The 72089-nt window shown below is 39.2% G+C and overlaps 1 protein-coding gene and 1 long non-coding RNA gene across 5 annotated transcripts; both read left to right on the top strand.

The window, feature by feature from the left end:
• The first annotated feature begins 36692 nt into the window (after positions 1-36692).
• Positions 36693-68685, top strand: pax2b (paired box 2b). 4 transcript variants are annotated; one of them, XM_061027716.1, is made up of 10 exons: positions 36693-37261; positions 38860-39067; positions 39597-39794; positions 43527-43606; positions 44178-44297; positions 52250-52425; positions 55224-55338; positions 64036-64137; positions 65980-66066; positions 66936-68685. In XM_061027716.1, exons 1-10 carry the CDS (start codon positions 37219-37221, stop codon positions 67055-67057), a joined length of 1251 nt encoding a protein of 416 aa, XP_060883699.1. In that variant the 5' UTR covers positions 36693-37218; the 3' UTR covers positions 67058-68685. The 4 variants fall into 4 exon arrangements, with proteins under 4 accessions (XP_060883699.1, XP_060883702.1, XP_060883701.1 ...); XM_061027719.1 differs by having other exon boundaries at positions 36695-37261; positions 38860-39025; XM_061027718.1 differs by having other exon boundaries at positions 36695-37261; positions 38848-39025.
• On the top strand, positions 44304-51009 carry LOC132955075 (uncharacterized). Its single transcript, XR_009665879.1, has 2 exons — positions 44304-49773; positions 49812-51009. It is a non-coding gene; the product is annotated as an uncharacterized LOC132955075 (long non-coding RNA).
• Positions 68686-72089: the final 3404 nt, after the last annotated feature.

Genomic DNA, 72089 nt, shown 5'->3' with positions numbered 1-72089 from the left:
GTAGCTTACTGTGGGGGACTCCTCCCTCACTGGTGACAGAGAAGTTTGCTCCAGTCATTTATCAAGTCCTCTCTGGCCACCGAGGGGCTGGCGAGTCCCAGGGCCGCCTGCTGCTTGGGGGGCCAGCGTGCAATATGTGCATTTTAGGCCTCTGGTGGGCCGGCAAAAACTGCTGATGTGCTCACTGCTGCTAAGTTTGATGGATCTGTTGTTGTCATTTGCTTTGGTTCTGTTCCCCGCAACAAAACAAAGGGAATCATTAACTCTTTTGTGCTGCATGGGACTTTTATGGGTAAGGGATAATGCAAAACGAGATGGGGTACAGATGGGGTCAGCTGGAGCGTTCTGTTGCCGGAGCCTTCCAGAATGGGGCGTTGAACATGCATGGATGATCCTGCATAGAGAGCTGATTACAGAATGATTTAGTGACCACTGATATCCCCTTTCTTTCTCAAGCTCCCATCATCGGGCTCATTTCAGCCGCAAGAGTGCAACTGGCAGCGCTCACCACTTATATTTATAGCCGGTTGCTGTTTTGCACCTCATGCCATGTTCTGGCCAGACTCGAGACTGAGCCAATACAGTGCATCAGCATTAGAGGCTCGCAGTGTTTACTGGGGCAGGCTTGGTGCAGATTGGCTCTGCTATTTAGGACTGTGGCTGTGATTTTGGTACATGCAAAGTGGAGTCAACCTAAAAAGTCAACCCTGATTTTACTTAGCTAAAATCACTGACCTTCTGTTATTAATCATTCTCTTGCTTTAATCAACAGAAAATAAATCAGCAGGTTTTTTTTGTAGCACAGAAAATTCCACCGATGTTTTTAATTTAAACTACTCAAATGTCATAGTTGGCTGCTTATATTCATACATAATAATAATGTAAACATATTAGAATGTATATAATTGTAAACTGAAATCATATATACTTCATCATGGAAATTATGCCTGCAACGTGGGTCGGATTGAGATGCGACGATTTAGTTTCACGATTTAAGTGAGAATTATTTTCTACATCTAGAATCATTTTAAGTTCCTGGCAGGATTCTAAAACTTTGAATCTTAACATTTGTCAGGCAGTCTTATGACCTTTAAAGTACTAATACAAGTGGGCAAAATCCTTACAGAGAACTTACTTTTACCAGAAACGTTGTTGACATGTGTATGTCCAACCTTGTATTTAAAAGCACTCTGAAATCCTCATGTTTCCCTTGTTAGAATGCACAAATAATTCAATTTGCTTTCATTGATTGTGGATAAGAGAACTATCAGGTCTCAGTTCAATTGTTTGTAAAATATTACAAACTATGACAGATGAAGGGACGGTTTGGATCGAAAGCAGGCGGCCGAGCGGTTGCTAAACTTCAAGGTGAAGACTTACTTCCTCAAGGGAGGGCTGACGATCAAGACAAATCCTCGTATTTTTCTCTGTCAAGTCATCACAGTCTGGGACGAAATACAAATTGAGATTGTAGCAAACGGCCTGCGACAGTGTGCTGTTGACTGCAAGGGTTACAGGGGTGATTGAGTGTGTGTTTGACTGCTCAAGGCCGAGGGCTAACAGTACTGTTACACACACAAGGTCGTCTCAGAGCGAGAGCGAGAGAGTAGCCTCAGCACATAATCCCAGTGTTCCCGACTACTATGAACACAGCGTCGCCACAAAATTGATTAAAGTTGAGGAACATTACTTGGGGAATACGATCATGAAGACGGATGGAAGTGTATGGTTTTGGTCACCTCTTGCCTTCAAATGTTTGTGTACTCACTTTAGAGAGTCCGCTTTCCAAAACGAGAAGACTGTCATTGAAACTTTAAATGTTTTCTCATGGTGCCTATCGAAGGGTCAGCAGTCTTGATGATAATAATTTGATTTAGCTTAATGTCACTTAAAGAAATATGGCCACACTACATTGCAGAAATATTTTATCAATATTGACCAGAGGCTCAGGAAAACCTTGATGTGTTCCATGTACGCTCATCAATAACGCAAAAGAGGAAAGTTATTTCCCATATAAAACTAATCTTTCCTTTTTATTGTCTTTTAATGAAACAGACTTGGTTGTAAGGCAGTAATTCATTCCATTTGTTATGTTTGGACAACTCATTAACATTATCATCTATTATCATTAGACAGAAATTTTAAGCTTCTTCTCCCTTGAGATGCAGTGCGTTTCTTCTCTTCGCTTTGCATTAAAACAAATGTGGACCTGCTGATGCATTAGATTAATGTGCTCACTCACTGCCTGATACAAAGCTCCAGTCCAGTTTGAGAACCAATTTCTTTCTTCTGAGTCTCGCCCACAAATAAACCATGTATTTGTTCGGAAAAGTCACTAGTTTTACTCTATTTTTGTGCTCTATAAAGAAGTTAATGAATTACTTTCTTTCTCCAGTCAAGAAGAAAGTCAGCACAAATTCCCCAGAACCTTGTCATATATAGTTGTCCATTTTACCAGTAATAATTGAATGTAAACTTAACTTTACGGAGAATAACAGAGAAGCCCGTGATCCACACCGCATAATAGAATTTTGTGCCCACCGATTAATTTCTCTGCTAATTTACTGCCTAATATAGTCATCCACATGTCAAGCCTTAGCAGCACTGTTTTTGCCTGACTTGGTGTAACATTTACTAAATCACAATGCTAATGAGTTATTTAGACTTCCAGATCAAACTCAAAGTTCCTAATTCGTGCCGAGTCTGCTGAAAGAGATCAAACCATTTGCTAATTACAAAGTTTGCTTTTTTCCCCTGAATAAATAATGTTGATTAATTAGCAAGTCAAAGTAAGTGAAGATGATCTATGTAGTATATATCACTGTCATGAAAACTTACTGAAACGTTTCATTTACATTCCTCGACTTTTTAATCACATGCATCCAAACTTTGCAAATCTGATGGAAAATTAATAACGTGAGGTGAAAGGTGTCGAGGAAAAACCTGCCAACTAAACATAATCAAGATGTTGGAGTAATGACATCTTAGTAATAAATCCACTGGCTTATTATGAATTTAAGACATTCTTTAAAAAAAAATGTTAGGTTTATTTTGAGCCTTTTGGTGCTTTCATTTAGTGATAGGACAGTGTAGAGTCAGAAATCAGGGAGCGAGAGAGTGGGGAATGACATGCAGGAAAGGAGCCAGAGGTCGGATTCCCGCTTGGAAGACTAGAGCCTCTGTTCATGGGGACTAACAACTATGCTATCAGCGCCCCTAGAATCATTTTTAGTTCATGTCTCTGCTGGAGCCTATCATATATACACATTTTTAATAAATATTTAATAAATAATCTTAAGCTAAACCTTAATGTCTTCACCTGATGTTATGTAAAACTGACCAACCAGGTAGTATAAGCATACTTTTACAGTTAATAGGTTATTTTCATTACATAACACTATCAGAAACTGATGGTCTTTAATATAACAAAGTTTAATCAACACTTCTTTGTTCATTTTCTAAAAAAAAAAAAATAGATAGATTCAGTCCCACAGAGGTAGGATTTATTGCAGGGCTGCTGTGCAGGATTAAATAGATTGCAAAGGATTTTTAGTGTTCTAGTTTTAGTGTAAGTAATTCTTATTTATCTTATTTTGTCATCATGTTATCATATTTCCATTTAAGAAATACACCTTTTGTCAAAGTGTCTGAATTAATGTTGTTTTTCTAGTGTTACTGCACAATACTAAACATATTAAACAGTGAACATGCAAACAGTATAATAAACATACCTGACTTGTCAGGGCATAGGCAGGTCCTCCAGGAACCGTTTTTAGAGTGGCTCAAGCTTCCCTTAATCCATCTGAGCTCGGTGTTTGAACAGACAAATTTTAACCATCATGAGTCCAGGGTAAATAGGGTTGTCTTTCACGATCTAGAAAATATACTGTATACATTTTACATTACTCAACCTTCTAGCTGCTCATATTGCTCATGTGTGAAAATTCTATATAGCTTAAAGTATTTTTCAATACATCTTGTCAATCCAGAAACTTATGCTTCTCTTGTTGACTCTCCTCTCTAGGACATAAGACACAATTCATCAGTTTTTTTGGTAGACTACTAACAGACTAGGCTGACTCTAGAACTAGCCTTTTGAAGCTAATACTAGCTAACAATTATTAGGCTAGTGTTAACTAAGATATCATGTCTCACTTTGATGGTATCAGCAATAAATGTAATAAAAGTAGCCTACCATTTTCTTAATAAACAGTTCTTTTTCTAACTAGCTTAAGCTATGATATCACCACCTACAGTAATACATAAAATACTCCCACCTTGAAACAGTTTGCTCAATCAGTCTTCTTGTGTTGTGATTTTTTACAATGGCCAATCAGAACCAGCCCAAAAACTAGGCAGATGCTAAGAATTCAAAAGAAGCCTGTACAACTGCATGGACTTCTCAGTCCGTTGGTTTACAATTTAAGGTAATTAAAGAGCAAAACCCTTAATGAAATGATGCGTTTTTGTATTTCTCACCAATAGGCCTACAGTAGCCCAATGTCGCAGGAAAACCGTGGCCCTGGCAACCCTGTCTGTCTCAGTTCTGTGACATCAGCACCCAACAGGAAGTCTATCAAAAGGGATTGATATATTTTTACACAAGTCAGTAGTTATTTTTCTTTTTTTCAAAGCTTATTATGTTCATTCTTGTTCTGTGGTACTTAAGTCACATAGGTGATATTGGCATAAAGTGTGATTTTTTTTGTTGTTGCTGTGGCTAGTTCAGTTATTTAGTTCATATCTCAGTCTTTTGTGACAATCAGAATTAATCTGGTGAAGGTTTTGATAGCAGTAGGCCTGTACTTGTTTCTTTTTCCTTTCTTTTTTTTTTTTCTTACAAAAGTCACTTGCACTTTTTTTTATTTCTTTTTTTTTTTTAGATATGGCCGAACATATGTGTCAAAGATGATCAGTATAAGATCCCATTCTTCCAGATTGTCAGTGTAGCCGTACATAAATATATATATTTTCCAGTTTCCAGAGAAATAAAATAATCACAAAACAGTCTAGTCGGGTGTAGTCGTAATACCTTGATCTATAACACCTTCTCCAAGACACTTTCTGAGATTCACATTCACTGAGATTTCACTGCAATTGATATTTAGATAATTGATAATCCCTGTGTGAGTAATGTTGTCGATTTGGCACCTAAATCCTATTTTGGTGGCCATCTGGGCTCACTGAATTGCTCCCTTGAGAGCTGAGGTTATAGGTAGTAATTATTCAGAAGTCATTTACTTTTAGAGGTGTTTAGTCCGTATCTGCTTTGCCGTTAAAATGCTGACAAGATGCCCACAGATATTCTCCTTCCAAGATAGCATTTAGTTGTGCAAGACTATATATGTTTGTCAGTATCACATTGAAATTGTGATCATTTTTACATAGTGTATAATTAACAAAATGATCCAGAAGGTCAGAGCAGAATGTGACAAACAAAAAGCCCATGAGTATCAAAAAATGTAAGCTTTGTACAGGTTGGATGAAAAAAACTTTCCAGGCCTTTATCCAAGCAGATTACACATGTGATCTGTGTGACAAATGTCAGGCTTACACAGGCTTATCCGACATGCACTCTCTGTGCATTTCACTCACTTATTGCTGAGGCACTCCGTCAAATTGATTATCCAGTCAACTAATTCCCAGTCTATGTTTAGCTAAAGTATGATAGAATCATTGTGTCCCATGGGTGCAATTCTCATTTGTGTGTCTGTCTGTGTGAGTGAGTATTTATGTGAAAGAGGCTAACTAATCAACAGACTGGACCAGAAGCTGACTATCTAGCAATCTGGGACAGTTGTGGGGTTTGTTTCAGGGCTCATCACAGCCAAATGTAGACAATAAGTGTAAAGCACAATAATCGTAGAGGTTGTTATACTGATCACCATACACAGCAGGATGTTCTCACGACATGATCAGTGCTGGATATCTAGAGAGGATCATGATTTGATATAACACCATTTAACATGTCATTTAGACTCGACATTTTGTGTTTTGCTTAACGTGCAAAATGAGGAGTAGTTATTATTTCCTCTAGGAATATAAAGTTATTTATAACCCTACGCAGGGAGGTCATGTTTTTGGTCCCACCCTTTAATGCATTTACACTGCACTGACATCTGGTGGGATTATAGGCCAATGAATAAGATGCATTTCTTAATTCTCATTGGGTTATAAAGTCTTAGCCATGAGAATTATGTTTCTGCAGGTTTGAAAAAGTCCAAGAGTGTAAGTCCAAATTATTATTTTTTTTTCCATACATGGACAATAAAAACTGTTGAAGCCTTCTTCAGACTGCAAGAGATAAAAACATTTTTTTTGAGCTGGCCTAAAACCAAACCTATTAAATATAATGATTCTTAAACAATACTGAATAAAAAATTAGTATTTAAAGGCTCTCATCGTGTTATAGTTTTGAATTGCAAAATTTTGCTGAAGTTTCTGAAACTCGTGAATTCCTGGCACAACTTAAGTGACCGGTCAAAACCCCAAGAATTACCCAGATTTAAAAAAACACAGAGGGTGTGACAGCATTGTCTTCAATGGTAGCTGGAGCCATGCCCTAAAGGGTAAAATATCATCTCGTCTTGCCCTTTTTTTTTTAACATTATTTGACTCAGAATAACTCTTCTATGTAATACCTGTGCCTCCTAGTTAAAAACTGACTTCTAAGAACCTCATACTGTATCTTACTGTACTTGTTGTACTGTAGTCCTTACAGTCCAACGCTCAGCAGGTTACCTCCAAAGAAGAAGAGAGCTGAAAACCAGTTGGTCACACAAGGACACCTTCTTCACTTCCTATGGGAGCAAAACAATATCTTTATTACATTATCTGGTGTGTCTGGCCGAGCCGAGTCCGCGGAGAGGGAGAGCGGAGGGTGAGAGAGGTCATGTAGAACCAGACGGAGACTCTGGCATGACACTGTGACATGTTAGGATCCCCTCCACTGAGCTGAGCCGCGCACAACAACATGAAACAAGGAAATGAGCCACAAACACTGTCCTGACCCCCCCCCCCCCCCCTAGCTAGTCGCACATGCGCTCAGATTCACACCAATAGCACTCAAACACAAGGATGGCATTATAAACCACTATAAATACTGCTCGAATTGTATCCCTCTATTTGAGGTTGATTTCAAGGTCCGGATCATTTAAATATTTCGGAAAGATCTGAGCTGGAAATTGAAATTCCTTGTGCAGATGCAGGATTGTTCAACTAGACAGCAGCACTGTGTCCATGTGTTCATCTTGTTTAGTGCACCAAGCTGACAAGACGCCGCTGAAAGGGGAATTATATGTCCTCCGCTGGGTCCTCGCTCTAAATGAGAACCATTGCCCCTATTAGATAAAGGTTAATAGTCATTTGGTGAAGAAAACGGCTGATTTTATGTCCGATCCAACAAAAAAACAAACACAACCAAGCAATGGTTACATTTGTTTCCCACCTCATGAGACCCTTTTCTGTTCTTAGAGAGCCCTACATATTTTAATTCTGACCGTGTGAAAAGATGTTATGTTCATTCTGCGTGTGCCCTGCAGGCAGGAATCAATGACATTTGAAATAATTGTTGTTACAGGGGGAATCTCTGGAGGGAGAACGGGGCAAAACTGTAGAGAAGATTTGAGTAAATTACTGTGTCAGCTTCTATTTATTTGCGAGCGGATTGCCAGAGGCAGCACTTCAAGATAGCCATTAGGAGTCGGGGCAATAAAGACAGAGCGTGTAGCCATTGTGGAAAAGTTAGCGTGTAATGCAGCAAGTTATCATCAAAGTGCTCCCTGTGGAGAGAGCAGGGCGCTCACTGGGGAGAAGACATGTGAGGAGAACCAATTATAGCTCCTCAAATCTCTCTCTCACAGAGGGAGGGGTCATAAATAGGCTGCTAGAGTTGCGTACATGTGCTGTATATCATTCTATATGGAGATGTCGCTCTCATCAAAGGTAACAACTATCCTAAGAATGAGTCCTCGTGCTTAACTGTACTTCTGGAGAGTACAGTAAAAAGCTTAAAGCATGAATAAAAGAACCCGAACAAAGTCGTCTGAACAAAGAAGTGTCATCAGCAAAAACTTAGGAGTGATTTGCAATGATGAAGTGTTATAATGAGACATTCTCAGATTTATTCTAAGAATTCTAAAATCTATTTTGAATACAAAAGCTTAAACATTTGCTGTCAAAGAAGAAAACTGGTTCAATAATTTTCTCTTATTGTCTAATTAATGTAAAGTATAAGCTGTGATTGGTCTGATTTAACAGAGGTTGAAAGTGTGATCTTGGACTCTACTTTTTATCTAAAAGGCAGGGAAGCGGGTGCTAAGTTTGAATTTTTTCAAATTAAGAATTTCGACAATGTGACGACACAGACATTCACATAGATTGACATAGGTTTCCATATACTTGAACGTCTTCCTTCATTCAGTTTTTTCTCCTAAATTCATCGTTACCTGACTTCATTGAATTAACTTAAAGTGCTTTAATAACAACAATTTCACCTTTAAATCTCATTGGTTCTGCAGCATCAGGCCTTTTCTAACTGCAATTCTTGTGCAGGGTTTTTATTATTATTATTTTCTTGGGGGGGGGGGGTTATTTTGGGGCTAATAATGCCTTTATTTAGAGATAGGACAGTGGATAGACTCAGAATTTGGGGAGAGAGAGACAGAGTGGGGATGACATGTGGGAAAGGATTTGAACCCGGGTCGCCCCCCTTGGAGAGCTAAACCTCTGTACATGGGGCGTGATCACTACCACTAGGCCTCTGGCGCCCCATGCATAATATTTTTTTAAGACCATAGCACGCATTGAGGTCTGGAGACATATCTTTTGTATTGTTTCTTTTTTATGGTTTTTGATGACTCACTGGTAAAGGGCCAGTCTGATTCTGACAAAGCCACACAACACAAATACAAGTCTTAGGCACACAACATTGGGTGACTTCTTGTCAACAACAAAACACAGGAAAACTTCTGCACACTGTTTAAACAAATACTTTGGCAACATATTGGTATGTATCTGTACGATTTAGACAGTGCTATCTCTCTCTTTTTCTCGTGGTAACTTGAAAATGTAACTGAAGATCTCAAGTATTTGTAAGGCCCGAGACCTTTTTCGATACTATCATTCATTAAAATAACAGAGATAGCATTATTTTCCGTCATGAGGAATCAAAAGCATCAGAGTATCAAAATGTTTGACAACCTTACAGCGGTATTATTACATCTTAGCCTTGTCATGAACTGGAGGGCTGCTGAGTAATGCTTAAGCATGTTGGGCCCCTTACCTACTCTATGACGGTGTCCACTTCGGAAGCTTTTTCTTTAACATGGCCGTTTTAGTCACTTGTCTCTGTACGCGCTCAGAATAAACCATTATGTAACAGATATCTACTCTTTTTCAGGCATATAGCCTCAGAATATTGCTGTGTCTCCTGGGATATCCTCATTAAAATGCTAATAGCGTGAACAATGAGAAAGTACACAATTAGCTGTAAATTAAATCACATAAAGCTCCTTCTAAATAAAAGGGGAGCATGAACTGATTAATCCTTTTAACTCTGTATTTTAAATGAATCCTGACCTCTTTAAATCCATTTCTGAGGATATTAGAAGAAGTAATGGTAAAACAATGAATATGTAAGAAAGTCATAATCCACAGAAAAGACACCTTTTTAATCCCTCAGACACTCAAATATGGTTTGAAAACCAGAGGAGGTGGTGACTTTTAAATCTGGGACTTAAAAGACGAGAGGAGGGGAGAGGGGGGGGTGCTCAAACAATGAACAGGAAGTGGGGATGAAAAGGGGAGGCTGCATTAATGAGATGACGGCGATGGGTTACAGCGACGGAGACAAGGCCGGGAGAAAAAAAAGGAAAAGAAAGTGTTTGTAGGGTCTGCCAAACAAATGGTGCAGGTCCCTGCGGGGAAGAGATTATTATGGGCTCTGTGTCTGTCAAACATGTGCACACAATACAAAAAAGGAAAAGGAGGTGGAGGGGAGAGAAGAGAAGAGAAGAGAGGAGAAGAAGGGGGGGCGGGGTGGGGGGCACCCGCGGTGGTGGTGCTGCAGCCTCTGAGGGCCATACGTGGACCCCGGGGCTTCTCCGCAGCAACACCGGCCCTGCCAAAGAATGTCTGTAATCCGCAGAGGTGATCCCGCAGCTCCCCGGCAATGCAGCGGGCTTCCCTATTGTCAAGCCAGAAGGGGGAGAGGGAGGCAGGGCAGGGGGGGTGGGGAGGTGGTGTCCCTTTTTCAGCCAGGCCCTATATGAGAGCTCCCCCGCCATTGTCCGAAAATTACAATTGCACTTTTCTGATCTTTTGTGCGCTCCTGTTGACAGTGGTTATTGACTAAGCGGTCGGACATGGAAAGGATATGACCCCCCACCCTTACCCTCACACCCTCACCCTCCCTCCTCTTACCCCTGTTTTTTTTCTTTTTTTTTTTTTTCTTCTTCTGTCGTCTTTGGGGGGCCTCCACGAACAAGAGAGGAAGCAGGTCCAAGGTTTACATGTAGCATTAGCCTTAAAAAGGGGTTTGAGGAGGCTTAAACGAAAAAGGAAGACAGAGAGGGGCGGAGGCGTTTTGGCTTCCACAAAGACGCCGAGAGACACAATGAGAAACACAGAAAGTTAGAAGAAGAAGAAGAAGAAGAAGAAGAAGAAAGAACAGACTTTTCCCTCAAAGTGAAGATTTGTTCTCCCTTCAAACAGATGCTAAGGCAGATGGCAGTGAATTAGCAGAGAATGGGCAAAGAAAGAAATGAGACGGTATATTAGAGGTCGGGGAGGACGGACATGACGAAATAAAGATTAAAATGCCACCGCAGAGGGGGAGGAAATCTCACCCAGGGGTGGTGGGAGGTCTGAGGTGTCATGGAGGAAACATAATGTACAACGGCTTCGCTGATGAGCGATATGCTCTGGGCCTGGCGTAGCTAAAGAGCCATCACACGCCACAGTAGCAGCAGGGCACCGTGATTCTCAATGTGGGACTCTCAGGGTGAAAAACATCTTATTAATGTAATAATGGGGTTCAGTTGGATCAGGTTGACGCTGGAGAATAGAATGGATCCTGATGTAAATCTGTTAAGAGAGGAAATGATGAATTTACTGTTTACTCACAATAAATTAAACTCTAGTCTAAAACTCCGAGCAGTGTTCCTCTTCTCCCTCGGCCCCCAAACCTCAACTAATGTCCACCCTTTTTACCCCAACATGGACAAGAATACTGAATTATCCATAGATATAAAGTTAGATAATAGACCTCACTTATGTCAATCTTCACTTTTTAAAAACACCATGAGCCTGAATTTTCCTTTTTTTTTTTCTGACCTTTTTTTTGTTTTTGCAGGATGTTGTTTTTTCCCCTCTTTTTTTAAATTTGGTAATTTAGACATTTTATTCCTCATTTTGTTAAATTCTGCTTTGATTGTGTTCAATGATATTTTTTTTTACCCTTTCTAAAACTTGATGTTTTATATGTTTTTTTTACTTTTAGCGTTGTCTGGCAGTCGTATAGTTTCACATATTTGTACATCTTTGTCATTCTTTTTGTATATTTCCTTTGATTTTGTCTGGTTATTACATAATTCTCTGTCTTGTCCTCCACGGCGTGCTGCGTATTTGTTTCATTATTTATCATCATCACATTTTTGTTTCTTTCATTGCTTAGTCTTCTTGCTTTTATTTGTTTTTTATTCTAACATCTGATTATCTTACACTCTTTCATTTCCACCAAGATCATGTTTTATACTTTCTATCACTTTCTTTCTTTATTACTCGTTTGTTTCTTCTATTTCTGCTTTAAGTATGTCCGATCATTTTCTTCGTCATGTTTCTGTCTTCCAGTAGCATGTTTTTCTGTGTATTTTATTTTTTTTATCATCATTAGATTTTCCTCACAAAAAAAGTTCATGTTCCATCAGATGGTTCTTTATCCATACTGGAGAAAGAGCAAAGAACAATCTTAGTTTTCACACAAATAAACTGGATTGGTCTCGCCTTTACTTTATTCTCTCAATCTATAAATAGTAAGCAGTGCCCAGCTCTTTCAGCTTAGTATCCATTAGAGTGAGAGATTGACACAAATAAAAACAGAGAAAGCGCAGACTGGGTTAAGACTACACAACATAACAACCAGTAATTCAGCCTGCCTGTTAGATTTATCTGTTGCAGTCGGAGGGAAAGCATGCACTCTGTCTTCACACATGAAAACAGCATCTCAAGTGTTACAATTCCAGAGGGGGTAAAGTGGAATTGCTGTTTTTACATTTCTGTATCATTTTTTTCTTGCCCATAAGGAATATGGATAACAAATGAAATATTCAGCCCCATTGTCTGATTTATTTCTTTTATTATCTACAAATATCAGCCCGGCAATTTCAAGGATAGCCCGCTTCATCCTGGGCCTTTTTTCGCTGGGGGCTTGACAGCCTATCAGGTTTATACCCCGCATAAACAGGTCAGGATGGTACGAGCATTCCTATATGTTGTGTTTTGAGCTTTTGAGCTGCAGATTCCTAAATAGAAATTGAAAAAAAATAAATAAACAAATAAAGGATCCTTAAGGGGATGCTTCAGAGCCTCTTGCTTAAGAAATGATACATTTGCACTGTGTCCGTTTTAGAAACGGGGGAACAAAATGTTATTAATTTCAAACCAACTGGAGACCTCCATATCACAGTTTCTCAGACTGTAAGTAATATGAGTCTCCTGCAGAGGGTGATTGACTGACAGGCGCTCCAGCTCGACTCTTTGTTGCTGGCTGAGTGTTCTGGAGCATCCCTTCGCTCCAGTTTGTCTTGGAGCACTCAAACCATATAATAAGACCCACCTCTTGTCTTCTGAAGAAGCTCTGACTTCACAGAAACTATTAGTGTGCTTCTTTTTTTTTTTTTAACTGACAGTAGATGCAAAATGAATAAGCCTACAGGCAGGCTGTAGAGGTGAAGAAATAATGGTATATGAAGACTTGGGCAATGGCCATTTCAATTTGATGGTATGAAGAGAATACTTTGAGTCTCGTTAAGAAACAGTCAGAGGTTACATCATTGTGGTTAGCAGTCATACAGTCATTACAGCTGGTATTCTAATATCTGATTGTATAATAAAAAACAATTGTTGCTGAACAAGTTACCTATTTGTCTGTTCCTTGAACCTATAATTGACATTTTTATTGTATTTAATCTATTCGTCATGGTTTTGATATTATATTGGTTGACTAAAAATGTATTTTTTAAAAACAGATATCCAGTTGTTTAGGGTTATAGACACACCAGACTGTAAAATACTGTTAAACACAATGGATTTTTCCAATGCTCTGTATCTATATGTGTGGTTGACACTCTGTTTGTAGGCAGCAATGCTCATAGGTCAATCCTGTGGAGTTTCTTTTACTAGAGTTTTTCAAAAGTGTATTCATAAGTTAGACTCCATACATACTTCAAGTAACATCTTAACTGAGGATCATGTGATGCAAATCTATTTTACCGAAAATAACTCTAGGCAAAAAACCCAGGAATATACCTAGGACATATAACTTATAAAATATTAAATGTTTTCTTATTTTGTACAATGGAATAATGAACATTTGTTTATAATTGACTTTCATTAAATTTTGAATCACAATTTGTTGCAAAGGTAAAGTTTAAAATGTCTATACTTCTTTATGTGTTTAAAATAAAGGTCAGAAACATACTTTTGTTTGTTGTTGACTAACTAACACACTATGATTAGTCTGTCTCCTGCCTGATAATATCCAGCGTACATTCAATCTCTGCTCAGAGGAAAAGCTTTGGCCTTTGACATTGAGACAAACACTTTGTTGCCGCAGGTTGCTTTGGCTCTCTGTTCCTCCAGGTGCTCCGTCTCCCCTCTCTGCATTTCCAAACACTGCATGGCTAAAGATAGTTATTCCACCTTGAACCGATCTACTTCTCCTCCCCGGAGAGCAGCGGTCCCTCCTGTGAAACCTTACACAGTGCAGCATCCTCTCTCTTCCTAAAAGGGGAATCAAATAGCACGAGGGAACGGGGAGGGGTGGATGGAGAATATTCAGCAAGGATGCCTCACTTTAAATCAAGATAAAAGACTGAAATGGAAAATAATAGAGGGAGCAAACCCCTGGACGGCCCCAGGCCCCTAATGGAAACACATGGCTGAAGGCTGAGGTGTTGTCAGCAGCCAACACTGTGACATTCCTCTTTGATAATCTGGCCTGCCATAAAATTAGAATAGCAAATACCTCCTGACAAAGATGCATGTTCCTCCTCTATTGTGCCATCATAAAAAAAAGGGGGAAAAAAACCCTTCACTGGTGACTCTGAACGCCACAAACTTCAATTTAAATTTACAGCGGCGAGAAAAGAGAAGTGATATGCACTCAAAAATTTTAATAACCTATTAAGTTACGACTTCAATTTCATTTTATGAATATTTTCCTTGGGGAGCGTAGCCATCACCGGAGAAAGATAGAAATTTAAAAAAGATAAATAGTGCCATTAATCTACAACATTTCTCTTCCATTATCCCTGAAAATGAGGAGTTATTTTTGCTCAGATCCTCACATAATTAGCTCCTTACACTTGATTCACTAGCCAGAAAATGACCATGTTCAGAAAATTAAAAATTTGCCATTAAGTGGAATTTAACATAATATCATTTATCTTTATATATTCCTCGGCTGACAAGCGGCAGCCTTGGATGTTGATCAGGCTTTTGTGTTGAGGAGAGGGAGTGCGAGGACTTTGCATTATGAGAGGAGGACTGTTAATGTGTGAGCTGTGGAATCAAGTGAATATTGGTGCTTTTAGCTGCTTTAACTCAGAATATTTATTATACTTGTGCTGCTGTCATTTGAAAATGGGACTTGCCATTTGTGCTGATATGAGACCGGGACTGAAACGCCATGTTAGATGGTTAGATTCTATTATGGAAACAGATGTGAACATCAGGTTATGATTCTGTTTTAGTCTTCAAAGGACACATGATGTGGTAAAGATACTTAGTAGAGTACAATCTCTACGTCAACACTCTTTATTTGTGTGTAATATGAAGATTGTAAGAAATAAAAGTCTAAACAACTTTAAAATGTGAGCAAAACGTAACACTAAATATTAAACTGAAATGAAATAAAATACATTCCTGCTTTTACAAGTCATTTAGTCATGGTGTGAGTCTTAACTTGAGTAAAATACAGCTTTCAACAATTTAGAAATAATCTCTGTTCACTGCTGTGATAATGTTTTTTGTGTATTGACTGACAATGTAAGTACCGCCATATGATTGGTTAGATATGGCTGTGTGGGCGGGGCCTACAGCTCTGAAATTTTAAAGATATACGGAAATTAAGCCATCATTCAGGCTAACAGCACCAGTTGAAGCTTTAAGTTTTTAGGTGGAACTACAACTTAATCATTTAACCCACAGTACTTGGTTATGTCAATGGAAAGATGATGGTGTCTTATACAAAAACTCCAAAGTGTTTTAGACACATTGTCTTTGTTAACATTTAAATTAAACCACTATGTAACCTTATCTTCACCAAAGTCATTTAAAAAAGTTAAAAACAGACTGGAGTATGATCTTCTGCTCTGATGAACTCTGAGGAACTCCCTTCAACTCTACTGCGGTAAATGTTTTGCTGGCTCTGAACTAAAGACTGTATAAAAAATGGACGCAGTCTCAGTGATGTCGTCCATTGGTTACTGAAGAGAAATTTTGAAGCCCAACCAAGGCGGTCACCATATTCAAAGAGCTCAAGCTTAGGTTGGACCGAAGCCTCCTGGCAAACAGCTGTGTGCCTGTTTAATTATTTTAAATAATCAATCTGGTAATATTCTGCCTTTCACTGTAGACATGTTGTCATGCCTTTCTGAACTGTTATAATACAGTAACAACTGATTAAGGGCCATTTAATAGTCTTATTATTTGCAAAACCAGTAAAAAAAAACAACCTTCTTCTTTTGAAAATGTGTCAACCATCACAGCAAGTCATAAAGGATTAACTGCTTCAGAAGCTTTCATCAAGGCTCAAAAAGTTAACATCCAGTAAAAATAAATAATCACAATATAACCAAGAATTCCAATGAGAACACATTGAAAATGATGTAATCAATGAGTGAAACATACATGCAGACAGATTTGAAAACGGGACGTTCAGTTCCGTGCTGCTGGCTGCTGTGTGTGCTTTGTTGTCATTTACTTAGTTCAACACAAAAACATGTTGGTCATCATCTCGCAGCACAGCAGGCTATCCATTAACATCTAATTGATCATCAAAAGGAACGGGGGGAAGAAATGGAGTTGATAATGGTGAGAGAAACCATTTTGTCTCCCTCCCATTACAGAGTAACAACATTCTTGTTTAGTTATTATTCTCCTGTGACTATGAAAACAAGAAGTGAGGAGCCACATGCTGCACTTTGCTATTGGAAAACTTTTATTTCTTATAACAGCTGTGAGAATCTTGTAAACCACTAGACGCCTGTAGATAAAAAACAATGAAAAAAGAAAAGCGTTTGATGGAAAACAATATAACATTCCCCTCACTTTTACTGCACATGCAGCCTTGTATCACAGCTGTATTGTTCTGCAGTGTGCATGATGTCACGGTATTGAACCAAATTAGGGATACGTGTAGTACAATGCAGCCTTCACGTCAATGCTTAATGCAGGTTCTCGTCACCCATGCCTGCCCCCCTAAAGCAAAAGCACATTACAGCTAGCTTTAAAACTAATAAACTCATTTCATAATAATATGTGCAGCTGGGCTGGTAATAAATCATTATGAGCCTCCTTGTTCCCCTGATACTGTATCGAAGCACTGACCCCAATCAAGTCCTCGCAACAAATATTTGGAATTACAGGCTGGAGATGAATAATTTCACGTGATCCTGAAAGGAATCTTAGAACACATGAACTAAAACAGTCTCAGTGTAAAGAGGGGAAAGTGTGAAATATTTTACAGCAGTAGAGAGTTTGTTCAATGTTTATTTTTCAAAGGTTTAAAGTACTAAGGACATTTGGTCACAGACTTTTCTAATCCAGTTTCTACTTTCAATACTCTCACTATATCCACTTTAAGAAACCATGAATATAGTCTTTTATGACATGACATAAGTAAGACGTTTGTAAATGTTATCAATCAGTAGGGAAGCATCCAATCTGTTCAGAACACAGGAGATAACCTGTGTTCATTATTATAAGGAAGGGTTGACAAAGGCCTATTTGGTCTTTAAGCGATCTGTTAGTGTTTGGGTTTTATTAGCATCCAAAACATCTCAGTGTAAATACTAAATGGAAGCACTCTCTAAAGAAAAATCTTAGTTTCAGTTTGGCAGTTTTGTTCCAATATTTGACAAGCAATGATCAAAAACTGCACAGTGCATGTATTTGAAGAAAGCCTTTCTAAGATGTACTTTTAGTTGTGAAGTGGATGCAGTTCTGTAATCTTAAGGCAACAAAGCTACTCTGTAATGTTTGGAAAAGATGCTGTGGTTTGTATTCAAGTAAGTTAAATTACGTTTGCGAATCACAGTTGCCTCTTGTCTCATTTGAGACGGAAACCCCTCCCTTATATAAACAAATATTAATATTGAAGGGGCCTTGCTTGACACTAATATTGAATACTCAATCGTCATCAAATTCCTCATATAAATGCTTAACAGTTTTATTTTTCATATTAAAGGACAGGATGCTTCAAGAAAGCCTTAATCATTTAGTTAAAATAGTTCATGTGAATAAAGATTCAGCAGACTGAGAAAAACCACAGGCCTTACTTGGGTCATATAAGTATTTAATTAAATTTTTCACCTTGTGAGTTTACCTTTTTTTCCATCTTCAATGAAAACTTGAGTTGACTTCAGAGGTGTAAAACTACTTTACTGAAAAACAGACCTCAGACTCCATGTAGTTTAGCAGCCAGATATTAAAGATGACATATTCAGCATGAGACTAGAGGGTCTCGTTAACAAAGGAAGTCTATCACTTAAACATCAAGGGTTGGAAAGTGTCTCCTAAGGAGGCACCAAACTCCAACACACACATTTTTCTTCAGCCCCTCCCTCTAAACAAAACTGACTAACCTCACATCCATTTAGCTCCCCTGGGTTCAAACCAATCTCTCCCATCTCCAGCCAGTGTTTTTTCCCGTGCTTCAACCTGCAACAGCCATCAGAACCATTAATCCATCCGCCGGAGATGACTGTGACTGATCTGACCGCCAAACAATCAATTTGTATCTCTCTCGCTTCCTCTCCTGGTGTGGATGTAGAAAAAATCATGAAAAAGTGTCCAGCAGAGTGAAATAATAGAGTAATAAGACAATCAGTGTTTGACCTTGGAGGACACTTAATTCATCTAGCCATCTGTCTTAATTATTTCCTCTGAAATGGATACAAAAGACAAACTGAACATTTCATTTGTTCTCATGTGACAATTTCATTTTTTATCTGCCGGTAGTGCCCCCAGTTTGGACATGATGTAGTATTTCTTTGCTATTAACTCTGGAGATTGGTCATCAAACACAACATCAGTGCAGTCTGGGTAAAACAGACGCACGACAAAGCCAGGACGGCGACAGGAAAGAGATTAAAAAATGGGTTCTGATTAAACTTGTCAATACAACGATCAGATGGAACTAAGCGTGGTCGGACAAATGTTTCTGTTATGATTAAAGTCATACAGATTTGAAATTACCTGGCAACTTGTTTTCATCAATTTCTCCTCACGGGTGTAGATTTGGCAGAACATCCAGGGAGTCCGTTTTGCTTAAGCATCAATAACCCTCTAAAAAAAAAACTCTAATCATACAAATGTTTGGGTTACAAGTTCAAAAAATTCTTTGTAGTTTTTAAATAGTTGGACATTGTCTGAGTCAAAGTTTTGTCAATTCTATCAATGAAGCTCAAAACCATTTGAGACTAAAGAGAGGCTAGGGAAGGAAAAGGGCTGAAGTGAGCCCAAATCAGAATCCCCTCCTAAATGGACTAAAATGGAATTTAGTGTCACAGGTGAACATGGTAGGAAGAGCCAAGTTTCCATAAAGACTACAAGGGGACAATGTGTGCGTCACTTCCTGAATCATTAGCAGAACATCCTACAGGTAGCAGCTATACTGACCAAACTGCGCTAACTATTGTCTAGCACTGTCTATTAGTGACTACATTAGATTTAAATACTGCAAAAGAAGAGTGTAAATGTTTTAATGTGTTTTTAATCACTTGGTAGTATGTGCCCCGTTTCACACGAGGTAGAAATCCATCGTCATCTTCACAACCACTGCTATGTGCTATCTCTCCAGCAGAGATGGCCACCACCTAGGATGTGGGAAGGCCAGTATACTGAACGTTTTAGTTCTCGTAAGAATGCCATATTGGTTTTTATCATGCACTTACAAACTGTATCAAAGAAGTGTATGGAGCCATTGGTTTGTAGAATTCTGTTTTGACGCCTGGAATTCGTCATCTTCTTGTTTTGGAGCCAGACGGGACCATATGGAGCTGCAGAAGAGAGTCAGGTTGGCAAAGTTATAATTCAAGTTTTTTTTTTTTTTTTACATTATTAACTAAAAAACAAAACAAATAAAGATGTGATGAAGTACTGTGGTGAAGTATTTTAATTTAATTTTTAAAAAGTAACACAATACCCCCTAAAGGCAGCCCTGATATAAAAATGTATATTCATAAAAATATGTACAAACACTTACAAACGCACCACCTAGCACTTCATACACATTTACATGCATGTACACACATATTTACCTACAGTGTTTATAAAATATTTAACTCCTGCCAGCAGTACCCTCTCTACGATGTTACGTTCCTAATATATGACACAAACGTTTTGGTTTTCCATCTTTTTCCATCAATCTTTTTCAGTACACTGATCATTTTCTGGTTATGTCAAGACTCCAGGAGACTGATGTGTTACAGTACCAAGTCAATAAGATCTGTGACTCTTCCTGTCCTTCACCACTGATTTACTTGAGGCTTAAACTGTCTGCTGTCAGCTACACAGTGCTGCTGAGCGGCAGCTGAAAGCACTTGTAGCTCTCAGTTGGTCTCCATCATCGGGACTTTCTGAGAGTGTGACAGGTGATTCAATATGTTGGTTCCGTTTGGCTGTTGGTCAGCTGGGGGCAGAGGCAGACGCTGTGTGCTTGACAACTCTGAATGATGCTGTGGATGGAAAAGGAACACCGGTATTCTTAGACTAGTTTGCCTGTTAATGTTTCATTTACATGCTTCTAATTATCTCTCGACATGCATGATTGTTTGTACCTCTAAAAAGTATTGATTTTAGGGGGCGCAGGTAGCCTGGTGGTTAGTGCGCGCCCCGCGTACAGAGGCTGTGGTCCTCAAAGCGGGCAGCCCGGGCTTGAATCCGACCTGGGGCTCCCTTCCTTCATGTCATTCCACACTCTCTCGCTCCCTGATTTCCGACTCTATCCACTGTCCTGTCTTTACAATAAAGGCACAAAAAAAAAAAAAATCGTAAAAGAATGATTTGACCTCAATGCATAGAAAATCTTTTCGTATTTTAATGTAACTTCAAACAATATTCCTTGTTACTCAAATTGTTTTCTGAAATATACTGTATTGTTTATACTGGAAGTGATATTTTATGTTTACGTTTGTTTTTTAACCTTTCCATTCCTCTTCAGTTTGGACTCCTGCAGGCCACACAAACATTTAGTGGAAGTCAATGGTTACCAAGATAATAAATAATAATTGCGAGAACACTCTTTTTGAGAAGTCACATTAAGCTGCAACAATTAAAGAAAAGAATAAATCAAAGTAAAGGGGAAGAAGATTGAGAAAACACAAACAGTGATATTTAGTGGAATGCTAAGTGGAACTGAAGTCAGTAGAAAGACAATTAGGTATAAAACATTAAAGAGAATAATAAAAAAGACTTAAGTGAAGTTATGTGAACAAAGAGATTAAAAAATAAAGTTTAAGAAAGTGAGAGTCTTTCAGAAACCAAATAAAAAGAAGATTAACTAACACAAAACAGAAGTCGATAAAGAGCCAGTGAAGAATAGCTCTGTAAAGAGGAGACCGACTAGCTGGAAGTAGAAGTGAAAGCCAAACCAATCATGACACAACAAAAAGAAGACCAACAGAAATGTAAAAACAAGAAAGTTTCTGCAAAATCTAAAATGATTACCATTCAAAATTCTTTGAAAAGATGAATCAGACAAACTCTGATCAAGGTTTATGTGCAAATAGGAAAAACTGTAATAAATTTCAAACCCTTGAATTCACGTTTGTAAAATTGTGAAAACACCACAAAGCTTTTTGGTTTTTTTTTGCAATAATCTAATTTCAAAGCTAAAATGGAAAAACAAATGAGTCCGTTTGGATTCAGATCCTCCCTGTGTGTGTGATATAAGCCTGTCTGATGGCGGGCTCCCAGCAGCCGTGCAGATAAAGCTGCTCACAGTGAGCCATGCGAGAATGCAAAGCAGGCCATCTGATAGCAGCGAGCAGAAGGTAGGAAGGAGGCGTGTGTCTGGGAGAGGCAGCCGAGGAGCATTTGTCAGGAGACGGTGACAAAAGGGGGTTGAAGGGGCCTTGCTCGACGCTATTCAGAGACAATTTGTAAGCCCGGCTGTTGAAGCCAGGCCAAAGACTGGCGAACAGCTGGAGCCCTGCCGTGATTGATAAATGTGGGCCTCCAAGAACTTCATTCTGATATGAATGAAGACAAAAGCGTGACAACATTCTGTGAGTGTTTAATATTACTGTCATTAAGTGGCGACAGAGGACAACCCCCCCCCCCCCCACCCCTGTCGTCAGCTGGGAATACACAACGCCAAAAGGGAGGTCAGAACCCCCTGGTAATTAACATTTTTATGACAAAATACACTTTTTGGTTGCAGATTTTGTAATTAATTCAGGTTTCTAGATGAGGGAATGAAAGAAAATTTCATCAGGATTTAAATGTCTTTAATGACATCAGGGCACAACTAAGAAAAAGTCAGTCATAAAGCTTTCATATAACATTACGTTTGTCATTAATATCGGCTGAGGTTGTGTATAAGATGTCATTTATTTAAGTCTCAATGAAGGCGTACAAATCTGTCTCTTTCTGTCTCGCTTTTTTTGGCAGATGGTTGCCTACCAATGACTCTGGTTCAGCTTGAGGTTTCTGCCTGTTTGAAGGGAGTTCTGGATTCCGCTCGCTCAATAGGTATAAAGAGTATGTTACCAAGAATACAGACTGGACCTGCTCTTGTTGGAAAGTGTAATAACATGTCCTTTGTTTGTATCAGCGCTGTATAAGTTGACTAAATATGTTCGTAGACAAGTCGGTCATTGTTTACATCCATCAAAAAAATATGGATCTTTTGTCTATATTTTAAAAAAATACTTTTTTATGGTTTCAGCCCAGAACAAAAAATAGAAAGGCCTCTCCTTGTCCACACATCAATGTGTTTGAGCACTAATGTGATTACACTGCAGGCGGTTTGTCATGCTAATCATGCAATAACCAAATTTCAGCACGTATTGACAGCAAAGGTTTCACTGCTGCTCTGTCACAGCCTTTTGCAGATGTTGTGACCCATGCTGACATGGGTCATTGAAGGCAACACTGACCAGCAATGAGCCCTTCACTTACTGGGTTCACTGAGTTTTAAACCTGAAGGAAACATCTTTATCGGCAGCGGATTTTGATTCAATGAGACTCTGCATTCAAAGTGTGATTACCAAAGGAATAAAACAATAAACAGGAAAACAGATGAATTTCAACGAGGTAATCCTTTTTTCTTATTGATTATGCTTTTTTTTTTTTTTTTTCAAGTAAGCTGTTTTATCAACACAACACAGGATTTCCCATCTGTTTTATAGAATTGAGAGTAAACTCTGCACATTCATCCCTGACCTATTTAATGGCTGGATTGCGCCGAAGACCCATGCGCAGGAAAATTGAAAAGTTTGCCATCATTAAGTGATATATATGGCTGTGACTGGAGTCCATAAAAATTGGGAATTGTTCTATTCTAATTTAAAATTCCATTTCAGACCCTCCTCGCAGTGACAAAGGAGAACATCCATCCAGTAATACAGTGGAGAATTTGCTGCCAGGATTCACGATGAATGAGTGAATATTGATGAAGTTGAAAACTCCGGCGGGTGTTTTTTTTTTTTCCCGACAAGACTTCAGTGGAGGATGGGGGAGGAGGGGCGGGGCTCATCGTGGGTTTTTCATGGCAGGGACACCTTTTCTCCATATTCAGAATCCCAGTGTTCTGTGCCGGGTCTCAGAAGGAGATCAATCTCACTTTGAAGCATGGGGGGGGGGGGATTCATTTGTTTGTGAAGGATGTGAGGTGCTGCCTAAATGACGACGACAATTCTTCAAAACCCACTCGCAGTTGACACTCGGTGCCTCTGAATTCATTGTTTTTTTTTGGGAGTGGGGGGGGGGGGCTCAAGTTCACAGACACATGATTGAATCCGGACCACTTTGGAGAGGCTTGCTCAGGATTAGGATCTGAGTGCTTGGAAGTCAGATTTGTTACTCAACCATTTCCAATTTTGTTTGGTTCAAAAACCTGAACCACTGAACGAAGAGAACATTTAATCTGGTTATGTGAAGAAAAAATAAATGCTTTGCAGTTTTGGATCTGCAGATGACACCAATATTATGAGCTTATATTGAATCTTTTTGAGTTGAGAATAAAATAAATACGATAATTACAATGTAAACTGCTTATTGACTTCAGTAGGATGAGGGTTTACTTAAACTTTAGTTTAATGGTGTTTATCGAGAATGATTTGCAATAAGCACCAAACTGAGGATTCTTTCCCTCAAAAACAAATGATTACTGATGCTTTTACCCCATTTAGTCCAAAAATGTCATCCATAGATATATTTTATAAAGCATACCACTGCTTTACTTTTTGTGACTTCTTTAACTTCTGTTTGCTTGTCATTACATTTTTTTTTTTTCAGTATTTGATTTGTCTTTTCTCGGTGTTACTGTCACCTAGGAAGATGAGATTTTTTTTAGTCTACTGTGTTAAAATCTGAAATCTGCACACAGGAACTAAAACTTTTACAATGACTGTATGTCTATGCTCCATACGGAGCGAAAGTAAGTAAGTATGCTGTCACTGTTAAAGCAATAGTTCATAAAATTACTCTAGTTAGTTTTCTTGGTCACATTTTTTTTTTTTAATAAATAAAAATCTTGATGAAATTCTTTTTTCATTTAGTTTATGCTGCATTAGTTGTGTTTTGAAACATGTTTTTAAATCAAAACAAGAAAAACCTGAAAGAGAAAAAGCTTCCATGTGTGACTAAGCTCGACCCATTGCTTATCTAAAATAATGACTAATCATATTTTATCAACGATTATTTAACAACAGGAAACTAATTCGGTCTTAGTCATTTGCAATTGTATACATTTCGCTGGGATACAACAGGGCATTTCTTTTCCTCTTTAAAGTTCTATTTGTTCTCATTGTATTTGGATGCAGAGTCTTCACTTGACAGTGGAACAAATCTAAAAACTTGACCTTGATGTGACATTCATGAAAGGGAATAATCCATTACATAAATATTAGATTTGCATCAAGGTGTATTTTTTTTCAAGTGGGATCAGTATAATTCCTGCAGCTCAGTTATTTGAGCACTGCTACATCACCATGAGTGTGCTGGTGCAGCCGGACATAAAGAAGTCCTCTCTCAGTCCGCACCTCTTAAGTAGCAGCACGTCAGGCCATTCTTCTCACAGTTTTAGCGGTGCAATGGTCCATGCGTTTCCCTCACAGTGTGTTTAGAAGAGGAGCCTCCATGTCTGCTCAGTTGTGCCTGCTTTACCAACACTATTGATTGCAGGTGATGTTCTGGACAGAGTCCATCTGACCTCTGGAGGGGCTTAAATACATCATTGTCCAGAGAGAGACCTCCTGAGACTCTGTGGTGTGCAGCTCACAGACACACTGATAGAGTGGCGACAAAAAAAGTCAGCAGGACACATGGATAAGCACTTCTTACTGCTTTTCAGAGCACTGCAAAAACTAAAAAATACAGCTGCAGGACGGATAACTAAGTTGGTTGAACCCCTTGTGAAGCAGCTAACAAATCTTAAATCTTCCTTTTTTTTTTCAACCTTTAGATTAACAAAAAAAAGATTCCACCGAGCTGGTTTATGTATGTTTCGCTCCCTCTGTGTGTACATTTCAGACAATCCTGCCTGCCTCTCGTCATAATGATGTGATCTGCTCTTCTTGTTGCCTCGCTGTGAATTCTAATTGGCGTTATTAATCAGCAATCATGTTAACACTCTCTCTAATCTGTGTGGCAAGCTCCTGCTCCATACACACCTCAGAGCCATTGATGGAAATCCAATGAGACATAGGTTTACCTGCCATGAAAGTACCTGAGCAGCAGCCATCATCAACACATTGAGGGGAGTGAGGGGGGAAGTACACTTTAAATTAATTAACATCAGACCTCTTGTAGCACTGCGTTTCTGTAAACAAACAGTCTAATGTGAGCTAATTAATTAGATATGTCAAGCTTCCTTTCTGCTCCCTATAGTTGATCTTTATTCTTGCAGTTCCAATTTTTAACATCAAATCTGAGTGTTTATCTCTGGTCAGAATGTGTCAAGCCTTAGATACAAAAGAGATACAAGACGTGTGCTTGGTCTCATTATTTACATTCTTAACTCACATAATAGAGTCATCAAGTGCACTGCTACAGTATATAGAAGCTCCTCCTCAGATGTCAATTTTACCCAATCTTCGATACCTACTGTAGTTCTTATGTAGGAATAATAAAAGAGTTAATAATTAAGAAAGTTGGAAATTAACAATACATGCTAATTAAAAGTAAAGTTGCATGGGAAAATATACAAGACAAAGCCTGATCTTTAAATATGTTTGAAAATATTCACCTATAATAAAGGTTTCCACACAATTATTATGAAAAAGTCCTATTAATGAAAAGCAGTAGCCTAATATCTCTTGTTGTTTTTTGTATATTGATAGTTATATGTGTATGTTTTTGGGGTTAAATATAATTTAAGTATTATGAAACTATTACCAACATCAACAACAATTTAATCGCATCAGAAAATATTCATATTTCATATATTTGTAGGAATTTGTTTCTTGATGTGGGATTTTTTTCCAACATTAAAGGGTATGAAAAGAGATATTGTCAAAGTATAGGCCTAAACCACACACATTGTTGACCTCTTGGATTAAAGTTGTTAGTTCACATTGAAAACAAACCAGTACGTAGGTGCTGTTTTGAACAATTGTGTGTATTTGGTGAATCATAATGTAAAATGAAAGTATTAAAACATGTACAAACATTTGATGCATGAAAAAGTCAAATACTGGTTCGTCTTACATCCAGTAATAGAAAACCTCTCAATTCATTTGAGTTTTAATGGCGTGATATGAGTATTGTTGATGGTGTGACCCTTGTGTCTGAGGTCAAACACAACCACGGCTTTAGTCCTTTTAATTTCATGCAAAATCGTATTCATGAGTTTATTTCTCAGTGACTCTTCTTCCAAAAACTGAGCCCTGTGCACTTTCTGTTTCTCCTGATTTCCATTTCATATCTGCAACACTCACGCACGCAGCTCTGCATGATAGCAGCTCATGGGTGATGATTTTTGAATCGATTTGCCACTCTCACAAACGAAGAAGGGGCACAAAAGGCTGAGCGATCAGTCCAAGGCTGGCTGCTTTTGGCCCCAGAGAGAGGAGAGATGCTGTGTGAGAGGAGGGCAAGCATGGCTGATCTGAATCATGAAGAATAATGTTTAGCCTGGCAGATGATTAGGGATGTTAATTTTTTTTTTTTTTTTGGGGAGGTGGGTGGGGGTGGGGGAGGGGGTTAAAGGGGGCTGGCACTTGGTGATGTCACACTGGCGATCCTGACAATCTGGCAGGGCCGATTCCTGGCGAAACACTGCTCAATTTGCTGGGGCTGCTGCTCCATTTGCCTGTTAATGAGCACTGTTGTTGGAGGTACCCATGTGTGCCATGTCAGGAGGCGAGCAGGCAGCACCTTCACCTGACGCTCTGACCACGCTAGAAAAAAAAAAAATGGCAGCTTCCATGACAGATGTTTGCACAGTCCTGGGGAGGGAGGGAGCCATGGGAAAGCTGTACAATCAGAGGGCCTGGAAAACGCCAGCAACAACTGCTACAACATGTGTCTGCATCAGAGTTTATCCAGTGTGCTTCCAAAACAAGGATTCGGCTCTTTCCTTTAAAACAAAATTCAAATGAAAAGAGTGGGTCCCACAAATTGACATTTTTAGCAAAACAGCATGAAAAGCCATAACTACTTTTGTGGGTAAGAACAGGATGAAGCAGAACTTGTGTGCGTTAACATGATGTTTCCTTCCGTGTGATCAGTGGGCGGAGCTCTGTGTCAAAGAATGAATGGTCGTGGTATTCCAAGAACATTAATAGCTATGTCTCATTTTAAGGGTAGCATCATTTGTAGCACCCAGCCTTTGTAGACTGTAGACAGGCTAAATGTAAATGAGACGATCTGGTCTATGGATAATTCACCCGTTTGCGTCACCAGGCGCCCCCGTCCCACCCTGCTGCTTGGTTGCCCAGGAATACCGACAGATGCATGGAAAATGTACGAACATAGCAAAGATGCATAACTCTATTACTGTAAAGATAATTAAAACTTTCAAAGCGACTTTTGTTATTTATCATTAATATTGTGTGGAATCGGATTACTTACATAATTAGTGTTTTACTTGGCCTCCTCAGAGCCCCGTGTCTCATTTGAAATGGCATGCAATGAATCTTGGGACGTTGCATTGGGTGGCTCTTTCGTTGGCTGGAGAAAGGAGGAAGCACTTGTCCAAACATTTAAAGGAGCCATCGATATGGAACAGCCTTCGATGCGTCGCTGTGATGTAATCGGTCTTCAAATGCGCCCTCCAAAAGGACGGTTTTGAACTACCTTTTTTTTTAATCGTTATTATTTTTTAGAATGAGACAGAGACCAAGACGATATGCAACAAATACTGGAATCAAACAAGAGCTGTGATTGGGAGGTATGCATCTTAGATATTATGGAACTCTTAGAACCTGTTAGCTATCAACCATTTTTTCAAGGCTTCTAATTGAACCAGCAGTTAATCAGATAAGGGATAACGATATCCAAGCCAAGGCTTCAGTTATAGTGCACATGGCACATGCCAAACATCTTGCCCCTCACCTACAGCCACCTCTTAGATGAATGGTCTTGACCCCCACCGTTGGACCCATTGCTGTCGACGGCCATTGGTTTCGATTCATTTCCTTATGGCGGTAAAAATCAATAAACAGACTCTTGAAACTTGCTTGAGCTGTGTAATTTATCAATGTGAATGCTGTCAGGTCAGGTCAAACACAATGCAGTGAGGGATTCAAAACCATGCTGGATGATTTTCATACCATTTGGAAATCAATGGAAATCAATGGCTACATTAAAATTGGAAAACACATCTAACACAATGGTTTGGAAAAAGATCGGAGAACTATCGTGGTGGAAAATAATTAGGAAAATGACCCAGGCTCTTTATTAAGAACAATGTTGGTGTCATTTTCAATGGAATTTCTGTTTTTTCCACTTTATAGGTCTACTTTGTTACATCCATTACTGTGGAACGTGTCTGAGGCATGTCTTATTTGACAACTTGGTTAAACAAAATGTTATCAACATGCTGAAGGCAAAACAATTCTTGAGATTGTGGGAGAGATTGGTTTTCACCTGGGGTCCAGGTCCAAGGCAAAAAGGCTGGAAATCACTTGGATAGAAGAAGCCTCTGAGTTGAGATGAAAGTTAAAGGTTGCTGTGGTTATTTATTGACGCCTCAGAGAGAAATGTGCCAATGTCTCGTCTGTGCATTGTAACACTATTCCACAGTGCATCATTAAACAGATCCATAAAACAGACAGGCAACCAGACCAAACTTTAATGACAAATGCTCTGATGTGAGATAAGTATAAATACGGTGTAATTCAGCCAGGTTTCATGCCTGGTTAAGCATGTACATCTTTTAGGCGGCCCTGCTAACTGATATTACTTCAGTGCAATATTTCAGAGCACGAAATTAGCTCTGATGTGTGAGCAGACCCGGATTGGTCCGACTCTCCAAACTGTCTTGTGATTATATCGAGATAGATAGAGGATGTGGTGCACAAAAAACTCCCCACAATCTACTCCTGGCAAATTTAAATACGCCTCGGAAAAAAAAAAAAAAGAGAAAGACAGAAACAAATGGGGTGAATTATTCTGTATTTGTTTGTGCTGCTGGAAAATAGGTAATAGATGCCCTGAGAGTGTTTTTGGAGGCAGTTTGTTTTCTGTCTGATTACTAAATCCAGGCTTGATTTACAGATGTAAATATGCTGCTAGAAAGCCCCCCTCCTCCTCCTCTGCATCCCCTCCCTTCCTCTCCTCCTCCATCTGGCACACAATAGTTTAAAATTCTTAATCCATGAGCAACCATTGAACATTAGTGAATTGCAAATTACAGATGTTTTACTGTCTCTGCATCTCCTTTTTTTTCCCTGTTTTGATCCGTGCATCCCACTGTCACTCAGTGTCGCGCACACATCCCTCGCTCCCCTGCATTCATTAGACGCCCTGTGCCATCATGGCACCATATGACACTGTCATCATTTGGTAATTAAACCTTTGCTCGTTTAAATATGAAAAGCTGGCAAGGGTGGGATCATAAACAATGTTTCGCAAACCAGATTTTCCAGGGCTAAATGAGAAGTTGAGCAACATCATGCCAGAGACTGATTTCTTTCTTCTTCCTCCTTTTCTTCCGTCTTCACTTACAGGAAAATGAAAAACAAACTCGTGCCAAACATATCAGACAGCCTCGCATTTAAATTCATGCAAACAGACACTTTATTTGAAGCGCTTTGGAAAACAAACTCCTGCTATGTCTCGAATGCTATAGACAACAAAAGGGAGGAATATTCAAATTGTACATTCCCAATAAATGTTACATGTTCTACAAAATAAAGAATCTAAATGTGCAGATTTGAAATCCTAAACGTGAAGGTTATTTTTATTAAAGGGAGTGTTGCATTTAAAAAAAACTGTAATCAGTTTGCCCCCTAATTTTCCTGACATGGTGCTAGCCTTCAGAAAACGATGATGATCCCTTATAATCATAAAATGTTCTGACGACATAAGTGGCATTGTCTCTTTATTTCTTCATAAAAAGCAGGGGGAAGTATCTTTTTTGGGATTTTAGCCATTTTCTTGTGTTAAATGCTAATGATGTGCTAAACGGTCTGACTGCTCTTGTTGTCAGAGTATGTTTTTTATTGGAAAATTTACATTCTTTGAAATATTATATCGGGTTTTTAAAATGTATTAAAATGATTAAAGGGACAGATTGAGGTGATAAAAAAATAACCTGATCTGACCCACACTCTGCCAGATGAACAGAACACAAAGTGTGTATTTTTATGGTGTTTTTAGGAGACACATATTATTCTTCTCCTCATTCACTATAAGTAATCAATGATAATAAACCCACACATGACAGCATCTAACAACAGTATGTGCGCAATAACATCATCTTTAGCTTCTACACTCAGGAAATACACATCACTGTGGCACTTTTTTTATCCTCTGTACACACTTTTGTGCTTCATCATGTTGGACCAGCAGACAATAAAACCTCCTCTGTGCCTGAGGACAACAGCAACATCCTCCAGATCCTCATCTACATCCACACAGGCCTCCATCACTGCAGATTTAACCAAACAGCAGCAGAGAGGGAGGAATGCCCGAACCATTACAAGCCAAACTACTGTCTTTTTATTACCACTAAACAATCTTCCCTCGGAGCCGTCCTTTAGCGTTCCTCTGTGAGAAAAGTGTGTGGGAGGAGGCCGTTCACTCACATTATGGCTCTCCATAGATCAAGGTCACAATTTTCATGATCATTACACCACTGAAGGTGACAGGAAGCATTTACAGAAGTGATCAGGAGCTTATGTGGGAGCTGCTCATCCGTAGATTTCTGGGGGAGAGGGAATATATGTCTACACACACACACACACACACACACACACACACACACACATAGACACACACAAACTAATCAGCAAATCACACTGAGCGGCTGATATCACATCCTCGTTATGAAGACGACAACTACAGACAAAGGAGGAAAAATGAGGGATAAAAACGAGGAATCAACATTTGTGGGTACAAAGGAGGTGGCTGCTACATTATGCATTCACACGCTGCCATAGGCTAAGACATGTCAGAGGCCTGGTGGACACAAGCTCTGCTTCCCACATTGCTGACATGTGATTTGAAGCTGTTGGCTGTCTGGTTGGGACACAGGCAGCTGGCGGGACACCTAAGAGCCGCCTCGGGGTGATCACTGCTGCACACACACACACAGACACACACACACACACACAGAATGAGAAGGATAGAGATGTGGGCTCAGCGTCTCCTACTGTGTTGAAACCAGTGCCTTATGGGAGGCTTCTCTGGTGGTTGCTGTGTGTGTTTTTGGGATAATATTTCAAGTTTTGTATGTAAAAAAGAAAAATGTTGCTGAATCTCCGTGTGTCTCTGTTTATTTCTCTCCTCTGTCTGTCTGTCTCTCTCCCTCCAACTCTCTTGACCAGTCCAGGAGGCAGATGGCATTACAACGATAAATCTGGTTCTGCTCGAGGTTTCTGCCTGTTAAGAGAAGGTTTCTGCCTTCAACTGTGTCCAAGTGCTTTGGCAAGTTGTTTGATTTTATCCAACCCTCTCTATGTTTCTCCTTTTATCGGCCCATTCAGTCGTGACAGACGGCTGTCCACCGCTGAGTCTGGTTCTGCTCAGGGTTTCTGCCTGATTAATGGACGTATTTTCTTGCCACAGTTTCCGAGTCTTGCTCATCGGTGGATTAATATTTGGTCTCTAACAAAGAGTACAGTCTAGACCTGCTATATGTAAAGTGTCCCTAGATGACTTTTATTGTGATTTGCCGCTATATTATTTAATAAATAGATTAAAAGAAAATTAATAAAAGATAAATTAGTGTGAAGTTGACTGCTTCACTTTGTAAAACAAAGGAGCTGCTCTTCAACAATTAATATTCTCCTCTTCAGTTTCCAATGCCCTTAACATTCTTACTGTAAAGCCTCCAACCAGAGGGGCACACATTTAACTATCCAAGTGGAAAGTTTGATGGGGAGGAGAAGGGATTTAGCCTGAGTTCCCAGTACAATAAATGCAACAGAGAGAGAATACTTTTTTTTTTTTTTTTTTTTTTTTAAATGACATGATACTGAGCTATTTTTAATCCAGCAGCACTGCAGGGCATATTAAACAATTACTCGCAAATCTGCATAATGAATGAGGAGCCAGAGTGTATTTTTTGAAGTCTTTCTTCTCTAACTTGGTGTGTGCATGGGAGGTGGTAAAAACGTGTATGAAATATTCAGAATATTAATATTATATTTGTGTGGGTGAAAAAAAATGAAATTGGATGCTGAAACTGTCTGTGTCTTTGATGCAGTCGTTTCAAATGTTTGTGATCATAGATATTAAAATAATCATAATTGTAGTTATTTTTTTGTAATTTGGGGCTTCTTCCAGGTTTAAATGCAAATGAGATGTTAATTTTTCTTAATGATTTGCTGTACCTGAGGCATGGAAAAGCTCAGAAACTCAACTGTCTGACTGCTCCTGTGCTCAGGGTATGAAAAGTAATTTAACAAAGTGTTTTCCAATCAAAGTAATGTAACCTGATTTCACTTGCATTTGGATCTTTAATACAATACAAAATCACTGGAACCACTGACTTTGTGTGTGTGTGAGTCTGTGTGTGCGCGTGTGTAGAGGGCTAATGACGGGACAGATCATCAGCTGAACAGCCAACCTGGAACAGAGACATAGAAAGAGTTAAAACCAAACCAAACGCAGATTACATCAGTTTAAAGTTGATTTATTTTGTACAGTAAAAAAGCGTGGCACCAACTCATGGTGCTTCTTGTGTGTGTTTTATCATCTGAAATACGACCCTTCAGCATTGACTTTTACGTCTATTCCTAATTTTTGATGCTCTCCCATCGAAGACAGTAAACGGTTAACATGACGGCATTAAACTGACGTATACGAGGAGTTCAAGTAAGTTCACGTCGAAATTGAAGCGTCATCGAATCAACCCACAAATACAATCTAAACAAATTACGACTCTTCTGATTTTGAAGTGCTTTACCATTTTATAAAGTTTACATTTTTAACCATTACTTCTATTTTTTCAAGGGAAACATTTTTTTCACGTGAGGTTCTGCCTGTCACACCAACCATTCAACGTTTCAGAGCGCATGTGCAGAATTTATACTTATAGTTATGGATAAAAGAAGACATTTTTACGGTGTTTTATTATTTTTTTTATTTATAGTTAATATAAAGGTGGGTTTAAGGTTTCCTTTCTTAAGTTGATTAGGTGCATAAAACAATTTAAATGGTAAATAACAGTGTCTTCGCTCCTATTCTTAATTTAATCAGAATTACTCGACATGTATCACTGACCATTTAAAACATAAGCTACCGGTAACTGATATTATTAAACAGAAATAAGTAGATGAAAATACTTCAGAATAAACTGAAATATACAAGAATACAGGAGAGAGTTTTCGTTAACCAGTGTGTGAGAGTGGGGTTAAATCGATAGGCCACATTCTGACGTCATAATGATTTTATAACTGTGTGACATTGAAATACAGATTCTGCATAGAGGAGGAAACAGACGCTGAAGTTACGACTGATAGGCTGATAATAAAAAAAACTACAACGATAAAAAAAACACATGGATCACATTCTGGTTTTACATTTAACGAGGAGGGGATCAATGGAAAACAGCTGTAATGATCCAATTAATTATGGGCAAAATTAAAAGCAAGTGCAAAATCAATCCTTCACGATGTGGAGGACGGAATCAGAGTGATGCTTCATCTGTTCCTGGACAAGCTGGTGAACACATCCTCTTGTGTCCTTTCAATATTATACAAATTACACAGGCCTTTGTTTTTATATTTTTAAAAATATATCTGTATGGGAGAGACAAATAAAGAGCATAACGAGATTATAAAATTCATTTAATTGAGTATGCACAATGTTGATCATTTTGACATTATTTTCAGATTTAACAAATGTGCAAAAAAAAGTATTTATAGTTATAGTAAATATCTGCCTTGAATTGTTCACAAATTGATCCAAATCTCCTGACACATCCCTGCCTTAAATCCTAAAGGATTAATGTTTAACTTACAACCAGTGCTGTCAGCTCCCCTCTGCAAGGAAACTCTGATCGATTGGTGACGTCGGAATACCGCGAGACAACCAGCAGCGTCACGAGAGGAGAACAAAAAAAAAAAAAAAAAAAAAAAAAAAAAACACAAAGACACCTCTCGCACCTCAAATCAAAGTTCTCCACCACCATAACCACCACCGCTTCCATCATCCTGCCCGGACAGTGGTGTTTGGCGGGAGGAGCTGCTGGACCCTCGGTAGTGCTGCTTCCTCCTCCTCCTCCTCCTCCTCCTCCTCCTCCATGCCACCTCTCCTCTCTCCCCCTGCGTGCACAGGCCATTAGGAAGCGGGGCAAAAGATAAATGGCTCTCTGTCAATAAATTACACCTTCTCCTAATGGGTGCACGCGGGCTCCAAAAACATTTTTGCAAACTCTTGACATGGAGTGACGTGGTCTTAAATACTGCAGGTGTGTGTCAGACTGGGAATGAGGCAGATACTGGTTCAGAATGTCTTGATTTCTATTTCTTTTCAGAATTGTGGCTTTTTCTGGCGTTATTTGCCCATTTGTAGGTTTAAGATTTAATTATTATAGATGTAAACTTGCACAAAAAGAGGCGATAATTGATTCAGTCTTTGTCCTTTTTAAAAGGCTTTAAAAGAGGGGTGTGTGTCAAAATAGGGGGAGCAGGAGGGCACGAGAGAGAGGGAGAGAGGAAAAATCGAGGGAGGAGGTGATGATGATGATGGTGGGGGTCTTATAAGGGGGAGTGAGAGAGCGAGGAGGGGGGAAAAAAAGAATGTAGCTTTAAGGGAAATGTGCAGCCGGCTGTGAAATTACAGCCTATAGTGCTACATATTGTACCAGAAGCTCACTCCAAAAACAGTAACAAAAAGAGAAATCATCCCCTAACCTGACCAGGAGGCAGAGCACGAGAGGAGGCCGTCTGCCCCTAAGAGATGTTCCCCCCCACCCCAAAATACCACCCCCCTAGCTCAATACCTGAAAAAATACTGCCAAATGAGCGAGATCCTGGCATAAAAAACAGGGAAATAAGGAAGTAACAAGAATATAGGTATTTATGTTAAATATATTATTTTAATTATCATAATTAGATTTATGACTATTATTGTATAGTACAAGCATTATAGTAATGATTAAATATCTGATTGAAATGTGATTAATTTAATATTTGTATATTATTTATTTGTTTTTTGAAGGTATTTATTACATAATGTGAGTTTTTGTGCCTTTTAATGGTTGTTTTTTTAAGGTCATCATAAAACTTTATTTTAGAAATACCACTCAACGTCTGATCTAAAGCATTTTTTTTAAATATCTAAAATATTAGAAATGTCAATGGACTCTTTGGAGGTTTTTAAAAAATATATATATTAATGTGAACCATAACGATGCACCTTGACTTTCATGCGACTCCTGCATGCAGTGAAGTTGTCCGTCCTAATGACTCTTAGTGCAGGTGTACGACAACACTTATCTTTATTATTAGTTTTTAATGCAAGACGTTAAAAAGATGTATCTATACGCTATATTGTGTCATTTTTATTTTATTTTATTTTATTACACACACGTGCAAGTGCACCCCAACTTTGACTTTTTTGGACTTCACTTCTTCAGCACCCTCACATTTGTGAAACTATACAGCGCCATCTACAGAAGTTCAGCGGCACTGCTGCGTGAAGACCAGCTTCACCTACAACCTTCCTTTAGCACCACTGCCCCCAGTTTGGACGGGTGCAATCATCACACCATCAGTGTAATGGAAAGAGGTCAGAACAGTCAGAATTTACATAGACTATAGGTTCAGACTTCCTTTTATATGTGATCTGGGTAGGACAAAAAACATCTTTTGAAAACTGTATTCGAGGCCTGTAGTTGGGTTCCAGGGCAGACCTAAAGATAGATGAGAAGAAAATAAAAAATAAATTAAATTAAAAAAAAAAAAAAAGGATGCATAGAATAATCTGTGAGGTGACCTGTTTACACAAATCCTGTGAAAGGCTGTTAATCCAAGTGATAAAGGGAAAAAGATCATAAATGGACACATATAAAATACAAAATATCTCTATTTCATTGATTCAAAACTTCCAGTAAGCGAGCGAATAATTCACAGCTGTTATAATGTCTAATAAAGTCCGAATCCATTCCTTATTTATCTCCCTCCCCTTCCTGCCGCGGTGTCAGAGCCACAGACCTCCTCATTTGGACCCCAGGTTTTTTTTTCTGTTTTGCGTTGGCGAATCACAAAGTGTTGGCATCTATTGCCTTTGTCTGACAAGTCATCCATATAAGCAAAAGGGGGGTCTGCAGAGGGGAGGAGAGGGGGGGAGGCAGGGGGGGGGGGGGGGGGGGGGGGGGGGAGGAGTGGAGGGGAAGGGAAGGGAGGGTTGCAGCTTTTAGAACCACCGACACTGAGAGAGGCTTCATTCCCAGCCCCAAAGATCCAGCCTGACGCATCCAGCGCGAGAGAGAAACCCGACGTGTGCGCGCGTGTGTGTGTGTGTGCAGGTTTTTCTGTGAATCCAGGCCATCAGGACTGAGGAGATATCGGGCCCTGCGCATTTGGACATCGCTTCTTTAAATACAGACACGAGATGCTGTGAGATTTTACCTCTGCTCACACTCCTGGCTTTGACAAAACACCGATAAACTCAACCCGAGTCGCCTTTCTGAAACAATCCTTCGGTCATGCTGCGCACCTGCCAGACCTCCTCGCGCGGACCGGACTGTTAAAGAAAAAAAAAGAGAAAGGGCAACTTTTGGGGAAGAAGTTGCCGTTGACGCGGGGGTTGGAGGGGGCAGACCACAAGTCCCTCCATCGAGTAGAGTCACCTTTTTTTTCTTCACATTTTCATCCTTGTTCGGAAGGCGAAACGGCGACTTCAGTTGATTATCTGTCTTTCCTTTGCTATCCAATGGATATTCACTGCAAAGCAGACCCCTTCACAGCGATGCACCGTAAGTAGCACAACGCGAGGTCCCTCTGCTACTGCAGCCTGTGAACGTATGCGGAGAAAAATAATGTAGAATTACATATTGTGATGTAGGCTACATTTAAAAAAAGGCCTGAAGCGGAGACATTAGCCATGTTTCTGCGTCTTGGTGCATAAAAAATAGACTTACACTTAGCCTACATGGAGGTAAACATGGAAAAAAACACAAGACTGAATGTGATATAAAATATTATATTACCCACTCCTTCTGAGGTCTGCTTATATATCTGAATTCTAAATAAAACTATTTAAAAATATATATTATACAGAGCAGCAATGCTACTGTAAACAGAGCAGTGAAGCACAAATTAAAACTTGTAGTAAACAAAGAACATGCGCGTGCAGGTGCTCTCTAATTTACACTTGTATCAGGCTCCTATTTCCCGCGCAGTCTGTGTGTGTGTGTGTGTGTGTGTGTGTGTGTGTGTGTGTTTAGGCCTAATAAGACAGGACATTAGTAACACATGTATTATTCAAATTATTCAAATAACAGCAATGTCTCTTAGTCCACTTTAAGTCCACATCCAGTGTGGTTTTCTTGTAATGTGTTGTAATAATTGATGAGCTCTTCATTTACTAGATAATAAGTAATATGAGTGATCAAAGCATGTTCAATTATTAAAATTCACCGTGCAGGGTAAATTAGGAAACTTAATACTCAACACGAGCCGTGGATTTGCTAAGAGAAAATATGAGGTCTGTGTTGTCACTGTGAGAAACTTTTTAGTGCTGGAGAGTCAAATAAATTCTTCTAAGAAATTATTTCTACTACTATTCTTTCTGACGCAGGTCATGGTGGGTCAATGAGGGGTGGATTTATCTATCAGTTACATATAAACAGTATTACAAATTAATACAAACATATTTACATGTTGCATTATAGTTCCCTACGTAGACTTGTAATTTATTTTAATTCAAAACACGATTCTAATAATTTATATTTAAAAAGTAATGTGGCCCTTTTTTAAATACAAATATAAGGAAAAACCTACCAACAAGCATGCAGAATTAAATGTAAGGGGAAGGCATATTTTTTAGCTAAATGTCTGTACTTTTAATCAAACAAAATGAAAACGTTTATAACAAGCTTTCATTTAAAAAAAAAAAAAATCTTGGTGAATTGGTGAGAATCTTTTTTTTTTTGGTTAAATTTCCAAATAATTTTTACTCCATTTATTACTAGAAATATAATCACACTATCATTTGGTCAGTGTGTTGTATTCATGGCATGTTTAACACAGGGAATTAAAGCGCCTAGCTGATAATATAAGTGAGATATTTTACTTATTAACTCGCACGAAACAGGTCTAATTTGTGAGCTACGCAGCATTGCATGCCTCCTCAAATAAATAATGTAGCCTAAAGCAACCTGCTCCATAGAAATGAGTAAGAACCCTCAGTGATATCATATGACATTTTATTTTCCATCATTACTCTCTCTACTTTAATGCAAAAAAAAAAAAAAGAAAAGGGGAAAAAAAAGGCACCTGCGCCTTGCTCTCACCGTTAACGACTTTATGTAATGTTACGGTTGTGTGTGTGCTGCTGTTGTATCCCACGTAGGGCACGGAGGTGTGAACCAGCTCGGCGGGGTGTTTGTGAACGGCAGACCCCTCCCGGACGTGGTCAGGCAGCGGATCGTGGAGCTGGCCCACCAGGGGGTCCGGCCCTGCGACATCTCCAGACAGCTGCGCGTGAGCCACGGCTGCGTCAGCAAGATCCTGGGCAGGTGGGTGAAAGATCTGCGGCCAAGCCCTGCAGCTGAGGCCAGGTAGGCTCTGCTGGGTGCGAGGGGGAGGCAGAAATGTAGGGTGGAGTTGGTGGACAGAGCTGAATCTCTTAACATTATTTTTTAGTTCTTATAAATGTCAGTTTTACGTTAAGATAAGTTGAGTCAAAGTGTGGAAGAGGATATTGTGTTGATTTAAAATATTCTCTGACATTTAGACATTTTTGTTTTGCCGTCTACTCATTTATGCATGATCTGATGCGTTTTCCAGCACTTTGAGTTTCTAAGGAACGTCATGTTTGTTTCCAGACACCATGAATGTTTGAAGATGCTTGTTACACAAAAAAAAAAAAAAAAGTTGTGATGTTTTCTGTTGGAAAGTTTGACTTCTGCACACTTTCTTGTAGAAAGTAGTTCCCAGATAAAAACTCACTCCATGAATGGTGACGCATGGAAGTGGTCATTGCGCTGAAATCAGATTAACCGCCAGACGTCAGGAGGATGTCTGACGGCTGAATTAGGTCGTTAATATTTCAAACTATAATCGTCTCATTAGATATTTTTTTTGCAGATACTACGAGACTGGCAGCATCAAACCAGGTGTGATCGGTGGGTCTAAGCCTAAAGTGGCCACGCCAAAGGTGGTGGACAAAATCGCAGACTACAAGAGACAAAACCCCACCATGTTTGCGTGGGAGATCAGGGACAGACTGCTAGCAGAGGGCATCTGCGACAACGACACAGTGCCCAGTGTCTCATCTATTAACAGGTAGGACCCCAACGTCTACATATCATCTCGAAAAATGTGAATGTCTTTTTTCTTATTTTGAAATTAAGTTAGGGGAAAAAACAACACAATGTAGGATGTTACCAGTTTAATGCAGAGTGTAGGAAGAGCACATTAACCATCATGTATCACAGTGCGTCTGTGCAATGTGCTGAATATCGTTTGACCAACTTCCTGCTGCCCCGCGCGCGGTGCCTTCCAAGCCTGCACGCGCGGTCTCAGAGGTGCAATTCAATCTTTCAGACCGAACTCCCTCAACAATCAGCAGTACATCCAGGACTGAGTGAATCTGTCGAGATGAAAACCGATCAATATTCGGTGACCAGATCCCGTGGCGCTATAAAGCAGGCCAATTTTCTTTAGCACATCTAATGTGCTGCTGGATCTGCTGCTGCACAGAGACAGAGAGAGAGAGAGAGAGAGAGAGGGAGAGAGAGGGAGACACACTAGCTTTCTGCAGGACTTTATTTTAAGATTTTTTTTTAGATAAAGGGGACGCAGATTGACTTTAATTTCAAAAATATTGCTTCACAAATATAATAGCAACAGATGCAAATAAATAAGCGCTTCCCATTTATCCTTGCATTCAATTGGAGGACATATCTTTCTGTCATTAATACCATGGTGATGCATAAAAGTGCACTTTCAGTGTCACCTTAATTGTGGCATAAAAACTCTTAAATAAAGCACTTACATAGCAAATATTTATAAAAAAACATTTAACAAGTCAGTTATCAAATAAAACTGTAATCTGCGGTTTTCTTAAATAAAAGGATTATATGTTAGCTTATATGTATTTAAATTTCACTTTTATCACGATTCCTACTTTGAATCCTCAGTTTGTCTTAAAGCGAATGTTTTACAACATTAAAATTCCATATTCATCGAGCCAAGCATCAGCTTCAATGCTTTAAATCTGCTAGTTTTCTACAAAGAAAACAAATAAATGGAAAATTCCCATGAAAACATCCATATCAAACAAGTTTAGCACATCAAATTCTGCTGCAAATCTTGAGTTGTCTAAAAGAAAAGCGCTTTATGACAATGATCATGTAAAATATCCACATCTATCAAGGTGATTACAACTTTCCATGCTCCAAATCAGCAGCTTTCTTAAAGACAGTCATGGAGAAAATCACTACAGTTATAGACAGACAGCTACAGGAGGACCCAGGGCACCACCACCCCACCCCTCCTAAACCCCCTCACCCCCCCATCCCCACACACACACACACACACACACACACACACACAGCAGAGATCCCTGGTGATGAACTTTGGTTAAGAGGCACTGTTCCATAGAGCCAGCATCAGCATTACATTTTAATGAGCTGATGGGAGAGCACGGACAGCTCCACACAAGACATCTTTTAAATAGAGGAGGAAAAAAAGGGCTGAAGAAAATTCATTTCATGCTTCGTGGCTGCTTAAAAAGCCCCATTTAAGGAGGCTCAGACACATGTATGTGATAAATTCAAAACGTACATTAATATCATTAAAAGAGCCCTATAAAGTTATTTTTTTCAATTCCAATTAAAGCTTTTGATTTGAAGTGGGGGGGAGGGCGCCCTATGTGTCTTTGTTTATGTGCGAAATTAAATTGTGAATACAAAGAAGTGTAATTCTATCAGTCAAATACAGTATAAGAGCTACTTAGAGTTTCTATTAAGGCTCAATGCTGATTTTTTTTTTCTCCCTTTTTTTAAAGCAGAAGAAGCGTGAATGTGTGGCTCTGTGCTGCATGCATACAATGGAGCACACGCACAAATGAGACAACTTTGTTTAGATTTAGCCGGGGTTTAATATTTCAATTCATATTTCAATTCATGCTTCAATTTCTAAAGGAGCAGCGTGAAAAATAAAAAACTATATAAATATTGTTAGACTTCAGTCAAATTGCAGACTTTGCTACTTCAAGAAAGTGTAAAAAAAAAAAAAAAAATCCTTGAAAGATTCTTATAAGAAAAGTTTTCACTCAACAAACGTGGCTTTCCCAGTGAAGACAATTCAGAAAAAAAAAGGCAGAACAGTGGAGCCAGTCTTTTCCAGTTGGGTGATCCTGACTGGGGCCAGTGGTGGGTTTCTGTGGCAGACAGTCTGACCTCAGGACTGTTGACAAAAGAGGACGCTCCATTTAAACACCTTTCCCCCTGCATGCATTATTAAACGCTACAGAGATAGTGTTGTACTACGAGCCAGGGCCACCACAACCAACAAGTAACGCTACCCTGCTGGGAGACATAAACCAAACAAAAAAGAAAAAGCTCCTCAATGGAGCTGGATATTATTGATTCAGAAGGAAAGCAATTTTAATATTTCTTGAGGGGGATTTTCAGCAACAGCCAGGTCATTAATTCATTCTCACAAATTGCTTATTCAATATCAAGAACACGGATACCAAATAAAGTCTTTGAATTTATGTAGCACGCTCAAGTCAAGGGGTCGAATAACTGTTATGAGGCGAAGTGAAAAAAAATTAAAACATCAATATGCACTCTGTGGAGAGCTTTGTTGTTAGGTGGCCATGCCTCCAAGGGGAGTTTTTCTTTATTTGTGACAGTGTTGGATTTACTCCTCTGTAGCCTTCTGGCAACCAACAGCAACATCGATATCAACATCATCTGATGAATCTCTGCATCATATGGGGGGGAAAAGAGAAATCTTGTTTGGTAAATGTGCAATTTGATCCGATTGTGGACCTTTTTTTATCTACAGAAGTAGAATATGCTAATTTTTAAAAGGATAAAATCAGGATCTAAGTATGTAAAAAAAAAACAAAAAAAAAAAAACAATGCGCGGTTACTAATCATTGCTGAATTTTTACAAGCAGGTACATTTTTTTAAATCTAGGGAAATTAAACACGCAACATAAAGAAATAAAGCATGGATTGATGCACAATATAGAAAACAAATGAGATTTTTTTCTGTATCTTTGTAGTCAGGTATATTTTCTTAATCCTTAGAAATAAACGTGCAAAAAAAATATAGGGATATTGCAATGAAATCAATGCTAAAGGCTTTAAAAGACCCCACCTGACCTCTTTATAAACGGCTCTCATGGCACACATGATGAATAGTTTTAAAGTTTACAAATTATTGTGACAGCTCCCTTTCTCCCCAAGTGCCATTCAGATTAAAGGAATCTAATGCTGGCGTAAGCTTGTGCAAGGCAATAAGGAACTATTGCTTTCCTGTCACATATAATTTATAGCTTTCTATTTGCATCTGTTTGCCCGTGTGACTAATCCCCAACTTTTTCTCCCCAAGCCCCGATCAATACAACCTCATCCGCATTGGCACATGCAGGGGGCCGCTCGGTTCCTACAGAGATGTTTGATCTGGGAAGCAAAGGGCTACTATAGGGCTGCTCCCAGTCAAACCCCCCCCCTCCACTGTGAGGGAGAGGGAAAGAGAGGGAGAGCTGATTAGTGTGGGCCAGGTAGAGTCAGTGAAGCTGATCATTGAGGTGAATTGATGTGATTTCATGCTTTGTTTGCAAGATCACTCAGACCAAAAGTGCAATGAAGACTTTTCGCCACTCCTCACCTTTAAGGCATAACCAAGAACCCTACTCGTGTGTGAGCTGCGGTTTGATATCTTAATCGCACAATATCTCCGTAGTTGTAGGGAACTATAAGCTGGTGTTAGAGGAAGTTTGGGGATCACGGAAGAGAGAAGCCGCACTGACGTGTGTCTTTTTCTTTTGTTCCTCAGGATCATCCGAACAAAGGTCCAGCAGCCTTTCCATCCATCGCCTGATGGGTCGTCCCTGTCGACGCCTGGCCATACTATAGGTAACACAGCAGCTTACAACTTCATGGAAACACCGGCACAGGCTGCACATGCATGTACTTACTGTGTGTAAAAATATTTAGCAATTCAATGATCAATGATTTATTGTCATTGATACAAACATGGATACACCGACTGATATCTCCTGTCGACAATATCTTATTTTATCAACATATAGAACTTAACAATCATAGCTCTAAGGCGAAATATCAGCCAACTGATATATTAATCAACTTTTATTGAAGCACTTTTACTATATTATAAAGATATTTTTTCCTTTATGTTGGTAAGATTTCAGTAAAGATCAAATATAAAATCATATTTCAACTGATTTTTGTGCAGTGATTTGTGTTTAATTGATGGTAATAAATGGGCTGATGATATTGTCTCATATCGATCCGAAGTGTCGTCATCGAATCAGTCGCATTATCGTAGACTTTATGGTTACAACAAATACAGTGTTGTTGCCCAAATAATTGATAATGCCATATTGTGATTAAAATTGTGAATAGCATCGCTCGTTTCATTGGACATAAAGGGTATTGGCCAAATTATTTTCCGTCTTTTTCCCAGTACCAAGCACAGCCTCTCCGCCTGTAACCAGCGCCTCCAACGACCCTGCAGGATCCTACTCCATCAATGGGATTCTGGGAATTCCTCGATCGAATGGAGAAAAGAGGAAAAGAGATGAAGGTAAGAGAGTTTCTCTGTCTTAAGGAGAGTTAAAAAAAAAAAAGGACCACATCAACCCAGCTCAGGATTAGCACAAAGCAAATGTCTAAAATCCTCCAAAAGCTAAAAAACTAAATAGAATTCTTTGCAGCTTTATGCTATAAAACCCACTTTGCTGAACTTGCAATTACAGCATTTAAAGCTGCCTCAGTTCCAGTAGATGACCCTTATAAAACACCTAAGTCTGAACTCTGTTACACCGCTGTGTCAATCTGCCAAGGAGGCTTTTGATTTGAAGACACGACCTCCGCTGTTGTCTCCTGCAATTAATCTTTATGGAAGTGATTAAAGGGCTTTAGATAATTACATGTCAAGATGATGTAGCCAACCACCCGGGTCAGTCAAGAAAGCCACTATAGCTCTGTGGAGGGCTGTTTTTTTTCTCCTTTAACAAAAGTGGCTGCACTCCTGCTGCTGAAGTAGTGGATATAAGGGGGCCTGAGGCGATATAGATTATTGGTTCTGTAAGCAATACGCTTCCTTAATGTCACCACATAAGTAGCTGATGAGAATAGCTAAACAGATGCACTCATGTTCCGAAAGCATGTGCGTGTATGGAGGGATGATGTGGCTGCTGAAAAGGGGGCAGTTATCTCAAACAGGGTGGGGGAATGAGTGCCTTATTTCTGCAGTGTTCTGGAATGAGAGCTAATCAGAGCACGGCGGTGGTTTACATAGCGTCTTCTTTGTTCTGGCGTTTTTTTTTTCTGTGGAGAAGCGCTGGGGTTTGCGGGGATATTGAGTGGAATTGATGTTTTTATGTGCGTGCAGGGGAGGGGGGGATGACTAATGACCTGTCAGAGGTAGATTTCCTGGCAGAGATATAAAAACCAGCATGACGTGGACATGGCAAATGACATAATCAAGTCTTTCCCTGTAAGAGATGCAATCGCGGAGGCATAATGCAAACGTCTGGTGTTTTTTTCGAGGGTTCATTTCCAGTCGTTCTAGGACCTCTCATATTAGCCGGGGTGTAATGTCTAGTCACTGAATGATAGAATGCACACATTTCTATGCAGATTGCTACTGAAGGGCAAAGAGGTATTAAAGGGCATGGAGAGGAGTAAGGTGTGTGTGTGAGAGAGGGAGAGCTGGCCTGTTTTGTGGAGGTCTTTCAGGTGACAGCGCCATGTTTCTACGGCTATTCAGTCTCAAATGATTCCCCTGATGTGCTGCCATTTCTGTGATTTAGGTGCTCGGCCACTATTACGATGAAAGAGAAGAAATGTGCGTGCGTGCGTGTGTGTGTGTGCATGTGTGTGTGTAAGGGTAGGACTTGCACTGAGGGTGACGGAGGGAGCTGTGGTTCTTATATACTCTCTCTACAGCCAGCTGGTGCCTACCTGGAAGCACAGGGTCAGGGATACTTTATCTTTCCAAAACATAAACCCCAGGCCTTGGCTGCACACACATCAGTTGCAAAAGCAATGTCCTGCCTCGAGCCACGGTTTGTAAGAATAGTATATTACATACTTTGTTGCCCTGTAGACAATATTGTCCTGTTGCTGTCTCCTCTTAAAGTGTACCTTACCCCCCCCCCCCCCCCAAAAAAAACGAAAGGCAACAAAAAACAACAGAATTTCAAGGTTTTGTAACTGCTCAGCTGACGTGTCCTCGCCCACAGCTGTTATTTCAGAAATATTTCTCATATTCTTTATTAAAAAAAATACATTACTTTTTTTAAAAAACCATCAAATCACATGTGAATTATGTGGAACGTGTGTCTTTTTACATTTGAAACATGTGTTTCACATAGAGAACTTGTGATTTTGGAACATTTTCATGGCTTGTTTTTCAAAGCCAACGTTCAATGCATTTTCAGATTTATTTGGCAATATGTGTTCATACTGTTTGTGATCACATGGAGAGATTATGGGAAATGTATGCAGATTTTACAACCATATTGGTGAAAATTGGGAAACAAGTGTGTGTAGTTTTATCATGAAATTAGACCTGAGCTCAAGTGGCGATTTAACCATGAAATATTATTTGGGCGGGTATTATATAAAGGTAATCATCACCATTCATAATACATACTATACCATATGTCCGAAATGGCCATGCTTTGCCTCCATAAATTCTGATCTGATAACATATACACAAAAGAAAATAAGAAATAATGGCAGTTCTTTCTATGTGTTAGAAAATGATCAATTGCAACACAAACAAGAAACAGATCTTTATCAAGAAAGGTAGACATAAGATGTCAATGAAAACTCACGGTCTCTGAAATTAAAGATGAAACATGTTTTGGATTCTATTGAGATGTGGCCATTTTGTGGTTAAAGGCCTTTTATTCCCAGAAAAAAAGTCTGTGTTCCTTGTGTTGCCTTGTTGGCTCTTCATACTTATTCTGCTTCCCTCAGTAGGCAGTAGTCTATAACCAGTTAATGTTTGGATTACATTTCCTCACAGCACAGTTTGCCTGAGCCCTATTTAACTTGGTAAGCCTCGCGATGATTATGGCACAGTCATTATCAAGGGTTGAAAACATGACGAAAAAGGGGGGAAAGGGTTGGAGGAGAGGAGTGGAGGTGAGGTGAGAGAGCGCTGTGTGTGCAACACAAACCCCTGGTGAAATGAATTGGTTGTGTAGCGAGGAGTATTTGTTTTAGGCAGGAATTGTGTGGCTCTCTGCCAGGCAGCCAGACAAGCTTCTAAGTTTCCAAGTCAGCAGTGCCCTTAAAAAAAAAAGCTCCCCCCATTACAGCAGGGATGTAGAGATAATGTAGTGTGACACACGTTATGTACACTGGGTCTCGGCAAGAAGAGCTTCAGGGACACAGGTGTCATAAGAGCCATTAATCTACTATTGTCACGTGTTATTGCAAATTAAAAGTAGCATGTTACACTTGGCAGCCATTGTTGCGGACATACAGAGCAGGGGGGGGGGGGGGAGGTGGATAGAAAGAGGGAGAGACCTCTGGAGATGGTGACCACGGCTGTCCGCAAAGTGACATATATTAGAATTTGCAATTCTGCAGAGAAAAGCTATTACCTCACAGATTAACATCCACGACTCCTCCATCCCCCCACTGCTTCTGACACCGTAGAAAAAAACAAAAGGAGAAGCTGCTCCTCTCAGGGTGAAATGTGAAGCTTTCATACAGTACGTATGTTTAAGTACAAATCTGCTCTTATGGCTGTTTTGTTCACCATCTTGTTATGAGTTAGTGTTCGCTTGGGCTGAATTAACCCTGAGCAGACATCTAGAAGTTTTTTTTTTTGTTTTTGAGAGCATGTCCATGAAGTGTGTCCGGTCTTTCAAAGTCCTAACACACGTCTTTTCAAAGCAAACCTCCAGATTGCACAATCAAACCTGTAGACGACTTTTAATTTGACCCATTCTGATCTCTTTTCTCACTTTGTGCCGCTTTCTTCTTTATTTATGAGAGAATCATCGAGAGAGAAATTTCATGATAAGATGATCATCATATATTTAAAAAAAAAAAAAAAAGCCCAACAACAATAGCCAGTGGCAGTCAGAATGGATGTGATTCTGTGCTTCAGTGGCTTTTGAATTAATTATTTCTTCTCTCTGAGCGTCGTGAGGACTGAGCCCGATGTGTGTGGATGGAGATGAGTGATAGAGCGGGCCGCCGTCACACCCTGCTCTGTGTATCAGCATCTGTTTTGGGGGAGAGGAAGAATCAACAAAGGAACTATGAGCACTGCAGAGTGTCAGCACCTCCAGTGCAAAAATGTGATTAATAAAGCCTTTAAGAGCTCAAGAAAATCAAAGTAAGCAATGTTTAAAAAAGCAAAAAAAAAAGCAAAATGTCTCCTAATTTTCTTATGCTGTTTGATAGACAGCGTTTGCTCTTTAAAGACATTTCAAAACGATCACATGATAGTGAGTAAAGAATCAGAATTCCACTTTCAAAAAGCTGCAAAAACGAAATATTTGGCAATTTTGAATAACTGATTTTCAACCATTTTCTCATTAATCTTCAATCTAATCTCTTCCCACAACGATCAAAGATCTGTTGAGGCGTGTATCAAACAAATTCAGTATTTCATTTATGTTAACATAATCCAAACACTCAATTAGACAAACCACAATGAGGCTGAGTTCATCCAATTTGTTTTCATTTCATTTCATTAAGCAGGAATTGAATTAGGAGGGAAGTTATGAAGGTGTATTATTGTGAAATACATCACAATGTGTTGAGGGAATGAGCGAGTATGTATGTTGACATGTTATTTAAACGTGGAGCCAACTGAGGGATTTGGGGGGGGGGGGGGGGGTTTGAGGCTCAGTCTTTAGAGGGGGGGCTTTCATGACCTCAAGGTGCCAGCTCACCTCCTCTTTCCTCGAACAAAAAAAAACTCAGTAAGTCTCTTTTTATTGTGTGATAACTTCGACTTTTATTTAAAATCATTCTCTCTCCTCTAGAGGACTTTCAGAAAAGATACCCAGACCGCTCAATCTGCACTTCATTTGTGGTAATTGTTCTGTTGTTGTTTGGCGGGCAGTCACTCAGACTCACTCCCAACTCCCCTGAGTTACGTTGTCTAAAGCCTCCTGCTAGGGGTCTTGACCTCTGGGTGCCGAACCCGCAGAGAGGAGTCTGCTTTATAGAGCTGGTTATCTGATCTGATGGAGGCTGCTCCCTCGTTACTGGAGTGTTAATACAGAGCGATGTCAAGATGAATACACTCAACTACAATCCGATGATCAATAAACGACCACAGAGCGGGACAAGCGTGTAATGCACCAACAAAGCCACTGTGGTCAAACATTAGAATAATGGGCACATTTGGAGATGTCCAAATATTGGAAGTGACTTCTTGTAGTGATGAGAAGAGCTTTCAGGCCCGACCTGAAAACTTTTAGGGTAAATAATTGTTTGAAATTGATCAGTTACTGAAAGGAAAACGTTTGGTAAACCTCCCTAAGTTGACATGACAGAAAATATATTTGTTTTCAGTATTTTTCACTTGTTGAGTTAGGTGTGATAAGTTCTTGCACAAAACAGATCTATGGAAAGATGAGGTCTGTTTGGATTAAAATGACTGCTTTATCAAAGTAAAGAGATCTTTGTTGACACGGTTACAGTAACAACCACAAAGGGTGGGGGATTAGGGAACTATTGTTGTTGAAAGACACCAACTAAGACGAGAAAAAAAAATGCTGTTTGGGGCAGTTTATTAGGAGTTTTATGATATACTTTGCTATCAAATAAATGGTTATGTTTGCATAGCCCTGATGGGCATACAAGAAAGCGACACAGATATTCAATATGTCGCCAGAATCGTCTTCATCGTTGCTGACTTGTCTGGTGGGGATCGGTATTTGGGAGGGCAGATGGGTCTGTCCTCAGCCTGAGTGGGAGGAAGAGTGTGTAGGTTGACCCAGGATGGTTTGTCTTGTGTGTGGGAAGTGTATTCCTCAGTGGTTGAATGACAAATATGGTGTGTGTGTGTGTGTGTGTGTGTGTGTGTGTGTGTGTCTGTGTGTGTGTGTGTGTGCAGGGGGGGGTATTGATCAGGTTTGGTGGCTCAGGCCGGCTGATGGATAGTAATTAATGACTCTATTTGCGCTGGTAGCAAAGAGAACAATTGAGTTTGATAAAGTGACATGAAGCAGCTATGGGAGCTGAGGGCCTTTTACTGAGGCTGAGCAGAACAATGCTAAATATTTACCTGAATTTGATGAAAAGTTAAGAGCTGTTGTATTGTTTTCATGTGTTGAGTGAACATGTTAAACCAATTCACCTAAATATGAAGCTAGAGTCCTGTAAGCTATGTTTAGCATTAGTTGGAAGCAGGTTGGAATGGGGCACTGCGACTACTTTATATTTTGAATTTTGCACGAATTAAACAAGATATGAAGTGTAAGTACGGTTAAGAGATCTAGGCATTGGAGAAAACCAAGCCAGCTGTTTGACTCTTTCACAGTTTAATGGCTATGAACCGCCAAGCAGCATCTGACTTTTCCCTGAAATTACAAATGATTCCTTTAAACTGTGCGTCGATTTAATAAATATATATTTTTAAAGTGTTCATGCTTAAATTAGAACTTTCTGTCTAAATATGTCAAGAAATTACGTTAAAACCGTACCAAATATCATGACTAAATTAAGGTAAAATGTGTGTAAATAATAATGAACACAGAAACTTCATCGAGCAAATATATCTATATTCAAATGTTTGAAACATAAAACAAGTCACTGTCATGGGAAAACTATGCTTTTTGCAACTCACTATTTCAGACAGAAAAAGATGATAAAGGTTTTTTAAGATAAAATGATGGAATTTAACATTTTGTTCATTTGACTCAAAATGTGGAGTTCTATAGATTTCACTGTAAAGAGAAGAACTGTTGTAAAGTGTGAAGATGTGAGATTTAATTTAGTGATTATATCAAGAGTTTGATGATCTGGATTAAAATCATAATAACAATACTTTGGTAATATTAATAATACCTTGGTATTATTATTAGGTATATCATAGTGATGCACCAATCCATTACCTGGTGCACACTTTTTCCTCAAATTTAGAATCTGTTTACCCCACTGTGTCAAACTCATGTAAGGCAACATGAGGACAGGGCTTGCCCCATGCCCTTCAGATCTGATTATGCAACGTGTAATTTTTACTGTTAACAATCTGGCAAATCAGTTATCACTTCCAAATAAGTCACGCATTCATTTGTGCAGTGAAAACAGAAGATAAGGTTTACGAATCATAACTAATTTGTTGCGTGACATTTTTGTAGCCATCAACCCAATTCCAGGTTACACAGACTCACACACACGCACACACACACACACACAGTTTTATAGCTCGTTCACAGGAGAGCCGGGTTCATCCTCTGGCCTCAGCCTGAGAAAAAAGGTCAAGCAGCAGAATAGAATGGCAATAACCCTCCAAAATGGTACTATCACACAGACATGATTGATCAATTGAATTCCATGGCAGAGAAAAATGTGGGATTAAGTAGAGTATTATACGCACAATGAGTTGAGGCATGATGTTCATTTCAAGTTCATTTCAGCTCCCTCTTGCCACCAGATCAGGCAATCAATAGGGGCCTTGCATATCATATATCACCGCTCTCCCACTGAGAGGAGAACATAATCTGCCGCAAATTTAGAATGACAGATTTGTAAGGGGGCTGAAGCTTTCAGCGATCCAGGGAGGAGACCTACAGACACAGCCACTGCAGCCAGGAGGAGGTGGAGGTGCAGTGGGTGGGGGTGGGTGGTGGGGTTGATGGAGGAGGAAAGAAGGGGTGGTGGTCTGTAAAGCAGCACACGCAAGTGACAACAGGAGAAGCGAAGGCATCCTTCTCCCAACAGTGGGGTAATCAGGTCAGGAGTCAGGAGAAAAATCCCTGTGTTTTGAGAGCTGGGTGATTGAACTAGACTGTACAATTTTATTCAGCCTCTTGTCCTCTGCCCGCTGTTTCCAAATGGAACCACACACTTGCAGGGAATAAAAGCAGAATTGAATTGTGAAAGGGAAATTGTGCTTTTAAGAAAAAAAACTGCCTTTGATTTCGGCAAGGGTTTTGGGGGGGAAAAAAATCCCCTGGCTTGAATGAAAAAAGGCACTATAATGGGCTAGCTGCTGCTTTCATTAGTATACATGCTTGCCACAACATGTATATATTTGCAAGTGATGGTAATCCATCAATTACCAGAGGGCTTTCAGATCATGATGTTGCTACTGTGATGGGGGGGGAGAGGGGTGCAGGGAAAAGCCTGTGTGATGTAGCCAGTGGCTCACTACAGCCATTAAGAGGCAGAAAAACCTGCACTCCATCCCTTCCTGTACTCCTCAGATCCCCCACAGAGGAGGCACAGAGGGAGAAAAAAAAAACATGAGGAGAATATAAAGTGCATATCATGAAGTAAAGGCCAGCTTCCCGGGGTCAGTGTCTCGATTGTTGCTCTCTCTTCTTGTAGATGGTTCAGATGGTTCTGGCCCACACAGTGATTCTCAGGGTAGTGTGGAGAGTTTACGGAAACACCTTAGGGCCGATGCCTTCACCCAGCAGCAGCTGGAAGCGCTGGACCGGGTCTTTGAACGCCCCTCGTACCCTGACGTCTTCCCTACATCGGAGCACATCAAACCTGAACAGGTCAGTAGGAAAGCAACTCACCACACTCATTAAATACACACACACACACACACACTCAAAATGCGCATGTGATGCTGAACAAACATAAAAAAAAAAAACGTATGTCACAAATATTATCAAACCACCCAGAAACCAAAGCTAATTAAAGAAACGTCTGAGATAGCCAAGCACTGGATTACAGTCCCGCATGTATAATGCTGCAGGGATCACCAGGAAAACTCCCACACATTATTGATTTTGTGATGAAAAACACATTCCTTGTATCCCCTATAATTGAGAATAACAGTAAGGCAACAAGAAATTAATCAATACCTGCATTTTTCTTCATTTTTGCTGTTATTCAACTGCCGCTTCTTGCCTTTGTTATTTTCCAACCCTGTGTGACATGTTGACGTCTAATGAGTGACGCCATCTTTATGTATTCATGGAATGGATGTTTGAAACCGTGTATTCCTGCTCCTTCTTTCTTGCCATCCATCCTCATTTCAAAAATTAAAAGGCATTTGGGGAACAGCCACCCCCATGCAAAAAAAAAAAAAAAACGACCGCCAGAAAACAGCGCTTATTAAAAGCTCTGGGTTTATTACAATGGATAACCTTTATTTACTTTCATTATACTATTAAATAACAAGAGACTATTAATTTCTCCCACCAAACAACAAGTCGGACCCATAAAGCAAAAGCAGTTGCCTAATTGAGTTCATTTTAATTTCTTTCCAATCGGGGAGAATTACGCAGGTGATAAATCAGTGGGACAGGCCTCACCTCCAGAAGAGGGCCTAATTTGCAGCTAATTACAAAACTGATTTCTACTGGAAGATCAATACCAAAACGAATTGGAAATGACTTGCAATCACAAAGAGCGTCAGGGAGAGTATTAAAAGGCAGAGGGGGAACAGGGTTGGACTAAAAAAGGGGGCAAGAAAGGGAAAAAAAACGAGGCCAGAAACAGTCTAGAAAAATCAGGTTTAATTTAATGCAATATTAATCACAGCACTTTCCCTTTCATGGGCGCCTCACGCTCTTTTTTTTCCTCTGGAAAATGTGGCCCTATTAGCCAGTGTCTGGGCTCTGTAGCGAGGCATTAAAAACCCATTCTGGAGATGCAAAACTCAATGGATTCACCCCTCCCACACTTCTGCTAGCCATTTGGTCATCCCTTTCAGACCTATCTTTTCAGTTTTCCCCCTTCTGCCCTTTATCTGCATGATAAAACGTCTGTTTGGCGTCTGCAGCCTATAGAATAGAGGAAAACATCCGACATTGTGCCAGTGAACAGTTGTAGCAGACAATTAGAGTTTATCGGTGATAGTGGCAGACAAGAGCGGGGTCACAGGCGTCCCCCCTGTGGGAGCGCGGCCCACTGAGCCACTCAGGCTCACACTGGGCTTTGGACAAACATTGTCAACACTCAGACTCCGGAAGTCTCATCTCATTAAAGAAAACCTCCAAACATCTGCCAGGGTGACTTTAGAGGGTTTACAAAAGGAAACATGACGAGGAGAGAAAAGATGGGAAGAGATTATTTTCGGATTGAGTTAAAAAAAAAATAAAAAAGGGTCACTTCACCAAAATTACTAATAATGGGATTTTTTTTTCTTTGTGGAGCAAAAAAGCGTTGATGTTTGTTTGTCCCAGTTACTCTGGCTAATCCTCAAACTTGGCTGTGAACATTTTTTACTGGAACTGCTCAAGAAACAATCCTAATAAAGTGATTATTGTTGATTATCCTGAGTAAGTAGGATGTTGTTTACGGAGGGATGTTTTGGCACCAAATGAAGTACATCAGGCGTATCGCTGGGAACCAAACATCTCTACCTCAGAAAGTATGCATCGAGTTGCAGTTCACATTATTTTTTGCCCTTTTTTTTTGAATCAGTAATTTCTGGTTTGTGATTAAAAGTTTCTCATTTTCTGACCTAGTTATTCAGGTTTGAGCTATGTTAGGAAAACACCAAACAATTGGGAAGTTTGGATGCAGTTCATAAAAGAAAAGTAGACTTATCTTCAAATAAATAATTAACCAAAATATACAAATATATGTATTCTTTTGTACTGGTACCCTGTTAACTCAGGTATCATCTTGTCACTAATATTGGAGAGAGGTGCATACAATAACAAACCGTGTGGTCGAGAGGTTTTACTCTAAAATTACTTTTTTGTATTTTTTTTTATTTAAAGAATCAGACTGCACAGATTTAGTTAACCTACATAGTTTGGTGGGACGAAATTTCAGACGTGAGCACATTTACTTAAAAAATAAGTATTTTTATGATACAGGTGAACACCTAAACGCAAACAATACGTGAAAAGCTCAAACAGTTAAATGGTGACAAAAAGTTCGAGTTGTACAAATGATTCTATTCAGGGATGAGATGTAATGAAATTTAAAGGTGGTTTAGACTCTATATTAAAAAAAAGAAAAAAAAAAAAGGTGAATGGTGTCCCTCAAACAGGCCACATGGTGTGCCGCTAACAAAGCAGAACTGCTTTCTCCCTTGGCTGATCAGGGGTAGCACTGCAGTCAAGCACAAAGGGCCAGCTGACGCCTTGGCTTTTCACTCATCTCAAAATCCCACTTCCTCTCAGACAATACCAAAATACATTCATGATATGCTTGAACTGCCACCCTGCAGCTTGAACACACGCACGCACGCACACACATACACACACACAATGCTCTCATACAAATTTATACTCGCGCAGGCCTGTGTGGAGCGCTTAATGGAGGAGGAGAAGGGAGGATTTCCATCTAGGTATTGTTTGGTTGTGTAATGATTCAACTGTCCTTTTCCCAGGCTAATGAGTACGCGCTCCCTGGCCTGAATTCCAGCCTGGACGAAGTCAAGCCCAGTTTATCCTCTAGCGCCAACCCAGACCTGGGCCCCAGCGTGTCGCAAAGCTACCCTGTAGGTAAGATCAAGTGCCGCTCAGTCCGCCTTTATGCTGCCGAGCCACAGCTTCAGCTGAGGGTTTTTTTTTCCAACACTGTAAAAGAAAAACCATGCTTGTGCAATTGACATTAAAAAAAAGAAAAATTATGAAATGTGTGAAAATAAAAGCAAACCAAAAAGTTAAGTGTGAAGACTTTTTTAATACCATTTCACTCTGAGCTGAAAAGGTGGTACGATGATGCGATAAAAGCTTAGCAGCTGTCCTCAGTCTGGTTTTTGCTGAGTTAGCAGGGCGGTAAGAGAGATTGTGGGGTGTGATGGGGGTGGAGGGGCTGTTCAGTCACCGCTGGACAAGGACCTTTGGGTGTCAGCACATCAGAACTATGACTGTGTATCAGAGCAAGGTCTCATGAAAAAAAAAAAAAAAAGGGCCACCATGCAGGACGGACTGCTTGTCGACTGCTGTGTTGCTCCTGTGATTTGTTCGCCGGGAGACAGTTTGTGTGTACGGAGGCACGAGTAATGTGCCTCTGTAAATACGCTCTGGCATTTCTGCCGCCTAACTCTTAACACCATGATCATTTATTTCACCCTCCTATCTCTCTCTCCCCTCCTCTTCCTCTCCTCTCCTTGTCACAGTTAATGACTGCCTGGCTAATTGAAATATTGTTTCGTTGTTGCCGTGTTATTACCAAGAAGAAGGTTAAGTTTACTGAAAGTTTACGATGACTGTCAGAGGGCCCCGAGATTAATATACAGAGCTTTTATTAAAATTCATATAATTATGCAGCAGCCATCAAAGGCAACGAGTTCTGCGTGGGGGAGGACAAGGTGATTGAAAATTGCAGCAGCAGCAGCCCCCCTTCTCAAATGATAGCCAAGCAGTGTTATGAGCAAAGAAAGGGCCCTTTTCTCATTAATATGTGGGAGGTAGATTTCCCCTGTAAGGCAGGCCTCCTGAGAAGAAAGGTGTGTGGTTGTCCTTTATACAACCATGGCCCCTGTAGGAAGCGGGTCTGGTTCTGCAGGAGGCTTTGTTTGCACCTGGGTTATTTTTCTGCAGAGAGAAACTCCTTACTGTTTCACAGACGCTTAGAGTCATACAGAAGGAGAAAGGTGAGATTGTATGCATAAAAGTGTGCATGTGTGCATATTTGGGAAAAGTTGTAAGAACTTTAGGTTTTCCCTGTAACCCTGAGTACAGTGAAGTTCATCAGACACTCCTGTAAGAGGGGGATGACATTCAAAGTTTCTTGTTTATGACAAAAATACATTTAAAATCAGCTTAAATGTTCATATTTTAAACTATATTGCTGCAGATGCCATTTATCATAAAATGTATCATCAATTGATCAAACAGTGGGTTTACGTGGACTTGAGTATCCCAGATATGAGCCTTATCCTGGGTTTGATCCTATAGAAAATCATCATTGGGAAATTATGTTTACATGCACAAACATAAAGCAGGATAGGATAGGAAGTCAGTGTATGAATGTAAAGGTGATAATCCCAAAAGTCACCTCAGTACGATTTCATAGTGATTCTTCAGACAACAATACAATGTTTGCTGATATCACAAAGTCTGCCACAATACAGTGTTGAAGATCAATTCAGGGGCCTGCCATCAATATAGGATGATATGCTAAGCCCTTAAACCCATTCATTAACATTTGACCAAATATATACTGTATATACATGGTTTAATATGATCTGTACGTTTATTGCTGCAATCTTCCTGACATTAACCTTATAAATATATATATATATATATTCCTTTAGATATACAAAAACATTGGTATATAAATTGGCTATTATTAAGATAACAATATGGATTCATATTTTCTTGGGCCAACATGAAATTTGATCCAACACTTTGGACGTGAAACATCCAAGACAGTAAATGAAAACAATCTAACGTCTTGATTAAAGAGAAAAATGTATATTAAGTATCGGTAGGAAGTTTATTAAGAACACAATATTAATATTCAATCAATATTTTCATACAATGTTCCATTTTTATCCACTCATGAAAACTACTGCTAACATAGTCCCACAATTTGGCATGGGTCAATATTTCTGCTGTCTATCTAATGTATTTAATACTGTTCGTCTTGTTACAATCCTCCTGAACTTAGTAAATACTTTTATGTTCTTAAAAAAGTCCATGTCCTTTTCTGCTGGTAGATCTGACTGGGGGAAGAGAAATAAAGCATTCAGAGGTCAAACTAATGGAACAAACATGCCTGTGACTTCCATTAATTAGTATTTAGTTAGTGGCTCCTCGGCTCTGTTTTCCCTCAGTGCTTGCCTCGGTGGATATTGGGTGATATTCAGGTGTGTGGTCTCTCTAATGGCTGAGTATTACAGTTTACTTGCCAGAGATAAGCCTACCAGCGGAATTTTAAGCCTTGCAAAAAGTAGTAAATTATCTCTAGTGTTTAGGCTGAGATCCAATTTCAAATTAATTGTGTCTTTACGGGGGAAAGAGCTGGAGATTATGTTCATCCTTAAAATGTTTTTGAACACCAATTAAAACGCCTGCAGTTATTGATCTTGTTGATTTTATGTGCTGGAATTTGCATAATCTATTAAAAATGAATGATTCATGAGGTGCTCATTGCCAGAGATCGGGATTCTCTGTGAGTTGAAAGACTTGAGAGATAGAAATCTTTTGTGTCCTCTACTTATCCTATTAGGTCTGAAAAGTACCTGCAAAGCAGGCTCAAATAAGAAAGGGATTTAAGGCCTTTGTGCCCATCATCGAAATTCAGAGGCAAGAAGCCACTTCCATTAAAACCGCTTTTTTTTTCTCTCTCCCTCTCCTCCACATTAATGCTGTATTAGCTGCTAAATAGTCCCTCTTACCCCATAAAAACACCAAAGGGTTCCATGAATATGTGGAAAGGACAATTGCATATTGTCAGGTAATTTCTATTGTTGATATGGGAAGTAATTTCTTTGATGAATTCCCTTCGAGAGATGGATTTCATCTCAAGTGCTTCTTATTCTTGTTCATCCGAACTGCTTAAAATTCAAATAGTGTGAGCGGTGGGTGAATTTATGAATAGCAGAAGGAGGAGCTCGGAACTTTTTTTTGTGTATTTTGAGAAATAAATGGAGAGATGGCCTTGATATGGCCAATTGTCCACTATTTCTATAGAGAGTTTCTGTATTTCCTGAAATTAGTCAGAGCCCACCTGTTTTCTCAGTGGTGCTTCAGACTGAAGAGGCATCTTTGAGCACTGAGCGGATTCCCTTGAGCACTCAGTGGGAGTTTTACACATCCCCACTCAGTGGCTGCATACTGAAGACTCTTTAAACATATTCCCTGCTGGGCCTGTTAATGGAGGCCTCCAAAGGCTCAAAGCCCAAGTGTCAATGACAATTCTCCTCCTCAAGCAGCTGCTTCTGTACGCTTCTTTATCCCTTCCTGTCAACTCTCTAAACAAAACCCTCATCCAGGAAACACAAACTATCCACATTCAATTAGGCTGAGTGAGAGCTCTGCACAGAAAGTATCAAGACCTGCCGTTGTCCAGTGAGCAGCGAGCAAAGATCAGACAGTGAACATGCCGTCAGTGACGTGTGGCCTCATGACAAACAGCTCGCCTGTCTCCCCACAGGGGGACACGCACGCCCAGGCCTCGAAATTAATGCTTATTTCGTCTTCACAAAAGCAAACTAACCTTTGAGCACACATTTGATAATGAATGACTTTCAGCCGGCGTTTGGGGAATTAAAGCAATTTGGCTCTCCAAACATTCTTTACTTAGTTGTAATTAATTAGGGTGCTGAGATTTTTTGGCTGGTGATAAATTGCCCCATTCTGCATATAGCCTAGAAAATGGAGGTCAAAGATTTTTGTGGTTGTTGTTGTAGCAAACATGAAGGTGTCCCTGTCATGCTAAATTTAATACTCTTGCTGGAAAAAGAGTCATTCACAAACGACTTTGTTACAGTGCCAAATAAAGAGGTCACCCTGCTTCTCTGTTTTGGTTTTTAAGAATTGTGAAACATGAGAATAACTTTTCTTGTCATGTTGTTGTTGTTGTGGGTGTAGATACATCTATAAATCTCTCAAAACTTTGGCAAAAAACGCAGTGAAACAATTCAAATAGCTGCTGCCATTACCTCTCACCAAGTATCTTTTTTGTCAATCCCTCAGCAGTAACTGTCACAAGCTAATTCTCAAATGAGGAGAGAAATCAACAGGCTTGTGTAACAGCAAACCAAAACATCTTCTGATTTATTTTTTTTCACAGGGAAGGAAAAAAAGAGGACGGGGAAAAAAGTAACTTGATTTGTTGGCGTTCAATCTAAGGGGACTGTCAGAGACAGTGGACAATATAAAGAAGGCCATCTTTTAATGAGAATCTGGACACACATCTCTGTTGAAAAAAACAACAAAGGCTAGCAAGCAGCTAATGAGGCTATCATTGCTGTACAGAGAGTCCTCTAAACCGGCGCCTCTCTGAAAGAGGCGCTTTAAAGTGGACATAAAGCAACAGTCACAGAGCTGCTGGCAGTCACTGCCAACTGTATCCTGGAATATACAAAAAAAAAGTTTCAACAGAGGCTGTGATTATTATCGATGGTCAACAAGTTATGAAAAAAAAGAAATGTATGTTAAATATACACAAAAGTTTGTGTTTGACTAACTAAACCAAAAGCCATATGGGCAAATCAAACCTTTAAGAAAACCTATTTTCTTTAATGATTTGCTCTTTTTATGTTTGCAAATCAAAATCTAAACTTCTGTTTTTACTAAAGAACTTAAAGACTTTTACCTGTGCACATCAATAAAATCAAGCTAAAATGCATTTATTTTGCTTCTATGGTACCAATTCTTGAACAAGCTGATAAAGCTTAAGTTGAAAGGATCCATACCCCGATTCAATGCACTGGATTGGTATCAGGGCTGGTATTGATCAGGTATTTGTCAGATGTAACCAAACCAGCAACCTAGCTTATCACAGATTTCTTAAATCATAAAAAGGCCAAACCTTGAAGAACAATATCGTAACAATTAGCAAAAATGCTAATGAGCTGTGGTGTATCAGTGAGTCAATTTCTAGCCAAGAAGTGATACACTGATAACAAGTCAACATGGATCAGTTTGTTCTGAAGTTTAAATAGGGAAAGATGGGTATTGGCAATGTGATGAGAGGAGGAAACGTACAAGGACACTTGTTTTTTTCTCCTCTTTTGTTACAACACTGCAACATTCCGGCCAAAAACATTAAGTCATAGCAGGTTATCCATATTTTTAGAATATAATAACTAGATGTTTCCTTGAAACAGAACAGTTTACTCAGGGATCCTCCTCATTATGGTTTTCATCTCGCTGAAACGAGCTAATAAAGAGATAACGGTGCTTACTTTAATTCAACATGTATGACGGCTGTAGCTGCTGCAATAATAATGAAAAAAGATTGGGTCAGTGTTTGCTGAGACAGTTAGACAATAGTTAGCAATGCCCACACACATCACACACGCACACACACACACACTCAGACACAATGGCCTCAGCCCTGCCGGACCCCCCACCTGCAGTGCTCCCCCGGCTCCCTTTGACTTATGTGCGCTGGCTTGTGGCTGACTAATTCTTATTATAAATGAAAGGTCCGGCATGACCTCACTCTACTCTGTAAAGCTCTTTAACTCTGCAGCCCTCCAGTCTCAGCGATTTAACCAAAAGACACATCTCACCAGGCCGAACACAATACCGCTATCAGAGCAGAGATTTGCAAATAATAGAGAACAGCTGTTCAATCAGACTGAATAGTTTCCCTTTTGATTAAACCCATGATCAGAATTGGAAACGTTCCATTTTTGCATGTATTGTAAAGGAAACCCCCCTTAAAAATGGATTCTCCAGGTATTTTCTGCAGTATTTTCTGGCTTTACACTTTAGTTTGACTGCTACTTTGAGACTTTGGCAAACCAACAAATACTACCAGTTCTGGAGGTAGTATTCAGGTTGTTTACTTTAAAGAGAGAAGCGTCACCACAATTATAAATGCATGAGTACAAGCCCTGCAAAAATGTGTATTTGTGCATATAATGTATATTTGTATCTATGAAGTAGAGCTGCATAAAAAACAATAGAGAATAATAGAAACATGTTATCAATAAAGACCCTTTTTAGAGAAGCATATTGTTAGATAAAGAAATCTATTAATTATTACATTTTAATGGTTTAAATGAAAGCAACATGTTACTTACGTAGCAGGTCAGGTTGGTGATCATTTCCCAAGGAATTGTTTACATTATTTATGACTTATATCAAAAACAATGCATTCTACAACTACATCATACTCATCATCATCATTTGTGTGTAAACCATTAATCTGGGATATTATTGGTGATGCTGAAATCTAGATTTAGATACATCAGAGATTTACTGGAAAATAAATACTAAAATTAAAGAACCTAAATAATTATTATTCTGTTCTAAACTGTTTTTTTTCTTGCTCTCTTTTTTTCTGCCCAAAATACATCACTAAATTGGTGCACCAATTGTGTCCACTGTTTCAAGTGTCCCATGAAAACCTCCTCAAAAACAAGTCCTGTTGATGCAATTTCAGAATGTTTGTGTTTTTCTGTATTTCATAGTCCAAGATAAACAAAATATAGATATGTTGTATACCATCATCAAGCCACAAAAAGGCTTCTTCAGCTCCCTCCACTCCCCCTCCTCATTCTTCTCCTCCTCCATATCAGGCCTGAGTCCTGTGGACTTCCAGGCCTGCCTTCCTTCATCTTCACCAGTTTGAACCAGCCGTCTCACTCCCCGGCCCCTGTGGCCCCCACTGTAGCCAGTGTGCCTGCAAGCCTGTAGTAGAAGCTACTTCAACACCCAAAGGGCTTGTTGGCTTGCCCTCAATTAAACAAAAAAGTTGCTCATGAAATTGCACAGGTATGAATCGGAAGTCAAACCTAAGTTGGCCTATGGTTTATGCTCTCACGAGCAAAGCTCATTGTCTGCAAAATTCAGTTGCTGGCATTGAAACAGAAATATGACTTTGTACTAAAGAGAGGAAGTATTTCAAACAATGTAATTCTATGCTGTTTAATCACTTTTAATCACCATTATTTTATGTGGTGCAGCCTACCAGATTAAAAAAAATGTGGTTTGCTCCAGCAAGTACTTTGTATTCCTTTTACTTAAATCAGATTCCCAAAAAAAATCTTACACAAATGAAAATTAAATAGACCATGCAACTGACAGATGACACAACAAAACATCACCTTGATCATCACAAAACAAAAACAAATGTATTTCTCTTTTCTCTTCGTATCTCAACTATTAAAATCAAAAGTGTTCCTCAGACAAAAGCTTCACTCTCAGCTCTGAACTTTAACAGTTCTCCACCAGGCTGTGAATTCACCTTACGTTTCGACCACCCTGAGAATAAACTCTCTATATGAAGTTCATAGTGTGTATCTGGACTTTGATTGTAAAGCGGACCACACGGCGCTGACGACAGTTGTCCTTTGGCGTTATGGTGTGTTTCATCTTCGGATTCCTCATTAAAAGCTCCATTTGAAGGGGATTTTCCCTTTTTGAGTCCAAGTGGCCCTCACAGTTGACAATATATAACAGGGGCCTCTCTTACCCCGGCCCCTGTGCAGATTGGGGTTACGTGCTGTTGTCCAAACGTCCTCGTGGTCAGCGAGGACAGCCCAACCGTCACTCTTAATTACAGGGCTGAATATCTGCAGGGTGACGCCGTGCAGAGGGGCCGGTGTGCTCGGACTTTACAGCCACAGAGGAAAAAAAGAGAGAGAGGTGCCTTATAGGAGTCAGGCTGGCAAAGGCTGCCATATTTAGGCAGGTTTGAATGGTGTAATGAGGACGCATGTTCATGTGAACTCTTGGGAGTTCAGTTCTCTGAAAGCAGCTGTTGTCATGTTTTGAGTTCGCTTGTTGGAGACTGAGGCTTTCTGTTGTTTAGTGACAAGTTTAAAGGCTCCTCTCCTATACGTTTGGCACGGGCTGGTTGAGCCTCTGATTGGTTACAGTAACAATCTAGTCGTTGTGCAGACTGACTTGCGGTGGTTGTGTTGTTTGTCATAAGTGATGAAACATTAAATTAGGCACCATTTTCTTCAACAGTGTAGAGATACTTATACTTCAGTACTTTCTCATCACGTGACTTTCTACACTGAAGATTGAGGCATACGATTTTCTTTTACTTCATTACTTTATTGGATGGTTTTCAGAATAACATTAGAGAAACTTGGCATATTCGATTAATTGAACTTAATCAAGAATTATGTAAGACGGGATTTTATTTGCTTTTCAAATGAAGGCACTAAAACCCCAAGGTGTACTTCAGAGAACTGCTGGAGAACTTGAGATTTTTTGATGTCAAATTAAAACATATAATCATAATACCCAAAATGTTATCACTAAACTACTCAAATGTATTAGCTAAGTGTTTAATCTTAAAAAGTGTACAGTCTAAATGTCTTAGTCCAGTGCTTCATCCTTCCTCTTCATACAGGCTGTTACTCTAGTGAAATATTTTTGTATTGATCAGGGGGTACTGGGCTGAAAATGTATTTCAGAGTACATTATAAAAATAGAAGTGCTGTATAGCTACTTTTACTTGAAGATCTGAATACTTCCAAAAGTCCAGATCTTTTTTTTATATTTGTGTAGAAGAGATTAGTACTTATGTTATTTCTTTGTTTTCTGTTGTCTTTCCAGGTCGAGATATGGCCAACACAACCTTACCTGGGTATCCCCCTCACGTCCCCCCCACAGGCCAGGGCAGCTACCCGACCTCCACCCTCGCTGGAATGGTTCCTGGTGAGTCACAGACGACGTCACCGCTTGATACCGTTGTTTTGGTCCGTTTAACAGGTGTCATCAGCCTCAAATCAAACAAATGTAGAAGCTGTGGAAGCAAGTGGAAGAGACTTAAAATTAAACAAAGAGACAGTACATATTGGTCTGTTGCATATGAGGCACACATTCTTATATTAGCTCAGTGTGGCATAAGATAAGACAGGCTGAATAAGTGTTCAAAGACAGTGAAGAGGACAGTCGGTCTTCCTTCTTCCTGCTTTGCCTCACTGGCTCATTATCCTTCCGCATCGCCGTTTATACTGGTTGTCAATAAACAAAACCAGCAGCCCTCCCCAGCCTCTGAGCTCCAGAGCATGTCCCCTTCTCCTCCTCTACTTAACCTGCAGTTCAGGTTCACAGGAAACAGTTAAGGGTCAAAAGGCAGAGGTATGGGAGCCTCGTAAATATTCAAATATCTCATCTCTCTGTGGAGGTTTCACTGCTAGGAACAGAGCTGGGATTCGGCTTTTGGTACTGTTTCTTCACACACACACACACACACACACACACAACTCTCTAGCATCATCACACACACACACACACACACACACACACACACACATTCACCCAAACACAGCAGACATTTTGCTTGAATGTGATTAAACAGCATGGCTGGGGAAACCAGTGGAGTGTGTCCTGTGTTAGCATATCATTTACCAATCACACAACCCATCACAGGCTGTTCTTCTTTTCTCCTTTAAACGGGCCGCCATGATGTGTTGCATTTCCACCTCAGACAAAAGAGTTACTTAACTGTCCTGTTTGGTTTTGTCGGCTGAGCTTGACAAAAACTTCTGCTATGTGATCCGTGATCATTTGTTTCTGTACTTATTTTTCTGCTGATCAAAAACATTAGAAAATGATTCAATTACATAAGCCTTTCCATACAAACAAACTTCAGCACATCGTAGTCAAGCCCCAAATTTTGTTGTTAAAAGCTGCTGATGAAATATACAACTGAACATTTTTTTGACAAACCCTTCAGATAGCTAAAAGTCAAAAGATGGAGATCTAGTAGCACCCAGTGGCATTGCACTCCAGGATTACTTTTTGGATTTTGGCTAATAAAACTGTTAAATCATGTTGGTGAAAAACCGTCAAGTCAAACATACTTTTACTTCCCATTTGTTCTTATGTGGCACACAGCAAAAGATGAGGGCCTTAATCCCATGGCTTGTGGTTTTGTGTTACAACCCATTCATCATGTAGCCTACACAACCACTAAGATTTAGTGACAGGCGCAAAACACTGTTAAAGCAAAGCCATTTCTCACTAGCTTCATATAAAATCTTGCCTTTATTGTCTCATAAAGGAAAGAAACGTGTTGAACCAACAGCAATGCTCACTGACATGCCCCAAGTTACTTCCCAAGCAATGAAATCCTGCTGTAGCAAACACCAAAGCTCAGGCCCAAGGGGGGTTCAAATCCAAGATGTTAAAATTCCTGCAAGAAGGGTAGCAGGATTTATTGCAGCATATCAAAAATGTATGCATGAAGCTGTTTATTACCACTCTGTATTTATTAGAGCGCTTTGGAATATACTGCAGGAAGAAGAATGGGTAGATATCCATAAATGGGACAGGGAAAGCCGCCTTCAGTGTCACATCCTGTATTGTTCAGTGTTGCATAACTTAAGTGAAATGAAAAAGAAATAAATTACTTGCTTGACTGGTCGCACGACGATGACTATCATTTTCCCCCTCAAATTGCATCCTGTTTTGAATGACGAGAAATGGCTGCATGTGAAGGGCTAATGGTTGGATGCATTGAAATGCTAATTGATTTGTTGTTTTGTTTTGCAGGGAGTGAGTTTTCGGGGAACCCCTACAGTCATCCACAGTACACAACCTACAACGAAGCTTGGCGATTCAGCAACCCAGCATTACTAAGTGAGTAGATAGAGAGAATCTGACTGAGAACAATTAATTGACTGTTAGCTAAACCCCTCCCCCTGAACAGAAATGGTCCAATTATAGCCTTAGAAACTGTAACCTTGCACAGCAGGCTGTTCGCCAAGAAGCATATTTCAAAACTTAAATTATCATAAGGTGTCACAGTTTACAAAAAAGGCCCTGTCAGGACTAACCTAACCAATTTGTGAAAACTTGAGTTTCAAAAATACAAACATTGTATAAGCTAAGTAGCCAAACATGTTATCTTAACTCCCTGTCCTACCAAGGAGGAGCTGTGCTGTTATTGTATGTATGTATACATTAGTAAGATGATTAGCAGATGATGCTATCTTGTCCTCTTTAGGATTCGTAGCCTAGTCTTGTTAATTCAATATAATTCATTATGTTTTAAAGAAAAAAAAATTGGATCTCTTGGCCAAGATTCTCTTCTTAGTACAAGTATACTGGAAACGTAAAAAAAAATCATCTGTGAATTTTGTTTTTGCAGTTGTTTGTGCAGATAACTATATATTTGCTTACACTAAACTGGAAAAGAAAGGTCCATCTCAGAAAACAGCGAGACAAAACGTAAAAAATAAAATCATTTTAGGAACTGGCTGTGCTATAAAATACTGGTTAGGTTTAAAGAATAGCAAAAGGATAAAAGGAGGCGGGGCTTAGGAAACGGTACATTGATTATAAACATTTCAGTTTCATCCTTTATTAGTTTTGAAAAAAGAGCTAATCAACCATTCCACTTTTAACAATGATTATTCTTTGGGGTAAATTGTAGTGAAGACTGTATTTGTTGTTGTTTCAAATGGTTCGTTCTTCTGTTAACTTTCAGGTTCCCCTTATTATTATAGTGCCGCATCGAGAGGCTCCGCCCCTCCCACTGCTGCCACTGCCTATGACCGTCACTAGTTACCATGGAAACCAAATCAACCTGCAGGACCATGGCCTTAGCCTCCATATTGCCCCGGTGTGAGCGGCATGGTCCACTGGACACTGAGCAACTGCGCATAACATGCTCTCGGCTCAGACAATGAGACACTTAACAGATTTTTTTGGGACTCCAGACGACTTCTCTTCTCCCTCCATGAAGCTTCTTTGGACACTCAAAGCCAAAAAAAAATCTACAAGACAGCACCAGAGACACTGAGAGTCGCTACACACTATGACAACTGTTACTAAATGCAGCTGGTTAAATAATAAAAAAAAAAAAGACTGAAAACAAAATTAACAGATTTTATTTCCATCCTGAAGCAGTGTCACAGTTTCATCCCATCATGGATCAATACTGTACATTCCTTTTCTAGACGGCTCTCAGCAGGGACCCTGTCCACAGCTTAAAAATGTAGCAGCAGCCTTTTTTTCCCCCCCCCGCCCTTTCACCATTCATCCCCTCCTCGATTCAGATGGCAGCACAGTGAGATCAGAGGAGATTAGAAGCAGCACACTCAGGCTGTGGCAGGCTAACATTGTTTTTTATCAATCTGATCAGTCACCGACCAAACATCCAGCATGACTAAACCGATCGCTTTTGATGCCATGAGAAGATTAGGACATGTTCTCTGTGATACACAATCAAGATGTAAAAATGAAAATGAAATTAATAAAGAAACATCTGTTGGGAAAATAGAGGGAGCCATGACAGTATATCAACATGGCTTCTTATTTGCAAGATTTCAAGAAACTAGTAAATATATTCTTAAAATAATTTTTTAATTTCATTTTTACAATTCCTAACCTGCACACTGCTTGGCTAGTGTTTGACTTTTTCTTATTTGTCAGGATACGAGATGTCATCAGACTGTGTTTTTTTGTTTGTTATTTTTGCACTATTTTGGAGGTTTGCAACACTGGAGCGTTATTATGCTGAAAAATGATGATGCATATTTTGCTTAATTTCATTGATCTGACTGTAAGTCTCATAAGTCTGCGTCTGAAAAGGCACTTAAAGCTTCACAGTTTTTCCTGTTGTTCGAGGCCCATCATGTTACTGCCTTGACGTGCACTACTATGTTCTCACAGCTTATGTTTTTAATTTTATTCGATTAAGTCTTTGGCATTCAACCCCAGAAACAAAAAAACAATATAAAAGCCATTCCAATTGGAAACAGTAAGAAACATTTGCCAGAAGCGTCCACAGTCACACTGATTGGATGATTCTGAGGCCTCTAATAAAGTTTTTAAAAAAGCAGGGTGATGATTTCAGCTAAATGCCTTAAACATTACCTACCTAACTTTCAGTTCCCTCACATGTTCAGTCCGGGTTATTTCTTTGAATCAAGCTGGAATTATTGTTTCTTCATCTGTCAAGTGAATGTATTTGCATTTGCCAAAGACTTAGTTCTTGTTATTGTTAATTTACAGGCCGCCTTTATGCATCATGAGAGCAGTATTATTATGATTGTTATTATTATTAGGAAAAATTCACGTTGTTCATGAGGAAAATTATATGTATAAATTCTATGCAGTGCAGAGATGGTCATCATATGCATATTCAGCTGTAAACCTAAAGGTAGGTCTTTATTTAATTATGTTATTTACAAATTGTTCATTTTATAGAAGGATTTTTTTGTGTGTGATGTGAAGACACTTCTCTGTAAATACAGTAAGAAAAAATGTCTTTCATGTTCATGGATATTATCACTTTCATTATGCTGGTCTCACTTGTACAATAATAAAAGTGTCTGAAATCTTTTAAGCAAAAAGAAAAAAGTGCTGCATTGTTTTTCTGAGTATCTGGAATAGAGCTAGAAAAAGAGGAATATCAAAGACATACTCATAAACAAATGATCAGTTAAGTTAAAATCCAGATGCAACTTCAGTATAATACTTTCAGCTTCTGAAGTGTGAGGATTGGGATCTTTTGACTTTATTGTATAATTGAATTTAAATTTCTACTGTATAGGCTTTGGACTGTAAATCAAGACATTTAAAGACGTCTTCTTAAAAAATTCATTTCACTCTACTTATGACATAACACTGGAATATTTTTTAGGAGTTATACGTTTATCTAAAAAATAATGAACAAAAAAAAAATAATCATAACTTGTGGTCCTTATTTGGACTCAAAAACATATTTTACCAAATGGGCAAAAACATCTTGTTTTATATATTCCAGCCTTCTGTTCTCCCAGTTTTGCTCCCTTTTAACCCCCATTATGAATTAAAATGAGCAACACTGTGAGCGTTATCTGTCAGAACAATGATATCAAGCATGCAACTACATAAATCCTTCATATAAATATCTGCAGTAAACTAAGTCTAATAAGTCTATGCCTCATTTAGGTACAATTTTCTTGATGCGCTACTGGGGAATACACAGAACATTTCACTCCTCAACAGGTTAGGTTATATAATACTTAGATAAACTGTAAATACTTAATAGCAAGATTATATTAAATGTTCAATTTTAAAGTATTCTCAGGGTGTAAAATATAATGTACTGTTATAGATTAGTCTGTCCTACATTATACATAGTCAAATAACCTGATACGCAAAAAACATCAGAAATAATAATTCATAGAATTCTATAATCTGTTACGATGAAACAGATAACGTGGTATTTTGGGGACTCCTTTGAATCAAGACGAGTGGCTTTGTTACTGCTAATCCTCTTCTGCTGTCAACATGGCTCTCAACGTGGTATTTCATAATAATACGATTTTACTCTATTACTAATACAGAAATATACAGTATGTTTAAATTACAGCCATTTGAAACCATAGGTGTCATTTTTTTAAACTTGTTTCCATAAAGTTTGGTACATGATATGAATAAATTCTCATTTTTAATCAATATTACAACATATTTTGTAGGAAAAAAACATATTTTAAGTGTCCACATGTCAGATTCACACAGTTGTAGGAGGCACCACATTTTTATAGCTCAAAGAAAATGTCTCAGGAGAAAGTTTGTCTTCCAAACTTCCTTTTAATCTATTAAGCATGAAAGCCATGACTACCACTGCATTCACACATGTATTAATCAGGAGCTGTAATTGTTCTGGCTGTTGTAATTATGCCCATCGTGATAGCTGGGAATACACTTTTTAATTGATTTGTTAAATTTGATAGCTGTTTATGGATTCCAACCAACACAGGACAGGACACAGGAAAATGTGTCCCATAAGTTTGCCTATTGTGACAGATTACTTATTTTGAATGCTGATGAGTAAAACTAAAAAGAAGAATTCAGGTAAGTCATGAAACTATCTGGGATGAATGTATTTACTTTTAAAGATCACATGGTGCCCGCGTGCTACAGTGAGAATGCCTCTAAATGTTTTCTCCATGATTTGGATCACTGAGCAGCACATAAAGTGTTTAACCTCTCCTCGCTTTGTAAAGCTGAATTAATTTTTCTAGCAGTGAGCCTGAATTCAATTTGTGCTAAGTTGCAGGGAGAGATTTATGCATGAAATCCCTCTCAGAGCTTATTTTCACTCTTTCTTGGCTGCGTAATCCCTCCGCCACTGCCGCCTTGTATGACTTAGTTATATCATTATTGATTTACAACAAGTGGACACTGTCCTGATTAGCACTGCCGCGCGATTTGCAAAGGATTTGGGCTGCGGGAACGACTGATAAAGCAGGGTCGTGTACATTTGAAATCATGTCAGACAGAAGAGGACTGTGTAATAAAGTTGTTGAGCTTTTCAGTTGGTAATTCAGACATTCATTTCATACCAAAAGTTTACCTTTTAATGCTAAAATAGGGGTTTGATGCTCTGATCCTGCATGGATAGCAGAGGTATGAAATGTCAAGAGAGAGTCTTACGTTGCTGTGTTAAAACTTGAAAACTCAAAACCTTTTAAGTGAAGAAAATATTTGCTCAATATGAGGCAGAAGAAATATTGGATCGACTTGGTCAACTCTTAAAGCTGACTTGATGGATTTGTTTCTCTTTCCTATGTTAAGCGTGTGGTGGATTGTACTCACACGAGGCTTATGCAAATGTGGATGTATTTAAGTACCGGTATGTGTTTTGAAAAAATAAAAAAAATTATAATAATTTCTACCTATTTATTTACTTTCTATGTTTCTAAGTCACAGTGGTGGATTTCTACACTTCTATTGTATATTTCCCTCCAAATTTGAACCCTGTGAAAAGAGAAAATGAGCTCCACTAAAACATAGTAAGCTGAGCTGTTTTTTGGCGCACTCTGTTGCCTCTGGGTCCACAAGGAGAGACCCTCTTTTTGCTTTGTAATTCAATTTCTCTGTCTGTTGTTTATTTCATAGCTCCCCTGTGAAGCATCAAAAGCTTATGTTCTGTCAGCCTCTAACCGGCGTGTATGTTTGTCATTCACAGCCCTTGTTAAAGGAAGGAGGGGCGGGGGGAGCTTGACTCTTTCCTCTCCCCAGCAGAGAATTCCCAGAAGCAGAATTATTCTATTTAGATGGAAACTTTTTTGTCACTTTCCTGTCTAAATTGGCATATCTGGCTCTCTCCTCAGAAAGCAATAAACTGTGAACCTGGATGTATCTGTCAATCATGCTCAAATTGACTGCAGCATGCCAGATGACAACAGCATCCTCTGAAAAAAGAATATACTGTATATATATATATAATTTACCGTATATTCTTTATAAATAAGGGTGGTGGGATGACGTGATTGGCTCTAATCAACACCTGTCACTGTCTTTACTTAACATTCAATTATAAAAAGACAGAACAAAAAAAAAAACATAAAAATGACACTAATTGTTTCCGACTGACAAATACGAGTATACTAATGTAAATGTGATCTTTAAAATACAAAATTAAAGTAAAAGCTGAACTTAGTAGATGACTTATTATTTAGAGAAAAAAAAAACAGTTCAGTAATCTTGTTAACACATACGTGATGAAATCTTGATTTACTGCACAGTTTTTATACGACAGAGGCGGTTGTGCGGTTATTCATCTAAGCTTTTTGCTCCATCTTACCATGACATTAATGCTATTACTCCTAAATGAATAAGGCATTTAACTTAATCTGTAAAGCTCATTCTGCAAATTGCTCCTT

This window comes from Labrus mixtus, chromosome 21 (genome assembly GCF_963584025.1).
Source record: "Labrus mixtus chromosome 21, fLabMix1.1, whole genome shotgun sequence".
NCBI classification, from domain to species: Eukaryota; Metazoa; Chordata; class Actinopteri; order Labriformes; family Labridae; genus Labrus; species Labrus mixtus.
The sequence above is the reverse complement of the archived record's forward strand: the minus strand, read 5'-3'. Positions and strand labels throughout refer to the sequence as shown.

Coding starts and splice junctions, on each gene's coding strand:
- pax2b (XM_061027716.1), top strand. CDS start 37,219: ATGGATATTCACTGCAAAGCAGACCCCTTCACAGCGATGCACC. Junction 37,262..38,859: donor CCCCTTCACAGCGATGCACC/GTAAGTAGCACA, acceptor TATCCCACGTAG/GGCACGGAGGTGTGAACCAG. Junction 39,068..39,596: donor AGCCCTGCAGCTGAGGCCAG/GTAGGCTCTGCT, acceptor TTTTTTTTGCAG/ATACTACGAGACTGGCAGCA.